This window comes from Canis lupus, chromosome 36 (assembly GCF_011100685.1).
Source record: "Canis lupus familiaris isolate Mischka breed German Shepherd chromosome 36, alternate assembly UU_Cfam_GSD_1.0, whole genome shotgun sequence".
Taxonomy (NCBI): Eukaryota; Metazoa; Chordata; class Mammalia; order Carnivora; family Canidae; genus Canis; species Canis lupus.
This window is the reverse complement of record NC_049257.1, coordinates 20,219,029-20,286,121: the sequence shown is the minus strand read 5'-3', so window position 1 is coordinate 20,286,121 and position 67,093 is coordinate 20,219,029. Positions and strand designations below refer to the sequence as shown.

The following is a 67,093-nucleotide window of genomic DNA, read 5'->3' as shown; positions in this document are numbered from 1 at the left end:
CCCATTCTTTTCCCCAGCGCGGGGCAAGCCAGGTTGGTTGGCAAAGCTAGTGTTCCAAGAAGTCTCACATTTACCTTCCTGGGCCCTGTGCGGGGCTGGCCTCTGCGTCCTGCTGCTGCAGACCCTGCGGCAGGCACTGCTTGCAGGCTCCGAGCTGCCCCGGGCTAGGGTCGGCGTGCTAATGGTGAAGGGCAGGGCGAGGGGTCATTTGAAATCATTTACAAACATATCACAAAGTTTCATTATTTTTGCTTTGCAGACAGCAGCACACAAGAGTACAAAAGTTCATGAATTGCACCCGCCCCAGCGCCTCAGCGCCGTCTAGGGCTCACCCCTCGGCTTGGGGCACCAAGGATACAGACACACTCAAGAGTCCGGATGGATTTCAGGGGCGGAAGGAAGGATGCCGGGGCTCAAGAGGGGCTTTGGGATCTTCCACCGTAGGCCAGAGAGATGTTACAAAATTTTTTTTGGATTGTTTTGATTTTCTCCCTTATGATCCAAAAATTAGTTTCAGCCTTATACTGGATCTGGCGGGGGTAGAACGGGGAAACTCCCCTCTGCCCCCCAGCCTGGCAAAATTGGCTCCCAGTTTCTACTCTGTACTTTGGACACTCCCCACCCCACCCCCATCTTTTGGTTCCAGTGCTTTGGCTAGTTTGTAGGGATTTCCTGGGTGCCAATTCTAACGACAGTCCAAGGCTGCCTCCACACCAAATTCCCTTGTTCAAGGTGGGGGGGTTCCCCACCCTGCAACTTCCCCTAATGCCAAGCGTTCCCACACACCCACCTGCCTGGGGACACTGGGCCTAGGCTTTATCCAGACAAATTGGGAGAGCCTACTGGGCTGGGTGGGGACCCGGGTGAGGGTACACATTTTCATATTTGTTAGACGCTGTGACCTGCATTTCACCTTATTGCTCCACTTGTTCAGACAGGTCAAAGCCAACGAGTTATTGATGAACAAAAGCGTTAAATATTCACCTCCCGCTCAACTGCCCATACAAATGCTTTTGATCTCTGGGGCTTTTTGTGCTGTGTTCAGCTACAGGGTGCCGAATGTGGGTTTGCAAGTGAGGAGCACTGGCAGAGACAAGCACCCAGAGCCGGGGCAGCGGCAGGAAGGGGGCAAAACCAGGGTGTCCTGGGAACACCAGATTTTCCAGCCTGGAGCCCAGAACCGGTTTCATCTGAGCCAGACTTATTAATAGAGGGGAACTATGAACTGGGTGGAATCTCTACTTCTGGGGGTGAACACAGCCCCCAGGAAGTCAACTAGGCTGCCCACCCTGGAGGGCAAAGAAACCTGGCCCAGAGCCAAGCCCTAGCTTCTTCCACTCTGGAGTAAGGGTGCCTGGTTCCTATCGCCCTCCTACATTCCTCCTCCCATTGAAAGAAAAAAAATCTCCATTTTGCAACGAGGGAGGGGTCACGGTGTCTTCCTTAATTCTCCTGCCACCACCTTCACCTTAATGAGATAGTCCTCCTGGCGATTTCACAGGCCTCCTCAGAAATGTACCTGTCTTCCGCTGCTCGTGCAACTCAGAAAGATCCAAACTTCTGAGCCCAGAACCCCAAGAATCTCTGCCGCCGCCACCACCACCACCACCACCACCACCACCACCACGTTTGCCTGCAACACTAACGGCCCTGGTGCGAAAATTCTCCAACTGCAGTTCCAGAGAAGCAGAGGTGACCAGAAGGGTCGCATCCCTCCCTCCTTGCTCAGCCCGTGTCCCCAGCCCAGAGCCCAAACCTCTGGGGCTGGGGCCGGGGGAGGGGCGAGGAGGGATTTCCACGCAAAGCTCAGAATTCGCAGCCCTCCCCGGAAGCGGACCAACTCCACACACCCGCAGCCGCGGGGGGTTAACGTTTTTCCTTTCTTTCTTTCCTCTTTTTATTAAAAACAAAACGAGACGAGAGGAGAGAAGGTTGGGCCAGGCTGGCCCGGGGTAAGCTAGGCTGGGCTGCGGAGGGGAGTCGCGTTGCTCTGGCGTCTAGCAGGTTGGTTCGAGCGGAAAGCGATGCTCGCCGAAACTTGTTAATAGGGCGGGCTGCTAATTAGCTGCAAGCTCTTAGCAGAAGCGTCGCCGCCGCGGAGCTGCACCTGTGCGAGCTGGGGAGGCCTGGAGAGGCCCGGAGAGGCCCCGGGGGACGAGGGCGGGCGCCTGCGGCTGTTCTCTTGGGTGCGTGACTGTGAACTAGGCCCCGAACCATCCATCCAGGAGCCCAACTTGGCGCCTCCTCTCCCAGGGAGCTTCCCTCGCCCGCCAGGCCCGGGCAGCCGCGGCCGCCCTCCCGCCGGCACCTCCCCGCTATCCCCACCGCCTCCGCCTTGCGAAGAAACGGGAAGGTACTCACGGGCCGCAGTCTCCTGGTCCCGAACCTGTTGCAAGGAAAACGGGGGGGGGGGGGTGTCACTCAAATTCCACAGGATGATAAAGCAGAGATAGAGGATACACAGAAAAATGACAAGGCCCGGACACCCCACCAATACCCAGACCTCCCCGCTTCGGGTGCCGCCCCCAGGAACTGCGCCAAGTTCTCCGCGGAGCCCGAGCCCGCAGTCCTCAAGGGCAGCCCGGGGCAGCCGGAGAGCCTGGCCCGGCACCTCCCCCACTCCCTGCACCCTTGGGCAAAACCTCACTGGTTGCTTGGCCCGACTCAGGCTGCCTGGAACAGGGTTTCCCCAGTGGGAAAACGGGAAGCGGGGAGAAAATGGGCCTTTGTGTGTTTCCTTCTGCACCAGCGGCCGGGTGGGCGCAAGTCCCCTGGGCTGGGGCAGCCGCTGCATCTGTCCCCTGCCCCAGCTCCCCGTCTGCCTCGCGCTGGGAGCCACTCACCCCCCCTTCCAGTTTCAGATTGGTTTCCAGTTCCCCAGCCCCAACCAGCGCCCCCAAAACCTGTCTTCTCCCTTCCAAAGAAGGACCAGGCATGACTGGGACTTGCTGTCCCACTTCTGCTCCAATTCAAAACAAAGGGCGATTTCCAAGGGAAATGAGGACCCAAATGATAACCAAGGAGGAGGAAAAAAAATCGATGGGTTTGAAGGTAAATGGCAATGCTTTAGATTGTTATGCGGCTCTCTGGATGTGACAGCATTTTGTGAGCATTGCTTCCGGAGAGCCCACAAAGCAATCTCACAAAGCGGTGATCCTCACTGGGGCTGGTGTCCAGGTTTAAGTTTTCATCTATTCTGGGATGGCAGTCTTCCCTGGGAAATCTCAGAGGCAAAGCCATCTCCATCCTCATCCTTTCTCTCCCTCCCCCTCTCCCCTCCGCTCTCCCACTCTCTCCACCTAGACTACCACTGTTTAATTCCCGTCTGAGCCAGATGCTCCATTATGAGGAGGAGACAGACAGTAAGTCCCTTTTGTGAGATAGGAGCCCTCAGTTCCCAACTTTCTATGTCCAGAAGGGAGGGGAGGAAACCGGGATTCCCATTCTATTTGTTAATTCAGGTTTAGGCTAAAATGAAAATTAACTTCGCTGGGACTTCTGCTCACCCCAGGCAGGAAGGCAGAGAGATCACCCACCCCTGGAGTTGTCCTGGAAAAAGTAATAAGTGACTTACTGGTTTTCTCTCCTAGTGGGCAAGGGAACTGGGAGCAGAACTGTCTCCTTCTGAGCCTGGTGCTAGCTGGAGCCTCTCACTTCCCTATCGCTGCTCCAAGAACCAAGCATCTGCACTTGTATGCTCTTAACCTAATTTATGGTGGGAATTATATTTTGGCTTGTCAACTCTCAAGCCATAAAACAAAGTTTATTGGAATCACGTGCTCGTAAATAGCCACTCAGGTCCCATCTCTGCACAACCATAAATAACCTTCGGCTTTAAACTTTTATTCACCAAATAAAGGTTCACTACAACTGTTCTCTCACATTTAAATAGTTCCAAATATTCAGGATGCAAGGAGGGTCATATTCATATCAATACCCTGGGCTTTTCAAACAGCATCTTTTCAGAGAAGTCTGTTTAAGTGGGGGAGATAGTGCTATTTCGAAAAGACTGGTTGGTGGGCATGTCTTATGAGTCTTTGGCTGCATTCACTGTGAGTACCATCAGCTCCTTTATTTCAATCATTTTCTAGCTCTAGATGTGGTAAATAAAGAGGAAAGTCAAAGGCTACTTCTTACTTGCTTATTCCAGGAGTTAGTTGAGATTTTGTTCAAACTTCAAGAGAAGAAGGGTGGTTAGGGAGAGGCTGGGTGGGCTTGGGATGGGGGTGGCAGTTGGAGTTAACACTTGGCTCTGTGTTGTTGTGGATGGGCTCAGTGAGAAAGGTGAAGGTAGTCACATGCCTAGGGGTTTCTATAATTTGCTTAGCTCTGAAAGGGGAGCCTTTGCAAGTGACCAAACTGCTTAAAACAGCAAGACTTGGGGTTTGGTAAAGTGAGAAACTGGAGAATAGCCCCATCGGGATCTTTGGCAACTGAAGCTCTAAAGAAGGTTATAAAACAATAAAACAGCCCTGGTGTGAAGGGGACAGGGTGTGAGGAAGCAAATGAGGTTCTCAAGGAACCCAAGCCCAGGAAGTCAGATGTCCCTACTCCCACAGGGCTCGGGGCTCTTGGTCCCTGTGCCCAAACCTGAGTGAAATGCTACACCCCCACACTGCCACTCCCACTAGAGGGTGAGTCTAAGAGAGAAGGAGGGAGAGCGCGCTCCTGCTGAGAAAGCCAAAAAAAAGGAGCTAGGGCCCGAGCACGCAGCTCTCAGGGAGAATGTGATATTTTATGCTGGGCCAGGTTGGGGTGGGAGAGATGCCCCCAGCTCCCACCAAGGCGGGTAAATAAAAAGAGACTTGACCCCCAGCACCCTTCCATAGCCCACCAGAGTTTCCACCAATCAGTGTGAAAACCTGTGATTTCGACATTTCTGATGAAAAGAATGGGTGTTAGTGTAGGTTTGTAGAGCACACGCACACATACACACATACACAATTTCTAAATCAAATTCAGTTGCAAAAGTTCTCATCAGCAAGTCCTACCTAGCCCAAGAAAGAGATGACCCTTCTCCACAAAGATCTCTTTGCATTCTAATTTCCGCCCATTCTCTGTGTATTTCTAAATCCATTCCCTGATTTGACTTTCATTAGCTAGAAAGTGGGGAGCTGTTAGCTCAGACCGTAAGGCATTTATTTCTTCCCCCCTCCCCCATTAGCTACTTAGGAGGCTCTTTTTCTTTTACAGTTGGTAACATCCGTTGTAAATATGAGTAAAGATCAACTCTTCAAAAAATGATTTCTGATTCTGGAAGGACTGGGTGAGCAGCTTCAAAATTAGTCCCAGTTAATCCACGGTAAAAACAAAACAAAACAAAACAAAAACACCAAAACTTAGAATTCCAGAGGTTGGGAAAAGCTTTATTTTTCCTTAAGTTAATAAAACAGAATTAATAAAAGGATGTGTGACTTTCTAGGCAATTGTGTGAGCTTTTCAGGGAGAGTGGGGTATAAGAAGGAGACCAGGCTGAGGAGGTGGTTGTTTGAAACAATGCGGGGTGCCTAAATCTGGGCTCACTAGATATTTTTTAAAATGAGTGGTGAGGAAGGACGGTGACTGGGCTTGCTTGCAGTCTTCACTGTGGCTCACACAAGAAGATGAATACAATGACACAGCCTACTCTGTATATTTAGATAATAACAGGAAAGTAACTAGCTATGCAGAGGAAAAAGGAGGAAAGGAAGACAGGCAGTGAGGCAGGTATCTTCAATTACTTTCTAATCTGAGGGCAGCCAAGCCACATGATTAAAGAGAGAGTGTCTACCTTCCTACAGTCTTCCCTTGCCCCCGAGCCCCCAGGATGAATGAGAGAGTGGGGATGGGAAAGAACAAACTTGGTCTAATAAAAAGGCTGAGCCTCAGGGGAACAGCATACTAACTTGGCCGATTTGCTGGAGATTTCTCAAGGAGTTTCAATAGTGGTGGTGGTAGAAATGGAAGAAGAGGTGTGGAAGGAGAGGTTGAAGCCTTCTTTAAAGCCTGTAGTGAATTAGTTTTGGGGAAAAATCAGACTCTGGGCACTATCCTTCTCCATTTGGCTGGAAAGGGCCAGTCCTGGGAATTCCTGCCCAGAGAGCTCCTATGAGGTAGGGGCCCGTGTAGGGTTCCACCAACCTTGAAGCCAGAGCAGCTCCCAGGAAGGAGAAAGTGAAGTGGCACCAGCAGGTATCACCTACACTCCAAATGTAATGAGGTCTGCCCTCTGTCCACCCTAAGGGCCCTTGCTATGTGGCCTCAGGGAAGAATATTCTGACATTGACTTTTAAGAGGTCTCTTGCCCAGAGGTAGTGTTGAGCTCTCCTCTTAAACCAAGTGTCTGCATAACCAGGATAGATAGGGATTAAGACTCTGAATGAACTCCCTAGGTGGGGGGCAGATGGAAGAAGACTATGTAGGCCTGGCACTTGGGAACACAGGATGAGGGTTGAGCCAGAGGGGGGCTGGGCAGGGAGTCGTAAGCAGGAGAGAAATATGATCCCATATTCCTGGCACCATATTCTATCACTGAAAAAGGAACATTTCTCCTATTATCCTCAACCCTACCTCCTACACTGGAGTCTACTCACTGGAGTTCTGGTTTGGTGTCCTCTGGAAAGAAAAGGTGACCCCAGGAGAAAACCCCAATTGGGGAGATAGGATCCAAATGAATGGGGCTTGAGACAGGACCTTTGATGATGGAGCCAGGGGCTAGAAAAAGACTCCAGTGGTCATAAAAAGAGTAGGGTCTGGGATGGTCAACTTAGTACTCTAAGAAGCAAGAGTGGAGGATAGATGGCACAGGAGTTGGGGATGACTGGAGACTACAGCACTGCCCAATGCCATAGGCCAAACTTCATCCAATATGGTTGGTAGCTAAAGAGACTATTTGTGTTTTGAGAGAAAATCTGACCCAGGTGAACTCCTGGTTAAACCAAGAGAAGTAGCTTGGTGAAGGGCTGCAGAGTCCTCGTTAGTAGAAGTCTATAAGCACAAGTCATGAAAGCCAGGACTAGAGGTTGGAACCTGGTTGCAAAGGGGTCTGTGCACATATGTGGGTTATAGCATGAAATGGCATTTACACAGCTTTTAAAAAGACAAAATCTCAAAAAAAAATGGTAAGGCTGATGGAGATTTGGGGGGATAAGTCCTCTCCAAGATACACATTGACATTACTGTGGCCCATGTTGGGAGCTATGGCTCAGCCTGGGCCCTGGAGCCCCGAGCTCAGAATACAAGCAGATTAGGAGGGAGTGGGACACTTCTGGCATCCTCTGCTGTTGCCCACTGGCCTTGTGCTTTTCTACCCTGCTCCAGATTTCAAGAGACTAAAAAGGGGATACTTGCTTTGCTGGTTGTGACTGATGGGTGGTGGTGGAGAAGACTCTCTCAGGAAAGGCCTGAAGCCTTTCCATGGATATGCCTGGGTGGGTATGAGGCTTCTTCAGTCTGACATTTGCCCACTGAGGAGCTAGGGGCACTTCCCTTCTGGATGTGGCTCTGAAGTCTACCCATAGGCACTGGAGACCCAAGGGGGCAGGGCCTAAGAGGCCCCCTACAGCAAGAGGAAGCATCCCAGAACTATGTTCTCCTGGGCTTGCCACTTCCTGTGTGTGTGACCAAGCCTAGGCCTGTCTTCTCTGAAGGCTTCAAGAACTGAGTGAACCAGGCCTCTTTCAACATCAGGCCTGATGTTGATCAGAAAAAAGATAATTAAGATAAGCAACATGTACTGAAAGCTCGTCATGTGCCAAAGCACTTTGTAAAGTACTTGACCAGTGAGTTAATATCTGTAAGGTAGGTAGGATAGTTCATGGCAAATAATATTGCAATGTAAGTAAAAATCTTCATAAAAACCCTTCAAGGTACTCTTATTCCTACTTTTCAAATGAAGAAATAGGCCCAGGCAATTTGCCCTACTTGCCTGAGGTTACATAGCAGGTAAGTGGTAAAGATCTGAACCAAGGTAGTCTGAACTGAGAACATACTCGCCTTCTTAAAATCTCCAAGTTAGCAAGAAATCAAAGTCCCCTTCCCTAAATGGGAGCAATTAGTCTATGGGGGTAGTGGCATTTAAAAAATCAATTAGGGAGGGACCCCCAGGAACTATGGGGAGCAGGGTGCTGAGTTTTAAAGGGAACTTGGCTCCTGGACATCAAAAAACCATAGAAGCAGCCGGAGAGACACTTGACCAGTAGTTTGCAAATATAAGCATGCTTCCTAGTTGCCTTTTGGGAGAGTGTTTACAAAATGCAGGTCCCAGATACTCTGATTTAATAAGTCTGGCTGAGACCCAGGAACCTGAATTATAAACAAGGTGAATGCAGATATTAAGAATCCTTGCCCTTAAGTACGGAAGAGGGAAGAAAAAGACTGCCTTGCCCACAGACAATGGAGGATCCCTGGGGTCGGATGGGGGCGGACTGCTGAGGCTGGGTGTTACCGCGGTGCAAGAAACGAAGCCCACGGAAGCCCCGAAATGGGCGCAGGGGTGAAAAGGGTGTGCGTGCGCGGTGTGGAAGAGCTGAGATGTGCATGTGCAGTGTCCCCACGCTGCAAAGTCCATGAGATTCCCTCAAGCCCAGAGGGAAGCCCAGAACCAAGGCGGCGTCCCCAGAGGGTCAGGGCGAGGCCGGTCGAGCCCTGCGGGGGGAGGCGCCGAGCCCTGTGCCTTGCAGGGCTGCCGATTCCGGGTACCCGGAGTTGCAGGAGGGAAAGTGGCCAGAGCAGCAGCCCGGCCTCAGGGGGCTGCCTAGGCTCGTCGTGTCCTCCTCCTGCGGGCCCCTAGTTCCCTGCTTTTAGGAGCCCACCGCGCGGAAATCGCGCCACCTCCGGGAAGGCGGAGGAAGTGAGGTGGCCTGCCACCCTGGGACCGGCCTTCGGGCTCCGCGGCCTCCGGTCGGCCGAGGCCGCCCGTCCCGGGAAGCAGCCGTCTGGGGGTGGGCCCAGCACCGACCCTCCACGGAGCCCCGAAAGCACTTGGAGGCCGCAGGAGGGAGGGAGGGCAGTCACGTGTCCCCCTCTCCCCCCCGCCCGGGGCATCCCCGGCGCCGCCGCAGCTGGCAAGACGCTTGTCCTACAGCGCCTCCTCCTGGACAAGGCGACAGACAGCCGAGCAGGGGCACGGGCTGCCCTGGAAACCCGAGGCTGAGGCTCCCTCGCGCCCCTGGAGGTCTTCGGGCACCGAGGCTGGGAGCCGGTCGCTGTGTCCCCCGGGGGCGGGGGGTGGCCAGAAGTCGACAGGCTCCCGAGACCGCCTCCCACCCCCGGGCTCCCGGCCCCGGAGCGTGCATCCCCCATTAATTAGGCGAGTCCAGGCGGAAAATCCCTCCAGTTTGTCCGTTTATTTATTTATTTATTTATCTGACCGCTCTCTGCTGAGCCGCTGGACCCCGCAGGGACCCCGCAGAGCCCTCGACCGTCCTGCGCTGGCGTAACGGGAGGCCGCGAGCGGGACGGCTGCAGGAGGGACCGGCCTGAGGTTGCGCGGTTAGAGCCGCTCCAGGAGCAAAGGCCGCTTCCTACCCCGGACGCCCCAGGCTGGAAAACAACCCGATGCACTCCCCCGAGGATCACACACACACCTTTTCTCTTAAGGTGTTAAAAGTGTGTGTGCGCGCGCGCGCGTTTCTTTGAGCCCCTCCCGGAAAGAGGACTGAACGTCCCTTTGGCCACCAGCTCGCGTTTGCAGCCTGTGTCTCAAGTAGATTTACACGGGGCTGGGGTGCGGAGTCCAGCCGACTGGAAACAACGTCGTCAAGGACAACAGGCTTGGCTATATTTAGACTGGAGGCCGCAAGAAAGGCAAGAGGAGCGGCGAGCACCGAGGGAGGGCGGCGTGGAGCGCTCGGGAGCCCTCTTCCTGCCCGAGTCCGCTCGCCCCCTCCCCCCGCCCGTGCCGCGCGGCGGGCTCCGGGCTGGGCCACTTCACTGCACATGCGCCAGGCGCAGGCGAGCGTGCGTGGCAGGCGCTTGGGGCGCTGAGCGGTGCAGCCGCCTGGCCGCGCCCCGCGGTGCCCGCCACGGCCCGCTGCCCGCGCGCCCACCTGCACGGGGCTCGGACGCCCCGTCTCAGCGAGGCGGGAAACGTCCTTTCTCTCCCTCTCCCTCTCTTTCTTTTCTTTTCTTTTCTTTTTTCTTCCAGGAAAACCTGTCTGAAAACCCTCAGCCATCCTCTGATGTGCAAGCCCTGTTCCGCCAAACCCACAAAATCGCCATGTTGCCAGTGAACACCCTCAAGGTTGTCATTTGGATCCGCGATTGCACATCTAGTTTCTCCCGAGTCGTTAATCAGGGCGTGGGGTGGGGGGTGGGGGGTGGGGGGTGGGGGGAAGGGGAGTCCCCCCCCCTGCGTTCAGAAAGCACAACTTCTCCCTCATTCTGCACAACCACCAAGTCCAAGGGACTCGTTCCTAGAAAGAGGGTATCTATTCACACCAAATCCGGAAAAGTGGCCCTAAATTGTGCTTAAATCGGAATTCCGAGTTCTTGGTGGCTTCTCCCTAGCTTCCGGTGCCCCCGCGTGCCCTGCCCCGCGGCCGCACTGCGGCAAGGCCGTAAATACCTCTAACAGCTGCCTGCCTGCCCAGAGTGAAATACTGTCTTTGTTCCGATTTCCCTTGCTTCTCTAGCTCAGAAAACAGAATTCTGGCGAAATATACTTATTTGAAGGAGCGTATGATAGGGAAATAACGTTTGGTTCTCAGCCCTGGTGCTTGGCCACATTTAGACTAGCGGGCTTTGCTCTTTTCCCTGGTCCCCGTGAAGCTGTAAGCCCAGCTCGCAGCCTGACCCCTAAACACCGAGGCTCGGACATGTCAGTGGCCCCGTGAACTGTAAACGGACAGAGGTTCGGGCTGAGGACGCTGGGACTTACACTTCCTGGCTTGTGAGCTCTGAGAGTCCAAGTGTTTCTTATTTAATTTTTAAAAATTGGGTTTAATTTTTTAAATTGCGTTAACAGGGACAATGGAGGCATTTCCGGCAGCAGCAAAAGCGTTAACTGGTCTCCTCCTGGCCTGAGTTCAAATGTGATTTGCAGATTATTTATTCCCTTAAATGCAATCGACCATTAAGTTCTAGTAAGCTCTTAATGCTACCACAGGGCTTACAAAGAACCCTTCAGTCCTCCATATCTGCCCATGACCTCACCCTCTGCTGCCTGCGTAATAAGACCTGCAGTCCGCCTCGGTCCTTAGTCACTTGGGCGCACTCAGCCACCCAACCCAGGGAAAAGCCACTGAAGCTCTGAACACTAGGGCTTGCCCATCTTGGCCACAACTCCTCCCCACCCCCACGCTTGTCCCAGCCCGCCTAGGGGGCCCCTTAGGCTTTGGCGCTACCAGGGGACAGGCCTAGGTCCTGCCTCTACCAGGGGCCTGTTTTTCAATGGTTAATGCTTTTTATACCATGATGAAACAAAGATCTCAACAGCCATTGTACTGTAGTGGCGAAACAGTTACAAAATACAGACATTTCAAGCAAAAAAAATATATCAGTTTCTTATTCCTGAGATTATAGTGACCCAGGACAATTCCTCAGACTGGCCACAAATAGTGGCCCTCCATTTTGAAACCAGCGTGATTCCATCCCTAATTACTAAAAATACCTTTCTACAAAGATGTCATTTATTGTTTAGAAATACTTTATGGCCAAAACGATTACAAAGAATATTTGGAATATTAGGATTTGCCGCTGGGTGCTTTGGAGACGATATTCAGCGCTGCGCAGGTCCACCCCATGCGCAATGCGGCAGATTGTCCACAGGTTTTAATATTTCACAAGGTGTTCATGAGGGAATAGTCAAGAGGATTCGAGAGATGCATCCTCAAGTGCTGTTCAAAATCGGTGGGATAAAAGAGCATTCCCTTTTTTTTTTCCTGCAGAGGATTTTCTTTTGATGCCTATAATGTTTCAGTTCAGTAATTTTGAAGAAGAGGGTAAAATGTTGCCATATAGCGTTTATTTGTGGGCAAAACCCTAGGACAGTGCATTTAGAGAGCAAAATACCTTCTCTTTTCCTGTTCTGGCAAGTAAGAAACACACGCGATATTTGAACTTAGACCTGCTTTGAATTTCTTAAGTATCTGTTGGTTTTTTTACCCAAAGCCTGCACCAGGTTTTCTGATACCATTACCTCCCAAAACATGTACCCATTTTTGTGACATAACATAATCCAAATTCACCTGATAGATTATTAGATGTGGGAGGCACCTTAAGTCATTGCAAAAATTCTCTGAGAACTAGAGAAACGGTTAAAAATATTTAAGATGCCATCTCATACATAAGGCCCAAGAAGCCATAAACCCTAGAAATTAGCCAGCATCACTCGCCAAAGCCCGGACAGACAAACCAAACCCATCCTGGGTACACAGAACTCACCCCACCCCCACCCCAAGCCTCAACCCTCAACCCTCAAAAAAACACCTGTTAGCCTCCCAGATACCTCTGGCCACAGACACGCCGCGAAACGCTGCTGGGAGCTGTCGAGGGCCTGCAGGGACCCACAACAAAGCGGAGACGTCCGGGAGGCACCTCGGGATTCGCCCCAGGGTGGGGATGGGGGGGCTCCCCACCCAGCGGGGTCCCCTCTGCCGTTCTCCCCCTCTCCGAGTCCCGAGAGGGGACGGGGCTTCCCTTCGGCTTCGGAGCCCCGCCGGACCCCACCCGGGGCCCCGGGGGACGCCCGCTCGCACGCGGAGCGCTGGGGAAGCAGGGGGCGCGGCCGGCCGCCCCGGGGTCCCGGGGCCGCACGGGGCGTCGGGCCGAGCTCCCCGGGCGGCCCCGGGGCTCCTGGCGGCGGGGCCGGGCGCGGGGAGGGGCGGCTCTTACCCGGAGGCTGCGGCGCAGGAGGCGGCGGGCGGCCCGGCGGCCGCTGGAGTCCGTTAGGCGCTGCCGGGCTCCGCGCGCGGGGCTGCAGGGAGGCGCTCGCGTTGCAGACCCAGGCGCCTCGGAACCGCGGGCTGCAGGCGCCCGAGCAGGCCGGGCGCGGCGGCGGGAGGGCGGGAGCCGTGGGCGCCGGCGGGGGCCTCGGCGCCCCGGGCTCCTTCCGGGCTCTCCCGCCCGCCGGGCTCCCCGCCGGCTCCGGAGGCGGCCGCGGCGCGGCCCGAGCCGGGCGGCGGTGGGGCCCCGCGGGGCGCCGGGTGGGAGCCGAGGCCTCCGCGGACCCCGCAGCCCCGCAGCCGGCGAATGGATCCCACCTCTGCAGAGACAAAGGTTAGAAAAAGAGGGGGTGAGGCTCCAGGAAGGCAGAATGCGGGGGGAAATTCGCCTGGGAAATCAGGAAAAAGGCCGTGAAGGCGAGCGGCGCCTGCACATGACCAGCCGCAGCCAATGACGACCGCAAATAGGTCATAAAAAGGTCTATTACCAAGTTGTAAATTTTCTTCAAACAAAAAGGAATTTGCTGCAATTCCTTGCGGATTTTGCACATACAGCTCGCAAGCGCCATGTTTTTTCCTCTTTCTCTCCCCGCTATCTCCTGCTCGCTCGCTCGCTCCTTTCCTCCTCCGTTTCCTTCCTTCCCCCTCTCCTCTTTCTTCCTCCCTGCCCCTCTCTGCTCTCCCTGCGTCTCTCGCCTCCATGGTTCCTGACTCTCACCTTTTCTAGGAAGCATTTCTTTTGCTTTTGCTTTTTTTTTTTTTTTTTTTTTTTTTGCTTTGGCTCGAAACCTCTGCTGGATCGAGCAGAGTTGTGTTGGAGGGGAAATGCATGCGGTGCGCGGCCCAGGCGCTCGGGAGGGGATCCCGCCGGGCTCCCCGCCTCCGACTCTCCTTGCGCGGGTCACTTGGCTTCCCCTCCCCGCCCCTCCCTCCCAGAAAGGCCCGCTCCCGAGCGGCAGGCAGGCACTTTCGGTTTTTGCCCCTCTTCTCCAGGCGAGCCAGCCCCAGTGATCTTGCGCAGGAAACCTGGGCTCTGCAGGCCAAGAGAGCCCGCCCTCCCCCTAACGCCTCTCCGACATAAATTGGGGTCCCTCCCATTTCTTGGGGTTTCTGGGGCAGGAGAGTCACCAACCAGCTCTCAGCTTGGAATTGGTTTTAAGTACTTGTCAACTTCTCCAAAACAGTTTGAATTCCCAACACTTGGCATTTATCTTCGCAGAAATATCCTCCTGGACAGTACTGGGTTAAAGGGGAAGCAGTCTTTCTGGGTCCCCTGTGAAGCCCCTTGCTATGTCTCCCCTAAGTGCAATTCTTGTTTCTATGCAATTTAGTTCTAGTTTCTCCCTTTTCCATTACCGCCCCCCCCCCCCCAGTATTTGTCCAGCAAAAAGCCTGCTCCATGCATTATTGAAGAGGAGGGGGCTCCATTTGTTCGGGGGCGGGGGAAAGAGCGGATCCTCAGTTTCAGCCTTGGGGAAAAAATAGCCCTTTTTCTTCAAAGGCAGGAGTCACATTCCTTTTGCACTTCTGATAGGAGCTGCTCCAGAGAACACCAGCTGAAAGTAAATGTCCTTGAGGGCCCCAGCATTCTCCTCATCATTAATGCACGGGCATGATCATCCAGGCTTCAGAACCTGCCTGGAAGAGGTAACCCATCCCCCCATCCTTTCAAGGACACTGTCTTTGGACTTCTGGTAATGCATCTATAAATATTTGCATTGGATGTCTACAGGTAGGTTTTCTGTTATTAACATCCTCACATCCAGTAAGTACCTAAGTGAACATAGACTTAAACAGGAAACACACAGCACCCTCTGGAGCAGGCCATTTGTATCCCTTGAAAAGGTTTCGATGACCTTGGATGTTTTTTATTAAAGGAATTCTGTTGCCATCTGTCAGCAAAAGTCGTATTCTTTCTAGAAACAGTGTGCTCTCTAACTTTGCTGGAGGGAACCATAGCAGTAGCCAAGGTCCATTAAAATGTTCTCTTTATTCCCTTGTCCACCCCCAGATGCCGGAAGAAGCATCAAACACCAGGGAAGCAGAGGACACAAGCTTGGATGTGAAATAGCAACACCTTATGCACTGAAGAATAATAAAACAATGTTTTTAATTACAAAAGAAAATGTGTAAGAACATGTGGGGCAAATTTGGGGGCCCTTCCAAGCTAGAACACTTTACACGGATCTGTACATATGGAACTGAACAGAGATTGCTCACTTCTAGAATTTTCTAAGAAATAATCTCAATTGTCAATTTTCCCCTACCCACATAAAAGCAGAGCTTTATGACCCTCCTTTTCAGCCTGGGGAAGGGGGGCTGGGAAAAGACTTTGCACTTTTGAAAAGGCAGCCATATTTGCACTTTTTCCCCTGTGCAGAGGTAATCCAGGCGATGTGCTGGGCTTTGTGGAACCTCACAAAATGGCAGTCCCCGAACTGACTTTTCTCTAGAAACCATTGAGACCCACACCCTCTTTTGTGTTTCTGGTCCTCGCAAACAGAGAACCTAAATCACTTGGAAGGCTTGGTTCTTTCATTCAATGTTAACATTGGAGGGTCCTATTTTTCTCTAAACGGTTTACAGACCTCTCTAAGCAGACTCGAAGCAATCCAGGGCCGAAAAGCATTGCCTAGATTTTCAAAGGATTCTCTGAAGGTTTATGCAAATTTCTGCAGCAAAAATGTTTGCTCGCTTCACGGCAACCCTCGGGTGTTTACAGATTTGAGCCAATTAGATGGGGTATCTTCTGTGCTCGACACCTCGAGTCTGTCTGCATGAAACACCAAAATGGGGGGTTTCTGGCCACTAAAAGGTGTGTGTGTGTGTGAGAGAGAGCGAGAGAGAGAGCGCGAGCAAGAGGGAGAATTCCCCAAACTCTTTATTTAAAGGTAGATCCATGATTTTTCCCAGCTACCAAAAGAAACGTATGTAACTACATTTATTTATGACCAACACTTCCTGCAACGTGTAATCTATGTGTATGTACAAATACACCAAATATATACCCAGAAAACCAAATTTGTAGGTGTACAAATACTCTGCAATGCACCAGCTATTACAACAGAGTTGGGTTTTTTTCCTCTGTACAAGAGCTACAGTTTTTTAAAAGATTTTATTTATTTATGAAACACGCAGAGAGAGAGAAGCAGAGAGAGAAGCAGGCTCCACGCAAGGAGCCCGATGGAGGACTCGATCCCTGGACTCCAGGATCATGCCCTGGGCCAAAGGCAGGCGCTAAACCACTGAGCCACTGATCCCCTTACAATTTTACTATGGGTTTGGGGCGATGGGTCAAGAAGGTATATACTTCCAGAGCAACACAGAATAGAGAGGAAATAAAGACATTGCTACTCCCCTTCATTTCCACATCCCTTCATTTCCCTTCATTTCCACATCCATTCATGCACTGGGTCCCCTGAGTCTTGCCCGAAATCAATGGCTCTAAAACTGGAATTTGGGGAGCATTTTTGCGCGGGAGACAACAAATTTTGCTAATAGAGGAATCACTTAAATGAAAGGTAGCTGGAATTTAGCCAGCAAGCAGCTCTAACCAGCTTGCGGCTGCAGCCACCATCGCCACTGCCACCGCTACCTCCACCTCCACCAACCTCCACCACCACCACCCCACAGGCTGCTCCCTAGCCATGCTTTCAGGCGCTTGGCATCTTTGCTCTACAGAGCAAAGCAGAGACTGCCAACAGCAGAGTCTCAGGCAGCACACGGAGCAGAACGTTTCCAAATCCAGCATGCACATTTGCAGCTGTCTCCTCTCGTGCAAATGTTCCTTAAGCCGCAGGCCACCCGTGACTTAAAATTGTCTTTCCTGGCTCAGGTCCGTGAATGCCACAACCACAGCCTCCTCCCTGGATAGAAAGCTAGGTGGTACTTCATTTCTGGCCCCACCAGAACATTCCCCAGGTTCTTGAAGTGGTAAGCAAATAGCCCACCAACGCCTGAGGGGCTGGTTCGGGCCTAAAACTGATTCCATTTTCTTACCTGTGCAATAAAAAGCACTCTGGAAATTAAAATGTACCTCTTTAAAAACAAACGCATCTAGAAAAAGCAAAGAGCTCTTCAATATCTACCTGACGAAGTGCTTTCCGTTTTGGGGGGAGAAATATTAGTTTCCTTGAATTTCTCCTCTTCTCTACTACCCCTCTTCCCCCTCCTCTTTCCTCATAAAATGGCAGCTGCAGGAGCAGCCTCCAATGGAAAATGGATATCTTGTTAATAACAGATCCCAAACCCCGGCATCAGCACAGGCTCAGTGGAATAATCTGTGGTGTAACCTGGACCCTGGGTCTTCCCCCGCTGGGCCCACAACTTGAGTCCTTTGCGAAGTTCAAAGCTTTCACAGTATCTTAGCAAGGTTATTTAGAGCAAGACGAAGCTAGGGTAGCCCAGCCAGCTCTCTCTGGAATGAAAAAAGAGACCCCTCCCCTGAATTTATTTATTTATTTTTACTGCACAGTGCTTGTAACCCCCACTCTTTTTTTTTTTTTTTAAATCAAATAGAAGCGTTGGTGAAACGTTGCCTTCTAGTAGTCCAGATGGTGGTTCCTGACTCAGGGAAAGGATTATGTGCGGCGCTCAAAGACACTAGCTCTAGAAAAAGATTCATTTCTTTATTGAGGAGCTAGCTATATTCTGGAGCGGTTGTTTACACTCGGATTTTTCTGCATTTGCTCTCAGGGCTTGTTTCAATAGGTGAGGCCATCCTGGAGAACAGCAGAGGACGTACCAACCGACATCTGAGACGCACACAAGTTGGCTCAAAATGGGCGTGCAAACAGAGCGAAGGGAATACAAATAAATATGGCACCTATTCAAAAAACGGAATCACAGCAGCGGCCACAGCATAGAGACCTAGCGATTTCAGGCGATACCAAGCGCAGTTCAAAACGAAAGCAAGTTGAGAAATAAGAGGCATTTCACAAGGCGACTCGCCAGAGTGAAAAGTTAATGAGTGAAAATGTTATAATCGGCTTTTCAAGTATTCATTCACTTTAGATGGTTAAATTGCTATAATTTGTATAGACTACAGAAAATTATTAAATGTCAACTGTGACATTTTCCTGAAACTTCTGTCATTGGCCCAACATTTTCCCCCAAGCTTAAGGAAGCTGCAGAGCAGGACTACACATTACACTCTTCAGCTAACATGTGCTTTATGAATATTTGGCCCAGACTTTTCCCCGAGATATTACATTTACAAAACACTCAAACCTTTTAGGAGTAAACAAAAGGCACCCGAACCATTCATTATAAAAGCAGAAAAACAGAACATAAATAATATGTTTTAATCAAATAACATAAAGTAAATATTCTGCAGGCATATTTTTTTAAAAAATTAATAGATCTCTTTTAATTTACTCACCATAAAGAAATGATTTTAAGTGTTCAAGTGCACTTATTTGATTAATAAAGCATTTCATATTCAATTATTTAGTGCTAATCATTAGGAAGTTTACGTTGTTGAGGCAAATCACCAGCTCAGACATTAAAAACTACCATTATAAAAATATAGCAACAAGGTCAGTATCAAATTACCCTTACATAGGACAGCTCAAGGGCTGCTTCTGTGTGATACTAGAAACTTTTTTTTTAACACCCAAACCCCTCTCAAAGCGCAGAAACCTCAAGAGCAGTGACATGAAGGTAGCTTGAAATACAGGTAAAGTCCTTTCCAACAAAGAAAATAGATGGTGTCCAACAGCATGTGTTGATCATTAGTTTTAATAGTCTGTGGTAAAATTTTAAAGGTAGAAGTTAATTTGTCAGGCCTTCAGCTCTGTCTTCCTCCAGCTCTTGGGCTTCCTTCTTGGTTTCTCCATCCTTCGCCTCCTGTCGGGAAACTGGGAATTTGTCCTTGTTGTTCTCTTTTTTCCATTTCATTCTCCTGTTCTGGAACCAGATTTTTACCTGTCTCTCCGTGAGGGCTAGGGCGTGGGAAACCTCGATTCTTCTCTTCCTGGTCAGATAAGGGTTAAAAAGGAATTCTTTTTCCAGCTCTAGGGTTTGGAAACGACTGTAGGTTTGTCTTCCTCTTCGTCTACCAGGAGCTGCTGATTAAAAAAAAAAGAAAGAAAGAAAAGAAAAAGGAAAATAAGCGTTTTAGAAATGTCATGGTGCCTCTGCAGGTTGCTGGAGCTTTCTGGAACAAGCTGAGGGATGAAATACACACAAGTCTCTTTCGCTCTGATATATATATTTCTATATATATATATAATATGCAGGCAAGAGGAACAGAGAGAAGGTCCTCCCGATTGCTCTGTCCGCATCTTTACGCGGTTTCTCTACTTTAAGGGGGGAAAAAAAAAGTATTACTTTATGAATAAGAGCCACTGTAGCTACACGAGAAGGAAAAGAAGAGGGAGAGGGGAAAGGTAGTTTTAAAGCTAGAACGTGAGACGAAAGCAGATTTCTCCCCCTCTCCCCGCATTAAAAATAAAAAAAAAATAAAAAAATTGCATCCCAACCTTGTGGTCTCATCCAGGGAAACATTTGAGAAGGAGACGAGCTCTGATTTAAGTGGTCTGGGTCCTCGCCAATATTACCACTGGACGATTTACAGTCAGGATATTGTACCAGCTCGGCCTCTTGCTGGGTCGTAAAAATCGGCTGTCTCTGTAAGTTATCGTATCCGTAAAACTTCGCGGGCTCCCCGTGACAGGCAATCCCGCCGCAGGGGGGAGGCGGCGGCGGAGGCGGAGGATGCGGAGGAGGGGGGGGGGCGGCCTGGTAGGCTGCGGCCGGGCTGCCCCCGCCGGGCTGGAAGTAGTCCTGCCCCGGGCCCGGGCCGCCCCCGCCGCCGCACCCCGGCCCGGCGGGCGGCGGCGGCGGCGACGGGTGCGGGTGCGGGTGCGGGTGCGCGTGCGCCTGCGGGGGCGCGTGCGGGAAGCCGGCGGCGCTGTTGCCATAGAGCTGCAGGGCGGCGGCGGCGGCGGCGTGGCGGCTGCCGACCTCGGGCGCGAAGTGACAGTCGTAGTAAGTGGGATTGATGGCCTCGCCCGCCGCGGCCGCCGCCGCCGCCGCCGCCGCCGCGGCCGCCGCCGCCTTGTACTTGGAGTACAGCGGGTTCACGAAGTACGAGCTCATCGGGGCGGCGGCGGCGGCGGCCCCGGGCGGGCGGTGCGGAGCAGGCAGGGAGCGCGCCTCGGCGCGGCCGCACTGCCGCGGGGGCCTCTGGGGCGGCTGCTCGCGCCGCCGGGGCCGCCGGGCTACGTCGCCGCCGCCGCCGCCGCCGCCGCCGCCCGCCCGCGCGTCGCCTCTGAGGCCCGGCGGCCGCGGGCACCCGGCTACTGGGCGCTCATGCCCGGCTCCTGCGCCCGCCGCCGCCTCCCTCGCGGGTCGCGGGGCCTCGCCCAGCCCCCGCGCTCGCCGCCCGCCCGGCCTCTCCCGGCGCGCGCCGGCTCGGCCGCAATATAATCGCCGACGCCCCGGGTGACCTGCCCCGCTGCCTCCACTGTTTCCTCTCCGGCACCGGGCGGCCCTGAGCGCACGGGGACAAGAAAAAAAGTGCGCCCGGCCCACGGGGACACTCTTTGGCTCCGGCTTACAAACCCCCGCTCTGGAGGGAAGAGAGGAAAAAAAAAACCAACACCCTGTGCCCGCCGCCACCTCTCACCTCGGCCCCCCCGCGGCCCCCTCCCAGCGCTCCCGCCGCCGCCGCCGAGGCTGCCGCCCCGGTGCGCCCCGGCGAGGCATTTTCGCACCACGCCACTGCGCGGAGGAGAAGATGGGGGCGAGATAACCGCGCGGAGGGATCCGCCGAGGCGCCGCCGCCGCTCCCGACGGGACTCCTCACGCCGGCCGGGAGATGCCTCCGCCGGCCTTAAAGGGGGCCCATAAAGCCGCACTGCCAAGGGCTCGCCTCGCCCCCCGGGGCCCCGGGACGCGGCTCGGGGCTGGCGGGGCGGGGGCGCGGGAGGACCTTACACTTGGGGGGAGGCAGGGAGGCCACTCCCAGGAGGCTGCGGGAGCACAGGACTCCCTCCGCTGGCCCCTGGAGCAGCCCCCCGGAGGCCGGCCGTGGCTTTTGCGCTTCTGGACACGCGGGCGCTGCAGCCCCGGGGAGCAAGGGCGGGCGGCGTAGACCCACGGGAGCGCCGCGCGCTGGGGTCGGGCCCTCGCAGGGGGTTGGTGGAAGGCCGCGAGGGTGACCCCCAAACCCCAATCCTGGCATCACCAGAGCGAGCTTTTCCAGGCCGCCTTTTCCAGGCGAGCAGGCCTGGTGGAAATGAGATGTACATTTACCCTTGACGCACTGCACGCCTGGCTGAGGCTCCCAGGTTAATTGATATTTAATGGAAATCATGCCCATGAATATAGTTTCCATCATTTCACCCTTGATAGACGTCAGCACCAGGCTCGCGCGGGGGGGGGGGGGGGGGGGAGACAAGAATGCGGGGCGGCGGGGGCGCGGGGGGCGCGCATTAGCATTGCCGAGGGACTAAATAGAGAAGCGGGCACCGCCGTTTCCAAGGCGGGAAGGAGAACCCGCGCCAGGGCGGGACGCGCGGCCCCCGGGTCTCGGCCGCGGCCTGGAGCGGCCCGGGACGGGCGGTGGCCGCGGGCGGAGCGCGGGGGCGGGGGGTGGGGGGACCCGCCGCCTGCGAGCCCCCACCCGGGGCCCCGGGGGCCGCTGCTGGGATCGCGCCGGTTCCAGGCGGCCGAAGGCGGCGCCCAGCGTCTGCTGATGGTTCTGGTTCGTCTGCCAAGCCTGGGAACTTAGTGCCCAGAGCGGGCGCCGGACGCGGCTTAAAAAGTTACTAATTTTTCCCAAAAGGAAGGAAAGCGAAGGCTCATCCTAGCTTGTGAGCCACGAGGAAGAGACACGTCCCGAGTCGCGGGGGCAAGTCGAGCGCGAATCGGCAAAATATTGCTGATTTTTAGGAACCCGCGCAGCGTCACACACCGTCTTCTCTCCCCCATGTTACGTTTAACCCCCTTCTCTACGCGTATTCATGTCCAATAAGTGTAATAAGACGTCTGTACTGTGCATTCTCCCTCGCCCACTCGGCCTTCCTCGTGCAATCTTTAGAGGACCGAGCCCCTCTGCCTTAGGGATCACCCACTGTCGTGAAGGCACCAGGCCCACACCAGCCTCGGGACTGACCTGGGACCGTGCGGCTAACGCCAGCGCACTCCACGCCGGCAGCCCGCGCCCAATACAAAGGTCTAAGAACCCGAGACGGGCTCCCCCCCCACCCCCCACTCCCCACCCCAAGGCGCAGCAGGAGGCTCATTTCAACTACCCCCTACTCCTTGTGGGTTGGTCCAGTCTGTGAGTGCGATCCCGAGGTCAGTCCGTGTGCACTGAATCATGTTTTGCAAAAGGAGAAAATGACACCGAGATGGAAAGGCATAGCAAGACAATGTCTAAATACTCTTTTTCAATTGTTTCTACGGGGATTGGCTGGCAATGGTCAAGGTAAACGGGTTGTTAATGAATCTCCAGATGATACAGGCATGCTTTATTTTTATTTTTATTTTTATTTTAGATTACTAGGGAGTGGAGGAGACCCGGGGCTGGTAGAGGGGGCCGGATTTGTTGTTGTTCTCTGCCGGATATCTATCGCCAGGTAAAACTTCCTTGGAATCGGAAGGCGAACAAACAGATTTTGATAGTCCACGATTTGTACTTCAACCTTGCAAATACCCGACTAAAAGGGAATTATTCTCAATAAAGCCTTGGAACCAACTTTGTAATTGTGGCTTTTTAAAATTTCAGTGTTCGGCGTGTGCAATGGTGCGCATTTAAACTCTGGATCAATGAGTGGGCTTTGGAACAGAATGGGGAAAAAGAGAGAGCCCAGATCTCAGTAATACAAGGCACCTTCCAGAACCGTGTGATTTCTTAGGTGCAGGAAAAAAAAAAAAAAAAGAAAAGAAAAAGAAAAAGAAAAAAAAAGAAACAGACACCACGAAATTCATTTCTACCCATTCTGGCCTAATTAAGAAAGCATTACAGCACAACATGTCCTCTTGGGACAAAACATTTAATTCCCCCCTCGCCCCCACCCCGTGCATTCTGTTTATAATCTGAATGGGGAAAGAGCGCGATTAACTTTGTAAATAAAGATCTATGCTTTTACACGTTTGTTTTGATAGAATGCATTAACTTCACCATAACATTTTATAGTTTCAGCTGTGCCATAGTCCAAATTTTCTGAAATCCTGACTAATCCAAAATTTTATACCTAACAAACACGCCTGGAGAATTTAATAGTGTACATTGCTTCTTTTTGGTTAAATTTATCCTAATTTGGAATTAAAAATAAGATTGTAAATATTTTAAATCAAAACCTTCCTCGCCGCCGCAGAGCCAGCTTTACGAGATCACAAAGTGGAGCAACAGCGCTCTCTAGTGGCAAAATGCAGCCTCCAGCCGACCGAGTTTAACTTCCCTTTTTTTCGACCAGTTCTAATCTTGCTCTTTATTTTGACTGGGGCTTGGATCGCTGACACTAATAATGCTTCATCCCTTTGATTGTCAACAAGTCAAGTGCACTAAGCAGGGGCTCCTGAACGCCAAAGATACTTGTACTCCCGAGAGCTTCCAATACTGTCTTTCTCAAAAGCTTCCAGCGCTGCTTTTGCCAGACACAGTAGGTCCCCATTCCGGAATCGCCCACAATTAAAGGACAGGCTAGATTGAACAAAAATTACAACTTTCTAAATATCAACAACAGGCTTTTTTTTTTTTGTCGGAGGAGCCAGGCACTTTGAAAACGAAGAAATGATAGACGTTCTATTAATATTTTCTTTTAACGCTGAATATTTGCTATTTTAGCTTTGTGATTTTAATCCTTCAGGCCCATTTCGCTGGGCAATCTGAGGGCAGGGGAAAGCAGAAATAGAAAACAAACTAAAGGCTTTCTGCTGGATCTCTGCGTGGCTGGAAAGGCCCTGTTGGTCTGCGTGTATTGGCATTTCTATATACAACACACGAGCTTCTAAATTTATATCAAAAGTCACAGAGTGAAATGGATTGACTAAGCATTCCACCTGAATTTTTGTTAAAGCAAAGACTTTAATCAGCTTAGGTGTTTCCTTCGAGGTTAATGTTTTTTCTCAATTTCAAAAATGTTTTCTTCCAAATCAGCTGTAACGATTACGTTTCTATTAGCAAAAGGATGTAATTTACAACAATACTTTTGCTGCAAAGTTTGGAATGGAGAGCCAGGTATCCTCATGAAAGGGCATTTAAATAACTTCTTTTTTGTGTGTGCCAACCGGCAACCATGCGGCTGGGAGACCCTCGGCTGGAGTAAATGACTCAAGATCACTAACTCTTCCTCCCCCCCAAAGAACAGGCCAATTAGAAAGAAAGAAAGAAAAAGAGAGAGAGAGAGAGAAAAAGAAAAGAAGGATCTAGACCGTGGCCATAGTGAAATATTATAAAGAGCCACCCACTGTAGGCTAATTCTAATACCTGGCCCACTTTAAAGATCAGAAATATATCATGATATCTCCTCTTTCCTACCCCCCCCCATTTTTTTATTTCCTAGGTGCTCACACCTCACTGGGGGCTCCCAAGCCCCTGCCTTCTTGGTCCAACACAGTCTTGTTTATATTTTATTGTCCAGATTTTAAGACCCAGTTTTGTCTGCATTTTTCCCTTCCTCCCACAAACACAACATCAAAATGAGATGGTTTCAAAGCGAAGCGCCGAGCCTGTCGTAAACTCATTACCTCCAGACGTCTCGCCGGCTCGATGGCTTTATGACACCTTGGCTCTTCCTGTTTTCAAAGAGCCCTAGGTATCGGGTTGGCCGCAGGGGCGGGGGTACGCTGCACCTTCGGCCGGATCTGGGCCTTGGCTTTCCCTCCCAGCCCCCCTCTTCTTTTCCTTCAAGTCCCCTCTTTCATCAGGACCCCCCCAAACTCTGCCATCGCCCCTGCCCCTTCCCCCCAGCCCAGGACACCCGGCGCCACCCACTCTCAGGCCTGCAAAGGCTGTGCTGGGCCGAACCCTCACTTACAATGACCTTCATTTTAGCCCCTAAGTGCGGCCCTCTGAGGGCCGAGCTGGGAGCTAAGCACACTCGGGAACTGAGTTTGGGCGGCGGGGAGGGGGCGATGAGATGGGGTGGGGGTAGCTGCGGGGGAGAGCCTTGACCATTTCGATCTGCTAAGGTCACTTTGGGGCTCTTGTATGTAGGGCGGAAGCTCACAGCCTAACTGGCTCAGCCCTCCCGGAGCCAGCCAGCCTGAGGAGGTGGGGGAGTCGCTGCAGAGTGCAGAGCTGGTCTCCCCCTTGTTTAGAATGGGGAGCGGATGGCTGGTCCTCCCTGAGCAGAGGGAGACAAGGGGTGTGACGGTGCCATCGCCCCAGCCACAGGGTGCCTGGCTTCCGGGGCCCGTGGGCCCCGCTGGGCACTGCTGCAAGGCTGACACCAGGCCTAGGGCACAGAGTTCGCTGAGAAGCTGGAAGCGGGCTGCAGAAGGGAAGGACTGAGCAGCCAAGAGCACCCCGGGGCTGTGCTCTGGCTGGGTCTGCCCAACAAAGGGAGACTCAGGGGCACAGCAGACCCACTTCTCAGGTGGAAGGTCCCCAGATTTTCAGCAGTGTCTCCCTCCCAGGGATGGAAGCGGAGTCCTGTGAGGGTGATATTTTGCAGAGAGACGGAGAAAGCAGGCACACAGTGTTCAGGGCCAGCGTCTGGGCTCCATTTGATCAGGTCAGCATTTATTGGTAGGAAGCGGTAACGTTTACAACTGGTTCTCAGGCAGGAACCCGGAGGGCCTCCACCCGCGGCCGCCCACGCAAGCCGAGCCCTCCGAGGAGAGAGTGGCTCCTCCAGTGCACTGAGAATAGACCCCGACCCACCAGAGGCCCTGGGCTCCCCTCTAGGCCTCCTTCCCGGTCTCAGTGGAGGGCCCCCAGGCTCCCTGAGGAAAGGGGACCCTGGTAACTAGTGGGCCCCCGGGTGGGCCTCCCACTGCGGTCGCTCTGCCTTCATCCTCAGAAGTGGGGCGCACTTGGCCCCTGCTTGAGCAACGCTGGGATTGCTAAACTACAGCACTTTTCAGAAACCTAGGGAACATTTACACAGGAGAGGGCCCCTCAATCCAGCGTGCACTCACAAAATATAGCATTTCCTACGGAACCAACGGTTCAGTCAAGGGAGGGAGCGGGGAAAAGGCAAAACCCCAAAGCCACTTCGTTTCTCGGACACATAAGCGAGCAAATACAGAGTCCCCCAAATACCTCACAGAGACCAACCACACAGTCACTTCTACCTAAAAAGGGCGGGGATGGGGGAGAGGAAATGTCCGAATCGCTGGAGAATTTCTGGAAATCAAGCATCCACGAACAAACAACAACAAAAAAAACCCCACTGCCTTTGCAGCACAGAGTGGTCCCGCCGGCGCCGCGCCGGGTCAGTCTCCTTTGGGGCATTTCTCCTTGCTCATCTTTTTCATTTTCATTCTACGATTCTGGAACCAGATTTTGACCTGTCTCTCTGTGAGGTTCAGAATCCTTGCCACCTCGTAGCGCCGGTCCCGGGTGAGGTACATGTTAAAGAGGAATTCCTTCTCCAGCTCAAGCGTCTGGTATTTGGTGTAGGGACAGCGCTTTTTCCGGGTGGAGCGAGCGTGGATCCAGTTTGCTGCAGGGTTGTCTACGAAGAGGGGGGTTTGGAGAAAGGGATCGAGGGGCGGAGGGGAGGCAAGGAGAGACGACAGGGTGGGGGAGAGAGGTCGTTAAATTAATTTCACCAAGGATGGCCGCTTTTCACAACTTGGGGGGAATTATCATAAAAAGCCTTAATGCCCGCGCTCTGTTTACCGTACAAACCGCGCGCCTAGGGTAGGTGGTTATGGGAAGCTTTTTATGGATGCGTGTTGCTCGCCTAGGCTAGAGTAGGCGTCTAGACGTTTTTATAGGTTAGTAAAACTATCAGTTTTGCACATTCGAGCCTTACAGGTTTCAGCAATAAATCAGGGGGCAATTTCTTTTGCACTTACTTGGGTCAAGTTGCTGCTGCGGCGGCTGCGGATGCTGCTTCTCCTCCTCCTTCAGTGGGCAGCCCGGGCTCGGGTGGTCGCTGCAAGCCGGGGGCTCCGACGAGCCGCCTGCCCCGGGCCCGGCCCCGGCCCCGGCCCCGATCCCTGCCCCGGGCCCGGGTCCCCCAGCCGCCGCTGCCGCCTTGTCCCGTAGGAACGAGTTGCAGGAGAACTCGGGGCCGCCGCTCCCCTGGGACTCCCGGGCCGCGGAGCACTCAGTCCGTTTGGAGGAGGAAGACGTGGACGTGGAGGAGGAGGTGGAGGTGGCGGCGGCGGCGGCGGGGGTCGGGGCCGCTCCGGTTTCAGGCTTAATCCCGTAGTGGCGCCCGTTGGGTGGGCCGCTGGGGCCGGGGCCGGGGCTGGGACCAGGGCCCGGGCCGCCTCCGCCCCCGCCGCTCCCGCCGCCGCCGCCGCCGCCGCCGCCGCCCGCGCCGCCGGGAAAACCGGGCAGCGGCTCCATCCAGGAGCGCATGTAGCGGCCGGGCTCGGAGGCGGCGGCGGCCAGGGGCGGCGGGGGCACGTACGGGTGGTACAGGCCGCTCATCGCCGCCGCCGCCGGGGGCTGGGCGGGCACCGCGGACCACGAGGCGGAGAACACGGCCGATTTGGGGGCAAAACTACACGAGGCAAACTCGGCGGCGGCGGCGGCCGGGCTGTCGGCCACACCTGTGGGCCTGCCCTGCGCGCCGGGCCCCGGCGGGCCGAAGCGCGCGGCGAACACCTCGTCGCCCTCATGGCCTATGAGCGAGTCCACGTAGTAGTTGCTGAGGGCGCCACTGGACGACATTTTGAGGCGCCGCGCGCTCCCACCAAGGTTACACTGCCCGCCGCCGCGCCGCTCCCCGCCGGCGCCCGAGCCGCCGACTAGTTCGCAGGCTGCAGCCTCCACCATTGGTCGCGCGGCCCACGTGATCATATTTACCAATACCGGGAGTAAATCAGTCCGCAAACTGGGGGCTGCTGTGATTTAAAAAAAAAAATCATCATCAACACAAGCGCCGCAATTAGAGCCCAGGAGCCCGGTCCGCGCGGCCAGCCCGGTCCGGCGGGGCCCGGCCAGCCCGGCGGCGGCTGCAGCGGCGGCGCCCGACCGCGGCCGGAGGCGGCGCCGGGGACTATTTGTTCGCCGCCTCTTGCCGCCCGCGGCCGTGCGGGTCGGACCTGGGCGCTGCCCCCGCAGCCCCGGGACTCCCCGAGCCGCGGGCCGCGCGTCCCGGGCGCCAAGGGCGCTGCGAGCGCTGCGAGCGCCGCTGGGCCGGAGCCCCGAGCAGCCCGGGCCCGCGGGGCGGCGGCGGCCCTCCGGAGGCGGCCCCCTGGCGCCCGCGGGGAGTCTCTGCCCGGGGCCGCGGCCGCCCCTCCCTACGCAGACCCACACACGCCCGCTCACAGCTTGTCGTGTTGTTTAAAACAGGTGGAAGACCTCTGTAATGATATTATGCCTTTCAATAAAAATTTTATGAGGTGTATTTGATTATAGATTAATGTGTCCCTAATAAAACGGACGGATGGAGCAGCTCGGAGGGCCTCCGCCCCCCGGCACCCTCGCACCCGCCCGCGCAGCCACACACCCCCCGACGGGAGGCGGACACACGCCGCGGCCGAGGGGTGCGCGGGGGCGGCCGGGCCCCGCCGACCCGGTGCTGCGGCGGCCTCCGCTGGGCTGCGGTGTGCCCTGGGGTGCTGGCGGGCTGCAGGGGCGGCACCGCGGGGGCAGCGGCGGCCGGGGCGCCTTGTCTTCTCCGGGGCTGCCGGAAAGGCCCTGCAAGAGAACAGGCCAGAGGGCAGAACCCAAACGCGACCGCGGCCCGCGCCCGCCCACCGCCCACCGCCCACCCCACCGCCCCAACCCTGCCTCCCCGAGGCCAGCGGGAAGCGCTGCTCCCCGCGCTGGGCCGCTTCCTGGGGTTGTTCCTGGGCCCCCGTCTCCCCATTTCTTCTTCTTCCCCCTCTTCCCTTTTCCACCCCCCCTCCCCACCCTGCTTCCAGAAGTAATGCTGGGCAGCCTTGAATCTGAGGGAAATGCCCATTGTCACTCCCAAATCCATGGTACAAAGCCTCGGAAGCCCGGCTGGGAGCCGAGACAAAAGCAGCCCCCGAGAGAGAGCGGGCGGCTGAGGATATATTCCTCACTCTACAAGTTGCTCAGAGCACCCTTGGAGGGATCCCAGCCCACCTCGAGCCCCGGAAAGGAAGGGGGTAAATGGCTACTTATGGCCTGATTGATTGCCTTTGCCAAGGGCTTTCTGATTTTGTTCCAGAGGAGATGCCTTTGCCTGTAGCACGGGTTTTCCTCTGAGGCAGGGCCCCCTGTCAACAACTAATGGTGCTCCCCACATCGCAGGGACTAAATGGAGAAGTTAAAATTGCCCTCCTTCTCCTGCCCAACCAATGGAGGTCTGGGCAAATCTACTCCGGCGTTTCCAACCTGGCCCTGATTCCGAGCCTTCTCTCTGTCTCTCTCCCTCTCGCTCACCCCTAGGAAATGGCTCCCCTCAAGGTTCTGTCTCGGAACTGGGGAAGGTTCTTGGTTTTCAGGGCGAAATTTAAAACTCTGAATAAATACTGAATCTCCCAAAGACTCCCTGGGTGAGAACTGTGAAGCTTAGAGCCCCTGAATACATAGTTTTATGGGGAGAAAAAGCAAAATTGGAAAGGATGTGTTTTGTGAAGCTACTTGAAGCTGGTGGAGACCCTTTGAAAGCACAGCACAACCTGGGGAAACGAATTCTCTGTCCGCTCCTCTCGCTAAGGCCTCTTCTTTCCCCCACGCAGGACTAGATAAGCCTGGACTCTCCCGGTGAAGGCTGGCTAGACTTTTCCAAGCCGTGTCGGCAGCTGGAACATTGGACTTCATGGGAAGTCACGTTCATTTGCAAAGTCTCTTTCAGTCACCTTTTGTACATTTTCTTGCCTTCTACATACAGTGGCTCCAACCAGCATTTTATAATTAAATAGAGGGAGCGTTATGTGGGGAAAATCTTTTCAGAAAATTTCGTGTGGGCCACTAAAAGGTAATGACCGAGCGTGAAATCATTCCACAGGGAAACCAGGGCAAAGTGGGATGGGAAGACTCACCCATCCTCGGCTTCGCTGTGGCCTGGCTTGTCTTGCGCTTGGGATAGGGGTGGGGGTGAGGGAAAGGGGGGGCAGAACTGGATCCGTTGCAATGCTAGTTGCTGGTTGTCCTGGTTCCTGTAATGGAGGCCCGGCGGCTTCCAGGTGGGCAAGCAAGACTGGTTTCAACCTAGCCCCTGACGATGGCACGCCAGCCAGAAATCATCAAGACCCCACTGAAAGTATTAAAAGAGTAACACAACCAAAACCAAAGACAGGAAAACACACAAATGGGGAGCTGTGAGGAAAAAAGCAGCGTGGCCACAGTCTTACTTACCAGGCTCCGGTTAGAGGGAAATCACACGGGTCTAGGATTCAATTATGTTACCATCTTGGGAAGGTGGGAAGGGGCAAAGACTCCCCTTCTTCTCAACTACGAAAACAGCACACCCAGGCTGGATGATCACTCCCCCCACCACTGCCAAATTTTAGCACCCTAGGCCTACTCCAGCCTCTCCCATCTTTCTTCTCTATCTATCTATCTCCATCACCACCCCTAACTGCCCCAAACAAGGAGTTTAACAGGGAGATAATCTCACCCAAGGCTTTCATTTCCACCGTAACACTTGTCCATTTCAGAAAGCAGAGGGAGCGAACTCGTTTCCAGAGTTTATTGCATTATACATGCGACCAGAACATGCACAGAAAGGACAGGTTGTTGTTGTACTTCTACCAAACCACAGATGCACCACAAGGGAAGGCTACAAGGCATAAGTCGTCAATATTCCATCTCACCAAGGACAATCGCTAAATTCATTTGAGAAAAGATACATTGTAATGTGCTTTTTTAGTCCCCCTCCCCCCAAAGCTTGTGGGTTTTCTTAATCTTTTTTAAATATATATGTAATTTAAGTACTTTTAAGTACTGGATGTATTCAAAAACGCCATGAGATCATGGACTAACCACACACACAGACCTTTTGTGTCAGGAAAAACATGAAAAAGTCACATTGCTGGATGGAATGAATGAACTGATGGATGCTGTACAGTTCCAATAAGTTAAGACCCAAATGAAAATGCGCAGTAATAGTTACCCTGCATTACGATGAAAAAAATAATAAATTACACGTGCTAGTTTTTTTAATATATATATATATATACTCATAGGGATTACAGATCACTTGCAGCACGAACAGAATGACCCCAAAGTCACATTCTAGCAGGAAACAAAACAAAACAAAACAAAAAACAAAAGAGCAATGAAGGTTTTGTTGCCGCCTTCCCAGTCCTCCAGCACTCGGCCCTGGAACGCGGTGCCCCCTCTCCGATCCTGGCCTCCGACGGGCCTGGGACCTAAGAGAAGGTGAGGTTGGCGGTCAGTTCTCGGATCCGGTTCTCTCGGCTCATCTTCTTGAGTTTCATTCGGCGGTTTTGAAACCAAATCTTGACCTGCCTGTCGGTGAGGTTAACGCTCTTACTGATCTCTAGGCGGCGCTCGCGGGTGAGGTACATATTGAACAAGAACTCTTTTTCTAATTCCAGCGTTTGGTGCTTAGTGTAAGGGCACCTCTTCTTTCTGCCACTCTTTGCAGTGAGCCAATTGCTGGTTGGAGTATCAGACTTGATTTCCTCTAACAAAATTAAAGGGAGAAGAAGAAAAAAAAATCAAGAATTTTTTTTTCTCAGGCTTTTCAAATGTACCCTTGGCCATGACCCTGCTGGCAGCCAGGCCGCTTTGGGAAATGCTGGTATTAAACATTACTCATATGAGGTGGGCCCTGGAAGGGATTTGTAATTGATGCCAGATTAGTTTAAATGCCCAAAATGACACGATGGGCGGGTACTCTTGCCCTAAGTGGTCAGGGTTCTCTCTCTTTCTGTCTCTTTCTCTCTCAACTTTCTGACCTGCACGGAACATTAGTACAATAGTAAACTTTCAGGATCTCCCCAGCAGCATTCTAAGTGGGCAGCTCATAACTGGGCTGGAGTGGAAAAAGCAAACCAGAGCCTGAACAAGACTACCAATCCCACTGCTGCCTCACATCCCCAAGTCTGCCACATCTTCCCCACTTTTCCTGCACAGGCGGGGAGCCCCACAACCAGGCTTATAGTGGCCCTTCTCTTTCAAAAGATAACCAAGGAACCGAGTACACCTTCTCCGACCTGCCTGGGCATTGTACTCCCCAGAATTTCTTGCATTCTCATTCCTTCTTGTCCCCACACAAAAGCATTCCCCCCAGAAATGTGGCTCCTTACTGTGGCCCACCTCTGGACACTGGGGGAGAGGCATAGGGGCAGGGTTCCTTCTCAAAAAAAGCCAGAGCCCCTGGCTCTTTGCCCCAGCCCGGCCCTAAGGCTGGCCCTGCCGGGGTGGGCCCTGCAGATTCCATCCTTCCCCCCCTTCAGCCTTTGCCCCTTTTGCAAATGGACTGCAAAGCTTGCGGCACTTTCCCCAGACAAAGCCAAGGTTACCTAACCCCGCAGAGGCTGGGAGCCCTCTTCCCCAGCCCAAGCGCCAACCAGCCCAGTCATTTCGTTCCCATTGCCGCCCCCAAGCTCGCAGGATGCGGGGTGCATACACTTGAACACGAACACGGTGCCTTGGACCACCTTAAAATCATCGTTGGGTGAAAGGCAAAGCTGGGACTGCAAATCTGAGCAGGAGAAAGGAGGTTCTGGGGCCGTGTTTACGAGCCGCAGGTCTCATTTGCTCTCTTTTGTTGCATTTCAGGTCTAGCTCAGGAAAAATAAACCCGGCAAGCCCTTCCTCTGCCCAGGCGCCATCAGCGTGGGGCCAGGACTAGCCAGGAGGGCCAGGGCAGCCGGGGAGAAGCGGGGACCATCTCGAGACTGAGACTGCCCCTCTAAAAGCCAGGAGGAGCAGCACCTGCCAGTCGGCCCCGCCTCAGCTGCCCGGGCTCGACGCTGGGCACCCAGGCGCTCCCTCTCTGCCGGTTCCCGGGCTGCACGCCCCGCTGGGGTGGCAACTTGCTCATACCGACCTTTGCTTTCCTTCTCCTGTACTTCGGGACTGGACACGGAGACCTCAGCCAGGCAGCTCCTTTCTTCCGGAAGGCCGCCCTTGGCCTCGGGGCTCTCCACCTGGGAGACTTTGGTGGGCTCCTGGCCGCTCACGGGCTCGTTCATCTTCTTTTCCATCTGCAGCTGGGCAGCCGAGAGCTGCGGCTTGGCCGCGCCGCGAGGGTTGAGCTGGAGCATGACTGTGGAGCTGCCTTCGGGGCTGTTATTGTACTCTTGGGTTTTCCCGGTGGCGTAGGTCTGACTCAGTCTAAAATATCCAGGGACAGGAACCTCGGGGTTCTCAACGGGACAGGACTCAGGGACCAGCCTCTGGTACGAAGGGACCTCAGCAGAAATGAGTTTGTTGCGCTTATCAGAATACATGCAGCAATTGGATTCTTCCTTAATGTTGGTGGTGAAGGAGCAAGTGGGGACTTGCTGTGTAACAGGTTGCTCTATTCGACAAGATCTGTTCGGGTCTGTCCAACTGTCTACTTGAGGTATATAAGGATGCACATTCATACCCATATTTTGGTGGTTCACTTCTCTTTTGGCCAGAGACGGGAGCAGTCCACAGGTTTGCATTCCATAGGTCCCCATGTCTGCGCTAGGTGGTGGCATGTACATGCTGGCGCTGCTCGAATAAAAACTGTCACTCCTGCAGGCACTGATCAAGGAATCTACTAAAAAAGTATTAGCAGCAGGAGAGCTGTTGGGAAAGGACATTTTGGGGAGGAATTTGAAGAAGAGAGATTGTGTCCTTTGTAGGCTGACATCTCTAGGAAAACATTCCCCGTGTAATTGTGGATGCCTCTGCCGACCACATGACAACCAAGCCAATGAGATTTGAAAATGGCCTTGAGCCGCAGCCTCCTCGCAGGTCACGTGCTCCGGAGCCCGGCCGGCCGGCCGCGTAAGCGCGGACAACAGCGACATCTACTACGCGCCCGCGATAGTGCGCGCTGCAGACAACCGGCCCGGCGCTCTCCGGCGCCCGCCGGCCTCCCCGGGGCTCGCTCCGCCGGCCGGCCCCGCTCGCGCCCCCCGCCCCGGCCTCCGGGCCCCGCTGGCGGAGGGAAAGGCTCGGCCAGAGGGGCGCCCGGGAGGGAAGCCGGGGCGCCGGGGCGCCAGCGCGCAGGAGCACTGCCCCGCGCACACCCGGGCGGACCGCGCCCGAGCGCCGGGGCGCGGGCGGGGCGGGGCGGGGGGGCCCGGTGGCTCACGCTCTCCCGGGCAGCCTGGGAAGGTGAGTCGGCTCCCCCGGGCCCGAGGCACCCCACCCCCGGGGGCCACACTGCAGGGCGCGCCCGCCCGCCAAGACGCGGCCAAGTTCCCGCGGGGAGCGGAGGCGGAGGGCGGCGAGGGCTCGGAGGCCAGGCAGCTGGCCAGCCCCGAGCCCCGGCCCCGAGCCCCGGGCGGCCCTGGCGCTGTCCGGTCCCGCCCCCGGCCCGAGGGGCTGCGGGATCCCGGCCCCTCCGCGCCCCGCCGGGGCTGCGAGCCTTCGGCCCTCGGAGGACCCACACCCCGACCTCTGCGGCCGGGCCGCTGGGAGCTTTCAGCCCGGAGACGATCCCTCGCCAGCAGCTGGCTGTCCTCGAAAGCGTCCCTCCGGTTCACAGCGGGAGAACCACCTCGAGGTTTCCCTCCCTACACACCCTGATAATAATGAGCAGAGAGGAAGGAAGGAAGAGAAAAAAGATTGTTTTTCAAAGAGAGGGGAAAAGTCTCGCCCTCGGACTCCAGAAGTTTTAGAAAACTGACTGGGCCGAGTAGGAGAGAGAGAGAGAGAGAGAGATGCAAAGGTGTCATTTGGTTCTTCTGCAAAAAAAAAAAAAAAAAATGTTTTCCTTTTATGGATTTTGTAAAAGCATTGGTTTCTGACAAGTGCAAGGTACAAAAGGTTGTGGAATTTATTAATACATATTAAGAAGAATCAGGGCGATCAATAAAATTCTCATCTACATTCTTGGGCTACTTGGTAATTTTCTTGCTTCTGAAGGTTTTTAAAGAGTTATACCCGCTGTTGCCACACACGGGAAGATATTTTATTAACAAATCAATCGAGACTTTGTAAAGGATAAGATTAATAGTTAAGATTTAGCATAATGGCGTTCGCTTTATGAATTATTGAAAATTATACTATTGATTTTTCCCCTTCGCTACCAACCAAGAAGGTCAATTTTTGTTTTAACACAAATCGTCAAATAGTAAAAGCTATACTTTTGTCAGGAGTTGAGTTTTATAGTTTTGGACAATTCCTAAAATTATTTGACACTGGTTTGCTTGGGTGAGGGGAGGGAGGAAAAAAAAAAAAGGAATTGGGAGATTCTTGGTCCTCTGTTTCCTTTGGTGACGGAAAGTTCTATAAAGAGGATTTGGTCTGGGGTTGTGGTCGAGCTCATTAAAGAACAACCACCATCACCACCATGGAAACTCAGAGTTTTATGAGAAACTTCTCCAACAACTTCCTTTCTTGTTCTCTGGTTGCAGGCGGGTGAGCCGCCCTTCGGAAGCCCCGGCCTCGGGGCAGCAGCGGGGAGCTTTAACCTTGATTTCCAAAGGCTTGCCCGGGTTGAGGGGCCGGGCCAGGGCACGGGAGCCATCCCCGGGCTTCCCAGATCCCCTTCCCTGCACCCGAGAGACGAAGGGGGCCCCAGAAACCCTGATCGTGAACCAGTTCTCTGTCCGGGAAGGCGTCTGGGCTCTCTTCTCCCCACACTCGCCCTGTCATGGGCTGGCCTTGGATTTCAGGCCCAGGGACTGAACTTGTGGGCAAATTGGGTTTCCGCCTCAGCAGAACATTTCTTTGGAGCCCGATGCTCATTAAAGCGCCTCGGCATTCTGCGGGGGGAACCAGGAGCCTGCTCACTCCTTCACAAAAACCTTTTCCAACAAACCCTCTGTCCCCCCTCCCTAAAAGGACTCTCCCCTGGCCTGGTGGAAACAGGCGCTGAACATTATTTTCGGCCTTGGGACCACTTTGCCTGTCGCCTTGAAGTGCCCTCGCCCAAACAATAACCCCTTTTAAAAAACTCCGCGGTGGCAATGAGACAGACCTTTTAAACCTTTACGCAGCTGTTCAAATACAACATCATTGTCAGGTTAAAAGCCTGGCGCCTCTAGCTGCAGCGGCTGCGGGATGCCGGCCGGCGAAGCCCGAGGTTTAAACATTACCTTTCCGTAGGGGTGACTGTTTTTAAGCTTGAAGATGGGGTGGGGGGGTGGGGCGCGGGTGAGGAAGGCAGGAAAAAAAAAAAAAACACAACTTTTGCCTCTGGTCTGCTACGGTCCTGTTCAAAGCTAACAGCCACTGATCAGCACCCCAAAAATAGTTTTATCAGAAGGTGGAGATCACGATCCCGGCCCCAGTTAAGCGTGCCCAGGGCTGGACAAAGTGCCCGCTGCACACGCTCTCGGCAGGCGCCCTGACGCCAGCCTGGCGCTCCAGGACGGTCGTCCCTCTGCATCTCAGCCAGGGGAGCTGCCTGGAACTCGGCTGTCCAATTCTCCCTATCCCACTCGTGAGGCAGGACTGTTCAATCTAATCGGGAATTTTATGCCCATCAAAAGCCCTTTCATAATCTTTATTTATACATGAAGAAAACATTCAGGCTAAAACCCAGCCATTCCTCGCGGAGCGGGTAGGTCTGCGGTGAGCCAGTACAAGCAGGATCTGCCTTCCGAATTTGGGGGCCTTTCTGTTTCAACTCTCAGTGGCTTCAGGCTCTCAGTCACCCCCACATTAGATCTGGCTTGAAGTGGGTCTTCTTCATTCACAGAAAATATGTGTATTGCCTATAATTTTGAATCTATTATCACTAAATTCTATTTTATTCTTTCTCAAATATCTGCCTTCAGACCAGTTCCCTGAGGCCAGAGACTCCAATATTTCAGAGAAATTTTATAATAAAAATGGAGCAAAATAGAAATAATACAAGAGAATGATGTAGACCTGGGAGGATGGAAAGTTTGGCTGAGACTCTAAGGCTAGGATGAAGCAAATGGAATGAAAAGGCAGTGCCTTCCAAGGCCAGCCTGTATTTTGCTTACGAGTATTTAATGTAGCTGCATAGCTGCTGTTTTCGATCATCTTTAGATCAGTTGGAGCAGTTACCATTAATAATAAATCAATATTGCACTATAAAGGAGATGAATATCCATATTTGTACCAAGACCTCCTTCTCCCTGGCACAGCTCTTTTCCGAGAAAAAATTAATAGGGTCGCCTTAGTAAGAAATTAGCATTTGTAATCAAGAAGTGGCCTGCATCTGTGCTCCTCTGTCACCAGGAGGAACAGTGACCCTGGGCCTGAGTAGACCTGAGGACTCCTAGGTTTGCCCTGAATTTGGGCCCTTAGTGGTCTCAGGGCTGTGCCATTCTTTGGGGGCAGAGTGGATGGGGACGAATTTTAAAGGCTGCTTCCCCAGGGAGCCCCTCCAGGTTGCACTGTGCACCTTCCAGCCAATGTGAAAAGAAATCAAGGGGGCAGATGGGCAGGCTGTGGAAGCCACCACCAACCCAGTGAAGAGTCTGTGGGGACCGTGCAAAAGGGCTGGCTGCTGGGGAGCCTTTTTCAGTTACAGACACAAAAGACTCCTACTTGGCGCACTTTCCCTCCACCTCAGGATCTGAGACCTTGATGACTCCAGAGACATGGCCTCGCTCCTTGAGCCCCACCGGCTCTGAGCAATCAGGAGGGGTCGGGTCTGCAGCCCCCCAAGTCCTGGTCCGATGCTCTGTCCTTTCTCAGGCCCATCTTGGGCGCTGCTGGCAGGAGAGGAACCGCAGACTGCTGAGCACCCGTTGTCTGAGGAAGGCTGCCAGCCAAGGCCAAGGGGCCCTCAGAGGCCACACGCGCCCGCCCCTGCTGGACCCGCCCGAAGAGGAGCACAACGACATCTGGGGAGGAGGGCTCTCTCCCCACCTGGCCTGAGACCCAGGTTAGGCTCTGAGAAATGTCGCTTCACGGCAGCCAAGCAGGACCCGCGGTCAGACAGGCGGGAGCCACGGGGGCCTGTGGGGAACACCTATGCCTCTGGCTGGCGCCTCACTGGGGGGCTCATGGCGCCCCAGCCTCCACTGACGCCGATGCCAGCTCCCAGGGGTGGGCTCAGGGCCTTTGGTGCGGGGTTTGGAGAAAGGCGACAGAGGCGGCAGAGCCGAGGAGGCCAGCATCTGGGGGTTGCCGGCGCTTCACGATGAACTTCGGGCCAGAAGGGACGGCCACCCTCCCTTAGAACAGCCCGCGTCCTGGAGCCCTCCCCCCTGGAGCCTCTCTTTTGGACGGAGGATGGTGACACGGGCCCTCCCCAAAGTCCGGGGCTGTGCGGAAGGGGCGTGGGGGGCCCCGCAGGGCGTGCAGCGAGAAGGCTGCTGCCAAGAGCTGGGGCCCAAATCACATTCTGTGCTCCAGTCCCGCAGGCGGCCGCGCAGAGCGGCCGGGCTCCTGTCAAATGCAAAGCTCCGTGGCTTCAAATGCAATCCCCTTTCTAAGCCGCTTTGCCTCGCAGTCCAAACGCTCCCGGGCCGGCCTGCGGCTTCCCGCGGCCGCGCCAGCCCAGCCGGGCCCAGACACCCCAGCTCAGGGTTCCGCCGGCGCCTCTCGCTGCCGGTACCCCCGGGTGCCAGGCATGGCCGGGGCGGGGGGCACCCCCTGGCCCACAACGACCCCCTCGGGCCCGACGCGTCTCATTTTCCCTGAGACCACACCAAGCTAAGTTGCCGGCGCCCCGATCTGTCTTAAACAAAAGCCTTTTAATCATCCCCGGCGGTCGGTCGGTACAAGGCGGACCCTGCTTTTGGGGAGGAGCTGGTCCTACCCTCATATCGTTCTCCATACTCAAACCAACAAGAACATTAATTTCCCTCATTGAATCAACTCGCAGTGGCATGACCAATTTCGAAATGTACCTATTCGTCTTTAAAAAAAATCTCTCCTTGACACCACCAGGCTATGGCAAGGTATTCTTTGCAACAGCGTTATCTTGGAGGGGACAACGATTGGGTGATTGTCTGTTTCAGGAATCCGGGTAGCTCCCTTTTCTCTGTCTATACACAAGTTCGCACACCTCGTGGTTGCTTAGAACAAACAAACAGCAAACAAATACTTAGTGGCCGCCTGTAACTAACGGGCTGAGATTGCCTATTAGAATCACTATTGGAAAGATAGGGTACCGCGGCCTCTGCGCCAGACGCGGCTTCTGGAACGTGAGCACGCCCCCGTGTGGCTCTCCAAGGCCATGCAAACGGGAAATGGTATCTCTTGGTTCGGCTTCCCCAAGGTGGTGGACACACAAGCTTGCTACATTTAGACGCAGTTAAAAAAAAAAAAAAAAAAAAAAAAAAAAAGATAGATGGAGAGAGAAAGAAATAAAGCAGTTTTAAGCTCCTGCAACGATCATACTACTAGGGCATTGACATTTTAACGGACGCCCAGAATTCCACACAAAGGAATCCCCTTCCGAACGAAATTATTCGATTGTAGGCTTTGTTTCTCTTGCCATGTTCACCAAAGGTTGAGGGACACTTTGGAAAACAATATAAATATTTTCAGTTTTGTAAAAGGAATATTTTCATATTCAAAGAAAGTTCGGTAATTTATCTGACGGGGTAACATTTTTTTTTTCAAATATAGCGAAGCTGTAAATCTGACTAGAGCTTCCTCTTTCAAATGCCTGCTTTTAAAGCCATGGTTTTTCATTAGAGCAAAGGGGATTGCTATCTATGACCCCCTCCTCCAAAAAAAAAATCCACCTCAGTATATATACCATCTGTATTTAAAAAAAAAAAAAACATGCTGGTAGACACTTAAATCTAACCAGTATTTTAAAAAGAAGTCAAGTGCTATTGAATTACACAAATGTTTGAAGGGAAATTAAGGTTATTGATCCTGAAATTAAGGCATTTGCTTAGATTTATGGTGAGCCCCTGATATGATGCTGTGTGGTCATAAATGTATGTGGGGGTCTGGAGGTGTGTAAGCATGTGTGTGTGAGAGTGGGTGGCGGCTGAATATCACAGAAGAACCTTAAGGCGCCTAATTATTCAGAAAGGTTAAAGGTGATGACCTTGACATTTTGGAAGTTCAAAGGCATACACTTATGCACTTATGTTTTTCCTCCCCCCCCCTAAACTTTGGTAATTAAAAAAATTTTGCATTTGGAAATGCATACCTCCTCTGCAGATGCTTGGAGTACTGTACATCTTATGGATTTTTTTTTATTTTTTTTTTTACTTTGGGCTTAGAAGAGGTTAAGAGTCACGATTCACTTTACTTTTTTCAGAGGGAGAGATGCTTTTCTCACTCCTACAGTTTATTGCACATTGCGGAAATCTCTTTTGGGCCCACCAGAAGGTGTATAATATAACCCAATTAAGCTGTTTAGAACTTTGGCTTTTATGGTGTTGTCTAGACAGTTCAAGGTTTTGTAAACAGCCTGGCCTGGCCCTGCAACATAAAGTGCAGTTCAGCCCCCACCACATTCTTTAACTTGAAGCGATAAATGCAGTGAGAAGTGGGTCTGCAGCCTCAGGCCCTATTCCAGGGAGGGGTCTTCCCTTCTCTGCCGTATGCCTGCTGTGACACTAGCAAGGATCCCTCTCCCCACTGGTAACTTCCTTTTTAGCAAACCATTATTTTCCATGAAGGTTTCTAATTTTGGTTGCTTTTTTTTTTTTTTTTTTTTAAGGGACCCTGGCTCCTTGACATCTTGTTAGGAGTAAATTTGGATTTTCTAACAATTTTTTAAAAATGGTTTTTGTCTTTTCAGAAATTCCAAGTTCACTACACTGGGAATGGGAGGAAGAGACTTCCTTCTTAAGGTTCCTGCTGCCCCAGCCTGATTGCCCGGAGAAAGCAGCCCCAGAATGGCTGGGTTAGATCCTCAGTTCAGAAATTCATCCCTGAAGTGATTTTTAACAAATCAGTGTAGCCTAGAGAGGGTGGGAGAGAGCTACTCTCATTTCAGCAGGATTAAAGAGCATTTCACTTGATTTTCAGTTGCATATGGGAGAAGGTTCTGACCACTAAAATACCCTAATCAGACACTAAACTTCTTTAAAGAGGAAAAAAATCATATAGTGTGTTCAAGCTGTAACCTCCATTTTACTAGAAACCATTTATTCACACAAAACACAGTGACTTATGCCTTGATACGACAGACCAAAGATACATTTCCCAGAGTTTAAATAATCTGCATTCACCAAGGGGGATGGCCGGGTCCCTTAAACTCAGAACAAAAACAAGTGCCTTCCAGCCCAGCGGCCTAACTCTCTACAGATCCCACAGCGTCCCCACGGGGACTCGGAGGGAGGGAGCGAGAACAACAGCACATTGGCGGTAAAATTGTAAAGGGACGTTTGCATTTACCATTTTCCCCTTATTAGGATCCATTCGGCCAAGTCCCCGGCCTCGTCGGCAGGCAGCAGTGGTCGCTGGGAGGTCCCGAGTTGACCGTGGGAAGGACTCGTGGAGTTCCACAGAGAAGAGGCGTCATTAAACCCAAGGACATTGGGCCTGCCGAGGGCAGGCTGGTGGGGAGGTGGGTGGGTGAGTGGGGCTCTGGGAGAGGGGTGCTTCCTGGAGCTCTCAAAATAAGGGGTTTCCAGTGAAATACTGCAGACGGTCTCTGTTCAGTTTCTTTTCTTTCATTCTACGATTCTGGAACCAGATTTTGACTTGCCGGTCAGTGAGGTTGAGCATCCGAGAGAGTTGGAGTCTTTTCTCTTTGTTTATGTACACGTTAAAGAAAAACTCGCGTTCCAGTTCGCGGATCTGGTACTTGGTGTAGGGACAGCGCTTTTTCCGGGACCGCTGGGGGGCCACTGCAAGGCAAAGAGACCAAGAGGTGAGAGAGGCGGCTGACTGCCCACCCCCGGCCGCCTGCCCGCCGGCCCAGGCCCGCGCGAGGGCCAGGCCTCGGCCCCGTTGGGGACGTCCCCTGCCGCCACTGAAAGGCCCTGCCTGCGTCGTGGGGGATGATATATGGGCGGGCACAGGAGAGAGTGCGGGCGTGGACGTGTGTTCACGCCAGGACACACACACACACACACACACACACACACACACACACACACACACCGTGTCACGGAGGTGGAGAAGCAGAGGGCGAGGCCGGCTCTGAGTTGGAACCCGAAGGGAGAGAAACCCGAGCGCGCCCAGGCATCTGCTCTACTCCAACCAGCAGCGCGCGTCAGCCAGAGGCTTGGATAAAGTCCAGTTCAAGGATCTCCCCACCCCACCCCCCCTTAAAAGCAGGAGGCTCGAGTGTCCACACTCACAAAGTGGCTTGAAATCTGCCCCCACCGCACTCCAAGCTCTCCAGAACCACCACCCCCCCCAAACTGGGGAAAAGCTCTCTCCGGCGATTAACGTCCCCTTCGAAGTCTACCTTAAGCCCACCTAAATTGGTTTCCTATCGTAAACACACTTTACAACGGCCCGGGAAATCTTATAGGATGTATAAACCCCTTCGAACGCTTATAAAGTAGCACATAAAACGGCGCAAGCAGAGGGAGGCCCCCGCCGCCCCCCCGCGCCCGCGGTCCCCGGCCCCGCCGCCCACCCCGCGCCGGGTGCCTACCTGCGCCGCCGCTCTTCTCAGCCCCCGCCTCCCCCGGGGGCCCCTCGCCGTCGCCGCCGCCGCCGCCGCCTTCTGCCGCCCCATTGGGCTCCGAGCCGGGGGGCGCCTTGGCGCAGGGGCTTCCCCCGCCGCCGCCAGCCCCCGTCTTGGGGTCGCCCTTGTCGGCAGCGCCCTCGGGCTGCGGCGGCGCGGGAGGCGGAGGGGGCTGCGGCCCGGCGAACGGGGGCCCGGGAGCAGCCTCGTAGAACTGGTCGAAGCCCTGCGGCAGGATGCCGTTCCGGCCCACGGCGCTGTAGAAGTTGGAGGCGGCGCCCGCGGGGCCGTGCGGCGGCCCGGGCGCGGCGCACACCGGCTCGGGCGCCTTGAAGAGCACGTCCGGCCGGCGGCCCGCGGGAGGCAGCAGCTCGCGCTGCATGGCCGCCTCCTCGGCCGCCGCCGCCGCCGCCGCCGCCGCCGCGGCCGCCGCGTAGTAGGGAGCGTAGCCCCCGGCGCCGCCGCCGCCGCCCCCGCCGGGGCCGCCCCCGCCGCCGCCGCCCCCCGCGCCGCCGCCGCCGCCGCCGCGGTACGGCCACTTGGCGCGCTCCAGGCCGTAGTCGCGGAAGGCCACTTCGCGCACGGGCTGGACGTGCGGCGCCAGGTTGGAAGAGTAGGGGAAAGTCATCTGGCAGGACGACGGCTGCGACAGGAACGACGGCTTGCTGGCGAAGTCCGACGGGGCCACATAGTAGGCGCAGCCCGGCAGGTACATGCTGGCTGCGCTCGGGCCGCACTCATCAAAGTCGTTCATGGCTCCGCGGCGTGCGCGCCGGCGAGCCCCGGGCCGCTCCCCGCGCCGCCAACCTGAGCCATCGATTGCACAAGAGGCTTGGGCCAGGATCAACTAAGCAAAAATCCCCACCGGGCGCTGACGTGCAATTCATCTTGATTGATTCTGGTGGTAATTATGTCACGTGACGCCATGGAGAGAAATGTCCTTATATCTATATCAGCTCTCGCCAACACGCCCCGGGACGGCTCCTGGCGCCGAGACGCGCGCGCGCTGGGGGCGGACCGGTCTCCCTCTCCAGCCGGCGCTCCCCGGGCGCCCCCTGACCGGGCTGAGCCGCAGGCCGGTCACCTGTGCGCCGCCGGCGGCCGCCACTGCTGGGTGCATCTGCCACCGCCCGGCTGGGCCGCCCGCCCGCGCCCGCCCGCCCGCGCCGCTTTAAGTACGCGGACCGAGGCCGGCGGGGAGGAGGAGGGAGGGGGAGGAAGGGGGAGGAAGGGGGAAGGGAAAGAAGCGGAGAGCAGAGGGGGGAGCCCCAGCCCGGGGCATAGGGGACTAGGTGTGAGGTTGTGAGGTTCCCACCCCCACACCCCTTCCTGCAGCCGCTCCCTCCCCCGCGACGCCGCCACCCTCTGCAGCTCGCCGGTCAGGAGCTTGTTGCTTCTTGTTCAAGGGGCGTAATTGCGCCTCTCTCGGGGCGCACGGAGCCCTGATTTACATATTTCTTAGCCCTGCGCCTTCAGCGCAGAATAACTTGGTTCCCTCCACTCCTGACCCCCGGAGCGCGAGTGCCAGCCTCGAAAAACCCCACGCCAAAACCATGCCAGGAGCTCACCCAGGCCAGGGCCTCGGTGCCCAGTCGGACCTTTCGCCCTCTCTCCTCCTCTCTCTGTTCCCGTCTCTTTTTCTCCTTCCCTCCTTTCCATTCAGTCTTCTCGCTTCTTTCTCGCCTGTCCTCTCTTCTCCCGCTCCCTTCTCGCGTTCCCTCCAGCCTTCTTCCTTCCTCTTCCTTTCCTCTGCCTATCTGTCCCCTGATGCTCTCTCTTCCTCTCCCCTAGCTGTGTGCCACCACCCCTGTCCCCTCTCTGCCTTTCCTCTCCCAAAGCTAAAGCAAGGAGGAAGTTCAGACCTCGGAGACGCCCGGTGGCCCTTCTAGAAGCTGGGGGGTCTGGTGAACAAAAGGATCCGGAGTCCTCCTACTCTAAAGGTGCCTGGCCTCCCACTCCCCAGCAGCCCCAGACCAACTGTGGGTGCCTCCACCCTCCTCACCCTCTCTGCTTTTTGGCCTGGACCGGGACCAGCCCGCCTCACAACCAGCCCCTTCCCTGCGTCGGAGACCCGCCAAGGCCTAGGCATCCACGCCGCCGGCTCTCCCCTAGGCTCCTGCGGTGCCCTTGAGCCCGCATGGTCACTTCGGGGGTGGGGGGGAGCCCCCGGGAGGTCCGCTGGCCCTGGGGAGGGGGCGGAGTGCTCTCAGCAGCTCTTTCCTCCTGGCTTGAGCCTCTCTGCAGCACTTGGCCCTGAGAACCCCCCATCCATGTGCCCCAAGGCCTCGCTTTCCTCCAAGGCCGCCTTCTCCCTCTTTCCTAGCCCTGGGGGCCAGGCGAGGCCTGGACTCCCGCCTGCAGGAGAGCCGGCGCTTTCCAAAGGTAAAATCAGTCTCTCGGAAGGAAGCTCCCCAAACCCGAATCCCAGAACCGAGGTCAGGAAGTCGGCCCTCTCCCCAAGATTCCTCTGCCCAGGCAATCCCCGCACTGGGTTCTGGGCCTCAGCCCTACGGCCAGGGTAGGTGGTGCGGGCTGTGAAGCTGGTTCCCTCCCTGGCCCGCCGCCGCAGTGCCCGTGTGGCCAGCTCTGCCCACCGAGCCGACAGACAGAGAAAAGGCGGGTGATCCGAGCTCATATCTATTTTCTGGCCGCTGTCCCCCCCCTTCTCTTTCTCTCCTCCCTCCTGTTCTCCCTCCCACTCTTCCTCCGCCCCCCTCCCACCTCTGCTTTGCTCGGAACACTGCGCAAACAGGTCCGTGGCGAGTGGAGGCCCAGGAGGCTCCCCCGCCCCAGAACTGCCCATCGTTTCGCGCACCCTCCTCCCAGCTGGCACCCTCGCCCAGATCCCCGCTCGCCCCTTTCTCCTCCGAGCAGACCGCCCGCGCACTTATCTGCCTCCCATCTCCATCGCCCGCCCCAGCCTCTCCCTTTCGGGCTCGTGGTCGACGCCCCTGGATCTGTCTCCTAAAATGGCTCCCCGGACACTGCACACTGGCCCTGCGGCAGCTCAGGACCCAGGGCAGCGGCAGCCCCCCCCCCCCCCCAGGCGGGTCTTTACGTGTCTGGGAGTGCGCGTAATTCTCGCACCTTCTCTCTGCACGGGGTGGGGCGCAGGCAGCCCGCTGCCCCCAAAGCGGAGCCTGCTGACCGCTGGAGAGGGAAATGGGGAGGACGGCACCATTCAAGTTCAACGACATGGCGATGGCGGCTCAGGCTGGAGCCGCGCTTTGGCGGGGGAGGGCGCGCCATCTGCAGCGGCGCGCGGGTGCACCCGGGAAGGGGCCGCCGACCCCTCTCGGCTCCGCGGCGCGGGCGCCCGCCCCCACGCCCCACCTGGGGCTTTCATTCCGGGCCCAGCCGGCTTCGGCCTTCGGCCCCCAGCTCCCTCCTCGACCGTCACCCCCAAACCTAAGGAAAAGCGCAGCCCCCCGCCCCGCGCGCCCCGCGAGGACCTACCGTGGAGCCTCCGGCGTTGTGGCCTGGTCCTTGCCCGCGCGGCCCCCACTCGAAGCGTGCGGAGCGCATCCGACCCTCCGGCACATCCAGCTGCTCCGCGAGCGCTCGCTTTCCGCGCAGCGCCCAGACGCGATGCGGTAATTTTGAGCCACCCAAGATAAGACACTAACTTGACCTTAACTTTGTCAGGGCGCCCCTGGTATCTGGAGAACGTGAACAGACACTGTCTGGCAGCTCTCGTAAAAGCTGACTGGGGAAGGGATTCTGAGTCATTTCATTTATTGCCACTACAGTTCTGCAAGAAGGCTTTTCCTCCCTGCCAAACTTTAATTATTTATGCTCTTTTAGGAAACGAAAGAAGAGGAGAAACGCGAGGGAAAACACCCAGAGCCAGTCCCTTCCCTGCAGAGCCTTCGGAATGGGCTCCCTAAGTCAAGTGACTGGAGAACAAAAATGTGGGGAGATCACCTTTGTCCAAGGACGGTCGGACAGGCGCGGTGCCCCCCCTCCTCCCGAGGGGGGGGTGATTGCAGCTGGGAGAGGCGGGGTGAAGAGACACCCCCCCCTCCCGCAGACATGAATATTTACAACGGTTCCGGATTTCTCCTCCACCCGCCGGCCTCCCGGAAGCCTCCCCAGCCCGCCTCCCTCGGGGTGAGCCCCCAGGCCTTAAGAGTCCCCCGGTCGGCCCTCTGAGCTTGCAGCTGGTTGAATGCCAGCCGAAGCCATTTTTTCTCGTTTAAAACCCTTCTTCTTGGTCAAGAGGCCTGCCTGGACTGCAGCATTTCGGAGGACGCATTTGTCTTTGTGCGAGGGAATGTTGAGCACTCAGATTTCAGCATCATTTCTCTCCGCGTTTGTTTCTTAGGAATTTCGCCGTGGTTCCAAATCCCTGCCAGGACCTTGGCTAGGAAAGGAGAGAGGACACCACCGCCTTTGTATTTGTGCAGATCAGTAAAGGGGACAAATTTGAAAAAACACTGCTGAAGCCCCAACGGACAACCGAGATTTTGCACTTAGAATAATTTCAATCTCTTTGGGGAGTGGTCTCCATGAATTTCTCCTCCCACCCCACATCCCAGGCTAAAGAGAAAAAATGTGATGATTTAATGGCATACATTGGAAAGAATCGGTCTCTCTCTGTTATCCCAGGGCCTGCGTCTAAGTCCGGTTTCCTAGTCCTTTACCCAGCCCTCTGGACCTATAGTCTGCGTGTGGCCTCCGCCTTTGTTCTGCTGTTTTGGGGGAGAGACCCAGCTCCAGGTACCAATACCTCTCTGAGCCCCATCAGGTGAGAAAACATTTCTGAAGATAGGGCCTCTGCAGCCTCTTGCTTCTTCCCCCACCCCACCCCACCCCACCCCACCCCACCCTGCCCCCCACCGTTATATTTTTCTTAAAAGAACTGTTTAAAAAACATTTTAAAAAATACACATCAAAATGTATTTCAGGAAAGGGGAGTTGGAACCCATGAATACTTGGTATTAGAGATTTAATGGTTTTGCTAATTCTTCCACTTGCTAAAAGCCAGCAATTGTCTAGTTCCCATTTCAAAGCTAGCTGAAATTGAGATCTGCAAGAGGATGGTGAATACTGAGCAGGTTTTAACTTTCCCAGCCTCAGCTAGAGGCTCCTAAGGCCTGTGGGGTGCAGAGGGCACATTTCCCAAGGAAGCCTACTGGGCTCCAGGCAGAGATGTCAGTATGGAGGATTTCCAGCGGGCACAGCCTGTTCTAAAGAAGCCTGACCAGGGAGACGTGTTTTGTATTGAAATCTGAGGAGCCTCATATCTTGACAGCAGCCTCCCACCCCCAACAGCAAGCCTTAAAGTTTGAGAATTTAGGCAAAATACAGAAGCCCTGGCCAGCAACAAGCTGAGAGTTCACTTACTGTGGGAGACACACTCAAATCTGCCCACAGTCCCCGCGCCTCCCACTCAGATGTTTCATACATATCTTGTTCATAGGCTTTTATACACCATTTTCTGACCGACTTGGAAGCCATTTTCTCATTTAATGAACAGTCAACACCTGCAGTGAAACCACAATCAGGAAAGAAAAACGAATTTGGTGGCCTCAAATCATTAGGAGGGAATCCGAAACGTTTTGAAAAATTGACATCAGTCCCTTGACACCTTGACTGGGACCTGGATATTTATTTCCACTCAAAACATTTCGATGTATCTGATATATACAAGCTCTTGGGTTGTTGTTGTTGTTGTTTAACAAAATCAAAACAACAGAAACCATGCACAACAACTATTAGATAGCAAAGAAATTGCAATTAGTCAACATAAACTGAGGTCGTTTGGGTGGAGGCTTGGGGCTCTCTGTGAGGTGCCCACTCCATATCTTAGGGCCTAGTCCTCCACTGAAAATAAATCACTGGACTTTGGGAAGGAATCTTCAACTCTTTGGCTGTCATACACTTCAGTAGGAGTTGGGGGGCGCTACTTCTCAGAAGGAGAGGGAAAAGGGGCAGGGGTGTTAGAAGGAGCTTGGGGGGGCCTCCCTCAGTTTCACTGAGGGTAAGCCAGGACAACCCAACATATGCAAAACAACTCCATGTGGCATCAGGAACCCCAGCTTCCAGAAAGCAAGCCCAGAAGGGCTCAGGGCCTTACCGCTCCAGCTCCATCGAGGGAAGCCAGCCATGGCCTCAGAAAAGGCACAGTGGCTGAGGCACAGAAAGGCCCCTGGTGGAGTTGTCCGGTGGTGAAAAGGGTAAGAGAAGGGAACTTCTCTCTACTTGGTCAGAGCAGCGACCAGGGGCTGAGAATTTGAGGGGCCTCCTTCTTTGCCCCCTGACTGGTGGAGGAGCTTTCACATCTCCAAACGGTGGCCCATTATCCTAATTCAAGAAAGACATGTCTACACCTCTACCCACCTCAACAGGGAGGTCATATTTACAGCTGGAATGTAGGACACCCCTCTCCTTGCTCACTGCCTTCTCCTCCCCCTGGATATTTTTCCCACCTCCTAGTGCAACCCAGCCTCAAAGCAGATTAGCAGCTGTCCTCACCAGAGCTGAGTCCAATTACAGAGTGCAGGGCTCTGGCTTAGACATGTGTGAGGAGACAGGAGAAGTAGGAGAATTTTACCAGTCCTATCTAGAGATGGCAGTTCGCTAGGTCCTGGAGCCTCCGCCTCCCTGCCCCAATCCCTGGGAAGGAAGTATCCACCCCATTCTGTCCAGCTGGAAGGGCCAGCCCAGACCCAACTCCGAGGTATCTTCGAATTTGTCCGGCCACACTGTCCCTCCTCTCCCCTCTCCTCCCAAAGTCTGAATATCAAGGGTGGCTTTTGTCCTCCCAAATCAGCCAGGGCAGAGAGGAGGGGGGCGGTGCCCTTTGCTTTCTCCAGAGCCAAGTTTCTGGCTTTGCTGCAGGGGGCTTTGGCGGCAAAGAGACCCAAATGTGCCTGCAGCCCTTTCCTACTCCTTAGAAGGACTTCCCAAATTCAGTTCCACTCTGAGCTCTAGAGAGGTGCCTGTTAAATTCAAAAAGGGCTGGGGAGAAGAGGAAAGGGAGTCTAGGTGGAAGCAGAAATCCAAGTACAAGGGTGCTAGGGTGAGCCGCCATGTAAATACCCCAGAAGAGAGCTAGGACAGGTGACCCCAGGCCCCCACTCAGGAAGCCCCAAGGCCAAGGTTATACTGCAACTTCTGCAGGCTCCTCCCAGAGAGTGGGAAGCGCAGAGGCCCAACTGGCCAGGTCTCCAAGTCCTCTGCTGGCTTCTGGGGCTGCAGACTGAGCGGGAGGGTACTTGGGACGGAGGAGCAAAAAGGGGCAGACGGAAAAGCCCCCAGTCCCGGCTCTTCCTTCACGCCAGGCCTCGGCCTTAAAAGGCAGGCCTGGCCAGCCGCGGCCACGCGCGGGGTTAGTACAGCGCCAGCGCCTGCTCGCGCAGGACCACGCGCTTCTTTTTCATACGCCGATTCTGGAACCAGATTTTGACCTGCTGGTCGCTGAGGTTCAGCCTGTTGGACAATTCCTTGCGCTTCTGGCGGTTGATGAATTCGTTGAGGAGGAATTCGTTCTCCAGCTCCGCGATCTGCTGCTTGGTGTAGGGTTTCCGCTTCTTGCGGGTCCTCCCTGGGGCCGCCCCCCACGGCAGGCCTGCAACACAGCCCCAACCCGAGTCAGCCCGGCTGGCCGCTCCCTGTCGCCTGCCCGCCCCCAGCGGCTCCCTCCCCCTGCACACTGTCCCCTGCACCCCCCCTGGCCACCCAGCCCTGCCCAAACTGGCCCAGGGAGCGTGGCCACCGTTTACCGTCGGGCAGCGAAGGTCGCAGGCAGGAGGCGACGCCCGCCGCCTGCACTGTCATGTTCAAGTTGAGCGGGCCCTTGGCGTCGTCCTTGAAGCCGGCAGCGCAGGGGGTCCCCTCGAGCAGGGCCGCAGAGCCGCCCGCCGCGCGGCCCACGCCCGCGTAGTCGTACTTGGCGGCCTTGAGAGCCGCGGCCGCGGGGGCCAGGCCAGATTCGGGGACGAAGGGCGGCCGCGCCCGGCCACGCTCCTCCGGCCCGGGAGCCACATCGGGCGCATAGAACTTGGCCTGCTCTTCGGGTCCGTCCTTGGCGCCCAGGGGCTGTAGGCCAAGCGGGCCGGAACCGGCCAGGTAGGGCTGCGAGAAGCTGCCGAAGGCGGTGGCCCCGGCAGGCTGCGCTGGGGCGCAGGAGGCGGGCGCGGTGGCCCAGGGCAGCGCGCCTCGCGGGTATGAGATGGGGGGGAGCGCGGCCAGCTGGCCGCCATTCGGCCGCAGGTTGGAGAAGTAGAAGGAGTCAGGCGACTGCAGATTCAGAAGCGAGCCCACGTAGCCCGCTCTGTAGAGACTGCGCTCGCACATCTCCAACAAAGGGCTTCGGCTGCGCTCGCAGCAGTATTTAGTTACAACCGGGAATAAGAGGACAGGCTCAGACGATTGGACGAAACTTTGCCTGCAGGTTCTTCAAAGCCGGTCATTTCAGCACCGCCTACATCCCCCGACCCGTTTCCCCCCCTTCAGGGTATTATGATAACACCCGCAATATTCGATGGTGAAGGACGAGGCTGCCAGTCAGAACCCAAGAGCGTTGAGTGAAGGTGAAACCACTGGGAGTTTCCGGGCTCAGCTTCTGGAGCTGGGGACATTGGGTGCCTTTGCCCGAGTGTCCCTTGGGATCCTTCTTGGTCTTGGTTAGCTTTGCACTCCCTTTCTCCACCGGCTACCTGGCCAGGCTTGCTTCCACCAGCTTTAAGTTGCAGCTAAGGCCTTCTCCAGCACTGTGCACCTCTAGGCTTGTACGGAGAGCCCACCGTGTGGTGGGGCCACGGGCTGTGTCCCCTAGGCCTGAGCAATGCTACTCCTGCGCCGATTCCTCCCCACCCCGTCACCCTGGAGAGGACTCTGCACTAGTGGTCTAGCGGCGGAGACCCCCACACTGCCTGAACCCGGCACGGTCCAAGAAGTTTGCCGATGGAGGAGGAAGGCATCACAAACTCTGCCCAGGCTTGGCTGCCAGGAAGGCGGTTTCACACCAACTCTGGTGTGCTTCTCCATGGCCAAGCCCTCGGCTCCCAGGAAAGTTGCGGCCGTCCAGGTCCATGGAGAATGCTGGCCCCGGGAAGGGGCAGCTGGATTGGCCAACCGTGGCCAAAGGCTACATTCCTTTTATCGCCAGGAGTCACCTTGGCGACTACGTCCTGCCAACCAGAACTCCAAGCTGTTCGACTCCTCTGCAGTGGGCAGAGCAGGACGAGAGCTCCCGGGACCCGGTGTGGAAGGACGGAAGAGCCAGAGTCATTCGGGAAGAGCGGGGCACACCGAGGCAGCAGGCTAGGGGGGCCGGGCTGGGCGCCGCCGAGGCCGCGGGCGGGTTCGGGGTTCCCGAGGACAGGGACGCCGCTGGGGCCGCTCTCCGTCGCCGGCAGCAGTGCGGCAGCCTCCGGTTTAGTTTGGCCAAGGGGGCTCTGGGTCCTCCTCTCCCGCCTCTGTCCCAAGGACCCCAGCGACCGCGTGACTGGCGCCCGCCCCAACCTGCAGCCCGCCTCGCCGGTCCCGAGCCAAGCTGGAATTGGTTAGACCGCCAGCTCCGGCGCGGAGACCACACAGGCGCCGCCGGAGGGCAAGGCTGACCACCGCGCTGCGACTTTATTGTGTGAGTTATGGCGACCAATTGGGCGGCTCTGGGGAACGCCGTCGGTCTCTTCCTCCCGCTCGAGGGCGGGGGCAGGGGGTGGGGATGGGGACGTCCGGGACTCCTCAGGGTTCTGTCGGGGTTTCCTTGGGAGCTCAGACCTGCAGACCAGGACACCCCTCCTCGTCCTTGGGGGTGGCGGGTGGGGGACGTTGGGGGGTGTAGGCAAAAGCTGCGACCTCAGTTCCTAAGGATTTAGGGGATCCAGGCTCTCATTGGGGGAAACTCTCCCCGTTTTCCAGGGGCTACCGCCTCCCCAGGGATCCCCGCAGGCTCCCACGGCCTCAGCACACCGCGATGCTCGGTACTTCCAAGTGCAGGGGTGTCTCCTCCGGACCCCGAGGCAGCCGCACAGCTGCAGCTTACCCCTGGGGACTAAAGATGTAAAGGAACGAAGTGAAAACCAGGCGAGACCAACTCGACTCCCTCCCTTTCTCCTTGGCTCAGAGTGGTGCCCAGGCGCCCCACCTCAGCGCCCGGATTTAGGATTTCCGAGGTCCGGCAGGCAAAGCTGTGCGCTGGGAGCTGGGGGCGGGGGCGGCGGGGGCGGCGGGGGCGGCGGGGGCGGCGGGGGCGGGGCGGGAGGCTTGGCTGCAGAGCTGGGGGGAATATTCGGGAGAGGATCTGGCCGCCGAGCTGAGCCGCGAGCTCTGCCAATGCCGCCGACCGCCCAGGAGATGGCGAGCGAGCTCCACGCCTGGCGCCGCGCCGCCGCACGGTCAAGATCAACAGTGAAGGGCGGCACAGCCGGCCTGGGGTCGCCAGCCCGCGCGGTCACGGCCCGCTGCCAGGCCCCGCCGAGCGTCCCTGGAAGCCGGAGATCGTGGCAGCAAGGCTGGCCGGGACAGCGGAGCCAGAGGCGGCCGGCAGGCTGCCAGACCCGGGCGAGCGTCGCGGCCGCCCCTTTGTCTGGCGGTGCGTCCGGGCCGCAAAGCCTCCCTCGCTCCGCTCACGCGGAGGCGCGCGGGCCTCGAGTCCCCAGCGGCGGCGCCCGAAACCCGCCGGGCCCCGGAGGCGTCCTCCGCGCGGCCTCGCAGCTTCCACCCGAGGGAAAGGCCGCTCTGCCGAGCCCCCCTCGCCCTGGCGCCCCGGGCCTCCCGCCCGCGCCCCGGCCACCTACCGGCCCCTCCAGTCCCTCCCAATTCGGAATACAAAAGGAATGCGTATAAATAGCAAAGTCTTCATCTGTTATTGATTTAGCCATCAATTCAAATTCCACCGGAGAGCATTGGAGCAGTTTTAATCTTCAGCAAAACTCCCATTTCTCTTAGGCGGAGGGGAACTGACCCGCAAGCCTCAGATGGAGGGAAAAGCCTCGAGGCCGTCGCCCCGTCCGCCTGGAAACCTTTAGAAATGGACCTGGGAATGGAGCGCGGCTCCGGAGTCCGGAATTCACGGAGAAAAGGGGGGGGGGGGGCAAATGACGTTGGAAAAAGAAGGGAAAACAGGCCCGTTTCACATGAAAGCCCGTCCCGTGAGGAAAACAGAGAAAATGTTAGAAACGCTTCCAGACAGTGGAAGGTCGGGGTCGATGTGTCCCCATTTTCAGGGGTTATTTCTTCTCCAGGTTGAATCATAGCCCGTTCTGTCCCTTTCTCTCTCTGTCTCTGTCTCTCTGACTCTGTCTCTCTGTGTCTCTGTCTCTATCTTTTAGTTAAATCGAAGTTGGCGGCGCACAGCCAAGCATCGGAGCAAGACAGGAGAGCAATCAAGCCGGGCCAGAGAAAACGAAAGTAGCTCTGGACCTGGGGTCTCTGCGCTGCCTCCGGCAGATGCACAAGGGAGCCCTCCCGCGAGAAGAGTTTACATATTGTGTGAAGTTTTAAACACGCGTATTTAACTTACACACCAAAAAGTTAGCAAGCCCTAAATGGATTCGGGCCTGGGCGCCTACGACGATGAGGCACCCAGTTCCTCAGCGGCCATTTCCCCGAGTGGCCAAAAGGCCTCGAAAAGAAAGTTCATGGTGCCTAAAAATTGCGTCTAGAGGTTTAGGGTGTGTAATTATGGTTTCAGTCCTCAGATGCTGTTTGGAGGCTGCTCGGAGAAGGCGATAAGGGATCAGCCTGAGATGTTTCTTTTTCAACTGCCAAATATGGATATGTCTAATTTCAAGACCTTCCAAGAGTAGATATTTATAACCGTCTTTCTAGGAAGAACACCTTCAAGCCAGCACAATTTCGTATACCCAGACACAAACATACATGTTGATTTAAAAAAAAATAAAGCTATTTGAATAAAGTGATAATATTGAAAGAGAAGTAAAATTTTATTGGAGATGTTTTTTGTCTGGTAAAAAATACCATTTTAGACACCACAAATTATATTCTCATTTAAAGACATCACTACTTATGTTAAAGCCACAGGGAAAAGGGCAGAGACGGGTGGCGGAAGTGGAGTGGAGGCTTCAGAGAGTAGAACTGGAGTTGAGGTTTCCTTCATCGATAGGGAACATTGTAATGTTCAGGACAACAAGATTTTATAATAAATAAGAACACGAGAGGTAACACAAGCTTGGAAAAAGAAAACAAATATATAAAGACACAGAGGAAACAAGAGAGTTCTGTTTATTTGCATCTCCCTAGGAATAAAAAAAATGATTTTTAAATGCCTGAAGCACTGCACACATATCCCAGCTCACAGACATTGCATCTACAAAAATAATCTCTCAGTTGTATAAATATGCAGCACTTTAAAAGTAGTTATTTGTCATCACTTTTAGAAACATTTTTTTTAAAATCTTGAACTTTAGAGCTCCACATTTTTCATATTTGTTAGCTGTTTTAAAACAAAAGCCTCAATACATTTGTTCAGACAGTCAAGTTCTTCATTGGGTTCTGGATTAAAGTTTCCACCCATGGCCACATTGATTCAGTCTCTTTCAGGGGACCGAGGAGATCCCCTCAATTCTAGTCCCACAGACCCAAGGTCAAGGAGAAGGTGTGCATTTATCCCTCCACGGATCACTCTCACAATTGCAGCCATTTAAATATCTGCATCGAGAGCTGGGGAAATGAAGGCATCCATGAGGACACATTATTTTCAAATTAAAGATTATAAAAGCACAAATCGACAAGGTATACTAAACATATATAACTACAACAGCAAATGAAAGACCCAAAGTAGGAAAGATTGTCTTCATTCCAATATCGATACAAACCCTATTTAATAAGGTAGCTGCTTTTAAAGCCATCACAGTACCTCCAGCGGCCTGTTTTTAGACTTTCCCAGTGACCCTAGAGCACTGCCTGCCCAGAGCTGTTTCCACTTGCCTCAGGGTGACTGCTGAGAGCTAATGATTAAATTGCCCAATCACAGGATATGAATGACTGCAAATTGTACTTTCCTAATAGATTATGAAGATAATCAGTGCTGGAAACAGGCATATTTAGTGACTCAAGAAAATAAGCCCCTAAAATCATAATGGCACTTCTGAAATTATTGTGTGTGTGTGTGGGGGGGGGGGAGGATTATTAAAAAAATACTTCAAGTCCTTTATACTGGCCTGGAGGGAGAAACAGAACATTAAAAACATCATTAAAAAAAAACCTAGACAAGAACAAAATCAATAATAAACAAGTAAGGAACAGAACTACAAAGTCAGGTTGGGCAGCAAAAGGTTTTAGAGCCAGATAAGGGGAAGAAAGAAAGACAATTCACAAAATTTGCCATCATTGGCAGGGAGATGGGGGGAATTAAATACATATTCAAGTCTTTCCAAAGGTCTTTTGGAGACAACTGAAAGCATTTAAACTCTCTCTGGCCAATCTGGTCCACATCAAGAGACAGTGTCTTTGAGCTTGGAGACGATTTTCTTGTCCTTCACTCTTCGGTTCTGAAACCAAATGGTCACTTGTCTCTCGGATAGGTTCGTGGCAGCCGAGATCCGCCGCCGCTTGTCCTTGTTAATGAACTTGTTAATGGCATACTCGTTCTCCAGTTCTTTGAGCTGCAGTTTGGTGTAGGGCACCCTCTTCTTCCTCCCCCGACGGTAGACACACATGTCTGGCTGATTTAGAGCCACATCCCCTGGTATAAAAAACAGCATGAAAAAAATTAGACCAGGGTTCCTGGAGCACCACTGGGGGCTGTGTATGTACGTTTGGAAGGAGTATGGGGAATAAAGAAAACCAGGCTGTTTGCATTTCATTATTATTTACACAGACATATTATTTACACATTATTAAAGAAAGATTATTTACACTTCAAAGTGAAGGCCATTTGATGGATCGTCATGGTTTCTCAAACCAGCATCTTAACAAGCCTTCACTTTTATGGCATGGTTATTGAGGACAGTTTTTTTTTTTTTTTTTTATTGAGGACAGTTATAAGGAGAGTTTCTGCAAATGCTGGTTGCACACATTCACATGCAAACATACGCAGACTTTAAAAAAAATTCAAGGTTTTTTTTTGTTGTTGTTGTTGTTGTTCAAGCTTCCATTTCTTGTGTTCCAGTGTTTGGAATTCGTGAGCTCTCAGAAGCTTTAGTAGTGACCCTGGGGCAGTCATAGCCTTCAAAAGTGGGACCCAACTCTGTGACACCTCTTCGGGAAGGAGGGGCCAAGGCCCAAGCCAAGGGCACGCAAACACCCTCAACCGCAGGCGGAAAAACAGGCTTGTGCCTGCACGCGACATGAAAAGGGTTGTGAGGAGGGCAGTTTAGCTCCAAGGAGAGCGGTACAGATTCCAGGCAAACTCTAGGAACGTTCCATCAGGTTAAGCCTGGCTGGGCGAGGAGGGCAAGCGCCGCTGCCAAGTAGGGACCTACACTCCTAGAGCTTTCTTTCCCTTCTCTCTCTCTCTCTCTCTCTCTCTCTCTCTCTCTCTCTCTCTCTGTCTCTCTTCCCTCCCCCCTCTCCCTCCCTCCGGGCCTCCCCGTCCCCCACCCCAGCGCCCCTACCTGGGAAGGACGATTTCCAGAAGTGGGAGCCCTGCGGCTGGTCCTTGGCGCAGTACACCTGGCTGTTCCAGCCGTTGGCCAGCGTCCAGGACTGGTAGCCCTCCATGGAGATGTACGCCTCGTGCCGGGGCTCCCCGGAGCCGAAGGTGGACACCATGTCGATGTAGCCCGGCACGTGCTGGTAGGGGCTCGTGTAGCCCTGGTAGAAGGACACCTCCTTGGCTCTCGCGGGCACCTCGTTGGCCGGGACGCTGCTGCCGGCCAGGCCCGACACGTCCATGTACTTCTCCACCGGGAAGCCCCCCAGCGAGGCGTGCGGCGACGACTTGAGAGCGTTCTGCTGTAAGCCCACGCCGTGCGACATGCGGCAGCTGTAGTAGCCGTTGCCGAAGTGGTAGCCGTAGCCCAGGGCCGGGGCGCCCGGGGGCGCTGCAGCGGCCGCGCCGGGCGCCGGGCACTCTTTGGCCGCGGGAGCCTCGGGGCGCGCGGCCACCACGGCCGAGGACGACGCCGCCGCGGCGGAGCCCGCGCGCTCCGAGGCCCCGGGGTACGCGAAGCCCGAGGCCGCCGCCGCCGCCGCCGCCGCCGCCGCCGCGGCCGCCGCTCGCCCGGAGTGGGTCCCGGCGAACACTGGCGCCGAGAGGAAGCCGCGGCACTGGCCCGGCGCCGCCGCCGCCGCCGCCGCCGCCGCCGAGGAGGAGGAGGAGGAGGCGGGGGCCGCCCCTGCGGCCCCACCGTCCGCCCGCAGCCCGTCCATGTCCCAGGTCGCGGCGCGGCTCATGGCCCGGCCCGGCCCGGCCCCGGCCCCGGCCCCGGCCCCGCGCAGGACACCATGGCGCGGCGCGCCTCCTCCCTCCTCGCCTTTCTCTCCCGTCCTCTCGCTCCCGCCCTCTTCCTCTCGCCCTCTCTCCCTCCGCGAGCCTCCCGCCTCCCGCCCGCCCGCCCGCCCGCCCTCCAACAGGTTAGCTCATCGCGGGACGTTTATAAAAACGAAGTTCAGGTTGGGAGGGGGCCTGGGCCGGTCGGGGGGCCTCCTCCCTCCCCGAGGGCTCCCGCTCGGGGCCGCGCCATTGGCTGCGCGGGGCCACGTGGGGGCGGGGGCGCGGGAGAGCCTGGCTCGCGGCCCGGGCCCCGCCGGACCCACCCACCCGGCCCCTGCCCCTTCCCAGCCCCCGGCGCAGCCCGCCGCCCCTTCCCGCCCTCCCCGGACCCGGGCGGTGGCGCCGCAGCCGGCCCCCGCGCGCTGATTGCGCGACCGCCCATCCGAGGCCCAGTCTGCGACCGAGACGCGCGCCGAGGCCTGCGCCTTGTTCGGGCCACGGCTGGCTCTGCCACCTCTGCTCGGATCCCCGAGCCGCGCAGCTAATCGAAGGCGCAGGACGGAGAGGGTCAGAGGGCTGAGAAGACACGGACGTCTGGTGCCGTCCCGCAGTCCCTTGGACGAGCCGACCCGGACCGCGAGCCGAGGGGCGGATCCCCCACCGCGAGCACAGCTACGGGCCGGGGCGGATCACGCAGGTTGTCAGAGGGGATCGTCCGGCTGGGGAGCAGCTGGAGCAGCACGCCCCACGCCCCACGCCCCACGCTCCCTGCTCACGCGCACACGCACACACACACCCCCGCCAGGAGAATGCCACCACGCGCCCTTGGGGCCGGGACCGAGACCGAGGCTTACAAGCAAGTCAAGCAGAAGACAAGACGCGGCCATGGCGCGGCCAACCTGACGATCTGCCCCAGCGAGAAAACTCCTGACGCCCGATCCGCACTACTCGCCCCTACTGCCCAGGCCAACCCGGAGTCGTCCCCGAACCGGGCTCCACTGGGCTCCCCAGCCCTGGCGCGGATTCCCCCGGCCCGCCGAGGAGCCGGTGGAGGGCACCTGGAGAAAGCCGCTCGGCTGCCCTCCGCGAAACTTCTGCGCCTCCCCTGCAGCCCCAGTGCCTCTTGCATTTTGCAGCCACCACCCACCCCCGCCCATTACTCACACCAATTAATTGAAAACTTCACTTTCCCAGGGACCTTTGTTTCGCTTTCTTTTCCAAGCTGCCAACTGCAGAGAACTGAGAGGGGGGCAAATTATAAGAGGATGGGGTTTTTTTTCCCCCAAGTCAAGTTGGGGCTCCAGATAGGAGCAGCCCCGAGCAACTGAGTCTGGACTCTCAAGGGACAGAGTGGGCTCTTGGTGTCAAGCATCGCAGCCCTGACGTGATTCATCCCTCCGTGCCATTTCTCAGCCACAGAGCCCCAGCCCACCACCCTCCGTGTTAGCCATCAGTGGGGAGCTAGTGTGTGTCCAGCGGTAAATTGAAGGCTCCCCCTTAGGAGCAGCATTCCATCTGAGCAGTCGAAGGTGCTGCGGTGGGTGCAGGAGCCCTCAGAGGGAGCCTATTCGGTTCTGTAGCACCAACTCCCCAGGCAGGCCCATCTCCAAGAAAATCGCTCCCCTGAGCCTGTGATTGGTGAAGTCAGCTTATCACCCAGCCCGGCCATTCCTGGACCCAAGACATGACTAGATGGGGTGAATAAAAAAGCCAAGGAGGCCCTCCCGGGCCTGGCCTGGCATTGCAGGGTGGGCTGCTGGTGTTGAGAGTGTTGACACGCAAAACCCAGTAACCATAAAAGGCTCAAATAAAGGGGAAAGTTATGAGAGGGGTGCTGGAAAGGAAAAGCAGGGGAATTTGACCTTTTTGAAGTCCTAGATGTGTTCATGATCAAATGTAAGTCAGAGGGGCCTGAGCCTTTGCAGAAAAATAATAAGGAATAGAAGTTTGCTGGTGAGAACAATTTTGGCTACCTGAAAGAAAGGGGCAAAAGTTAGTAACGAAAGCTGAATCGGCTTTTAAAAAACACCAGCCGGGGGCCAGGTGATAGAGTTGCTGGCTTTCTGGAAGAGTTTGGCTAGGTCCTCTTTACCCAACAATTTCAGTACCAAACCAATCTTGGAATGCCTGAAACACTCTTATGCTTCCTTTTTCTCCCTTGCTTTTTTGCAAAAAGGGAAAATACATAGTTAAAAATTTTTTCCGTGGCCTCAAAAAGCAAATTCGTTGAAATAATTTCTAAGAAGTAACTGGAACCAATGAACTTTCAGTCTTTTAAAACTAAAAGACTGTGCTTTCCCTCCACCAGAGACATCTGTGCCATTTTCTCTCTGATAAATAGATTTTAATAGCTGATGATATGCCAAAAAATGAAGAAAATGAAATTAAGCTAGGAAGAATTGGTCAGGTTTTGCTGATTTGAGACAGCCCTTCAATTGTGGCTTAATTTTGCAGCATTAAAATTAAGTTGTGCAGGACTGGGAGGAAAGTTCGAATTAATGCTCTAGTTGAGAGACACTTCTGAATGATGGCCCTGTCTCCAGTTGCCCTGTGGGACTCGCACAGGACTTGGGGTTTCTCTGCCCATCCTAGCAGATGTTCAGAGATGAGAGAGGTTCTGAGCACTAAAGAGCATTGCCTCTTGCTATCCTGCCGCTGAACCTGCTTCCAGTACAGCCTTCTGGGTCCTGGCCCTGGGGCAGGGAATTCCCCCTAGGAAAGAGCTTCAGACTGGACCCTATGAGGGCTCCTAAACCCAGCACCCCAAGGGCAGCCGCTGCTATTGGATCATAGGGCTGTGGCTGAGTACCAGGCAAAGTCAGGGCTGCTCTGTTTATGAACTAATAAGACACATAGTTTATAAGCCAAGGGTGGTAGGTGGTGGAGGAATTTTGAGGCTGAATTTGCGGAAACATTTCATTTAGTTTGTGTACCCTGCATCCGAATTGATTTTAGGTTTAAACTCAATGGGAATAATTTTCTTTAACTGGTCAGGAGCACAGACTGAACCCTGTGGGTGTATTTTGTTGGAGCTTTAACAACACAGGCATAATCTTGGTTAAATGAAAATCTTCTGCAACCAGACAGAAATGTTTCCAAACACTGATGTGTTATTCAGTGAAACCAGTTTGGTCACATTTCCTGATTTAGGTGAGAAACCCCTCATTGCCCAAAGTCTTATTGAGAAGAGGGGGGAAGGGACATGCCTGGGTGGCTCAGCAGTTAAGCGCCTGCCTTCAGCTCAGGGCATGATCCTGGAGTCCCAAGATCGAGTCCCACATCGGGCTCCCTGCAGGAGCCTCCTCCCTCTACCTGTGTCTTTGCTTCTCTCTCTGTCTCACATGAATAAATAAATAAAACCTTTAAGAAAAGAGAGAGAGAGAGAGAGAAGAAGAAGAAGGGGGCAGGGAGACAGAGAGAGAGAGAGAGAGAGAGAGAGAGAGAGACCAGCTCTACCCTCCTTTCCCATCACTTGCTCTCCTCTCTCCTCTCTCTCTCCATAGGCACCCTTTTTGGGAATAAATAATGTTCTGAAAGTCACATCCTCTGTTGTCCTCCTCTTGTAAATGATCTTTTGAATCCTGTCCTTGTCCTGGGTTGGGGAATGGGTGGATGAAGTCTGAGATTTAGATTTACTGAAGAACCTAAGTTCCTCTACTTGCCAAAACAGCAATGAGATCAATTAACCACGTAATCAGTGGCCATTATGGCCGGACAACAATTAAAAACTCCTATCAGAGTGGGGTGCTGGGAATTCCTTTGAAAGTGTTTTCCTTGATGGCCACACCAGGAAGTGCAGGACACCCTCCTAATTAACTTGTAAGAAGTAAAAAATTAAGTGTAGAAATAAAGTCTTAATTCCAAAATAAAGCCTTAAATCCAGCGGACCTGGCTCAACAGTGTTCTTAACCAAATCTGTGCCCTGCCAACTTTGAAGCTGATTTTCCCACTGTAGGTAATACCCAGTTTTCTTCAGGTTGGAAATCTAAAAGAAAATTAAAAGCAGCAAACCTACGGTAAAGAAAGGGGTCTCTAGCAAAAGCCAGATGCTGGAATCCTCAGTCTGGGCACTTTCTAGGTCTGGAGATGGAATGGAGATGTATCCATTTGGATTTGACAATCAATTGGGCTTTATTAAATGTAAATTGTCTGCAACGACGACAACAACAAAACACTCTCTAAACCCCAAATGCTATTTAGTGAATCCAGGTTTGCCTCCCGCAGGGCACCGGGGCCCCTGTTTGGGATGGAGAGAACTCCAGTCCTGGTGAGAATTAAACCCAGTAGGAGTCTTCCCTCTTAGAGAAGCACTAATCTCACAGAGAAGGGGGTGCTGGAAGACTGTAGTAACTTGTTGCTCCCCCCTCCCAGCAAAACAAAAGCTGGGACTGCAAATGATTTTCTGCTGTTTTGTCTCACATCCCAAGGTGTAGGGCTGTCCTTGGTATAGGAAGAAGCAGACACTTCTCTAGCAACGTCACTGTTGACTGAAGTCCAGTAAGTGCTCACTTTGTTGGCCTTTGGAAATGAAAGAAAATATACATGTTCCTCTTTCTCCCCACCTTCTCTCTCTCCCTCTCCCTGTCTCTGTCTCTCTGTCTCTCTCCATTCCGCAGAGCCCTTGGTCTCTTTGAGGAATCCACCCTGGACACCAGCAGGGAGAAAGGGTGAAGGTTAGGGAAATGCCCAACCACGAAGGTAGGCGGTGTGTGTGTGTGTGTGTGTGTGTGTGTGTGTGTGTGTGTGTGTGTAGCGGCGGGGGCGGGTGGGTGGGGGCGCGAAGGGAGTGCGGCGCAGAGGCGAGCGGTCGGTCGGGCTGTTCGAGGCTGGGCAGCGCGCAGTTCCCCAGGCCTGGCGCTAGATGTCCCTGCAAGTTTTCCTGTCGCTCGGAGGGCGCACAAGCTTCAGGCAGGCAGTGGGGCCGGGTAGCTCGGGAGTCCAGGGAGAAAGCACCCCCCTCCCCACCCAGGGCCGTCCCAGGTCGGGTGCGCCACTGGGAAGGAGGAGAACTGGAAGCAGCCAGAGGGACTAGAGAGGCGCGAAGACGGCCACCCTGGGGATGGCCGCAAGAAGGAGCCACGACGGGGTCCAGCCTGAGTCGCCAAGCCGGCGGCTCCTTCCTAAGCTTATAAACCGAAACCTCCAAGCCGTAAGCCGTGCGGGACTGCATTTACCCTAAAGAAAATGTACCGGGGGCTCGAAGCCCAGGCTTCAGCGGCTCGGCTTGTCCCTCTGCACCCAGGCGGCCCCGGGCCTCGAGCGAGCTTGCATCCGGAGGCGGGGATGCGGGCCCGCGGCCTTGGGGCCCGCCTGGCCGGGAGCCTGCGGCGCGGGAGACCGCAGCCAGGCCCGGGCGGCCGCGGGGCTGTTACAGCTCCCACCTCTCCGGCGCCCCACCCCTTGGGCGGCCTGGACACATTTTTTTATTACATTCAGTCGAAGGCCAAAAGTGTTTACCACTTCACCTCGGAGGACCCGCTGCTGCTCAAGAAACAAATACTTAGTCTGGAGGCCTAATAACAACAACAACAAAAAAAAAATGAGACCTCTTTCATGTAATTTCTCCTTTCCACCAAAAAGTGCTTTCCAGTCCAGTTGGAGAAAGTTCTCCCCACACCCTCACCCCCAATGCACTTTAAGAATTCCTGCCAAACCACTGGGCTGGATTCTTGTCTTGTTTTATTGAGCGAGTCCTGTACTTTGGTGATGGGTAGGAGGTCTTGATGTGGCCCAGAGGCTACACCTAAAAACTGGGAGCATCTGACAGGGGGGGTTCTAGGTTTCAGCCTCCACAATCTGAGAGCGGTGCAAGGTTTGGGCATTTCATTCATAAACATCAACAGAACTGTTAATCTTCTCACTACCCTCTATAAGGGCTTAATGTTTTTGAGGTAGGCCTGTACTTAAAGAAGAGATATGCAAAATGAAAAAAAAAATCAATCAAAAAAATGCTGCCCCAAAGCTATTAAGTACCTTATAACCTGGATTATTTTCTGAGATAAGTTTAAATCAGCAGGTCCACAAAGGGATAATAGAATCCATCTCTAGAGTTGCTTCGAACTTTAGAGGAGATCATATATGTAAAAAGCACTTGTAATATTAGAGTAAAAGCTACATATAGAAATTGGAATGTTACTATGTTAGTAGATGTGGAATCTAAATAAATTAAGGGACATTAAATACTGTAGTGGAATGTCCACTGTCTCCCGTGAAACATTGTTGGCTAAACGCAGTTTCGTGAAAAATTATACTCCTTTACTGTGTTTCCCTCACACGACCTCCAGTGTACCTTTTATAACAAGCTTGCTAGAATACGAAATATTAGTGCTATTTAAAAGTGCAAAAGTTTTCAAAGCCATTGATGGATGACGAGGTCGCCTAGAAACGGTGTTTTACCTTTTCAACAGACTGAGGTCCGGTTTGGCGCAGGCTTTTGGGGACCAGAGGCACGAGGCCCCAGGGGAAGGAAGGAAGCGCGGAGTGGAGGAGGAGATAGGGGTTGCCGTCCGCACCCCAGCCCCCAGCGGCGGCTTCTGCGATTGAAAGTGGCTCACAGCTGCCGAAACCGCGAATAAAACAGACGGGGGCGCCAAACGACAGCAATAAAGGCATCTGCGACTTCCGCCTGGGTCGCGCCTCGGCGGATCCACCCCCCGCCAGGGCCTTGGCCACCCACGGACTTGAACCTGGACCGAAGTGTCCCATTCAGTTCCCTAAGCAAGTGGGACTGGGCAGGGGGGCGGGTACCGTTCCCAGGTTCCCGGGACAGCGGCTCCGCTTTGCCGGGTGACCCTGCCGGGGCTGGTATAAGCCGGGGGGAGAAGTGGGGGCACCCGCGAGGCTGATCTTGGGCCGCCTTAATGCGAGAAAGCCGGCTCGGGGAGGGGTCCTGGGGCTCGGTGCCGAGGGGCCTCTGGGACCGGGTGGGAGGCGGACCCCGAGTCGAGTCCTCTTCTGGGCTCCCGACCCCCACCCCGCCGTCCCCCCCTCTCCCCTCGCCAGCCACCGCGTGCCTATCCAGCTTTGCCTTTCTCACCTTGGGGGAGAATTCCGTTTATTACCTACAGAGGCGGAACTGATTTTCTAAGCAAAGCTCGCGCTGTTGAAATAAGTTGGCGCCGAGGGGAACAGGAGAGAAACTTTTGGCATCGCCTATGTGTATAAATGTATATAAATATACTTAACACCTCGTCTCTCCTTACATTCCTGACGCGCCCCCAACGGGTTCAAGGTTAAAAGGAAAGCGCCAACGGAGAGATGGGCAAATAGATTCTGGGTTTGCCCCTAACACACCCCAACGTGCTGGGTGTGGCGGCAGGGAGGAAGTGGGGGCTGGGTTGGGGTCCGAGTTGGCGCTGAGGCGAGGATGCAGGACCCGCGCCCGGCGCCCGGATTGCCAGGGTCTCTCGGCCGCTTCCGAAGCTCGCAGGCCGACCTCTGGGTCGCGTCCCCGTCTCGTCCTGTCCCCGCCTGTGGCCGCGGATCTGTGCTCTCTGGCGGCTGGCTGGCGGGCCCGCACGGTGCACTGGGGGTCCGGACAGGGTGGGGCGCAAGCGCGGGAGGAGATGTGCAAAGGCCTTGAGTGAAGATTGATCTTCGTTAAAATGGTCGCCACCGGCGTCATTATGACCATCAAAGTTATCGCCAAGAGGCTCAGCCGCCAAGCTCAGGCCGCAAGAAGCAGCAGCAAGGCGGGTCCGCGACTCTCGGCGCCCAGGCTCAGCACCGGGAGTACCCAGGGCCACAGGTAAGAGCCTGGGTTGGGAGAGGAGGGGAAGGAGAGGAGAAAGCCGAGCAGGGTGGAGAAGGGAGGGCAGCGGACGGTGGGGGAAGGAGGCTATGGCCCTTCTTTTTCTCCTTTGACCTAGAAATTCGGCAACTTTGCCACAAATAATTCGATTTGAAGAGGGAGGGGGAAAGCTGGCAACGTGAAAAGTGGATCTGGGGCAGCCCATATGGCGTTGTAAATCGCGACTGTGTTTAAAGTTAGCTGTCGGATTCTACTATGAAATCGTCCAGCCGAGTTCATTTCCCCCAGGGAAAATGCGTAGGCGAGAAGCCTATCCATCAGCCGGGTTATAAAAGTAAAAAACCCAGGACTTCAAGTTCAGAACTCACTCCGCAAACGGTGTTAAAAAATCAGAGAGGACCTAATGATTTCCGTTTGGAGGCGCGGGCCCAACGCACCTCCCCAGCCACGTAGCACTAAAGTGCTTTCAAAACTCCAAGATATTTCCTTTCCCTTTCTCTCTTTCTCTCTCTCTGTCTCTGTCTCTGTCTCTGTCTCTCTCTCTCTCTCAGCCTGGGGTGGGAGGAAAGCAGCCAGGCTGAGGTGAAGAAGTGGGGAGAGAGAAAACTCGGTGTCCTACTTGTTAAATAAAATACATATTTGGTTCTGAAATTCAAAAGATAAGTAATCCAGACAGGAGCACAAGGTCTCCTTACGCAACTCTTCCTACATCCTCCCTCTTGTCCCCTCCCTTACCCCCCTCCCGCTTGTAAATGTTTAAAAAAAAAAAAAAAACAAAAAACCCTTCCCGACGATCTACTCTGGAAAATCAAAGCATTATCTATTATTTAACACGTATCTATGTCCGAGGAAAAATGAGGAAGGCGCTGCATGATTAGGACCTAAGGGGCAACCCAGCAAACTGAGAGCGTAATGATGCCCCTAAATGAAGGGGGAAATGTGCCGCGGCGCGCTCTATTAATCAGACTGTCAATTTCACCCCCGAGGCCAAACCCCCGGGCGAACAGAACCGGCTCTGAGCGGGCAAAGGACCGGAGCCTTCCTCCTCACTTCTTGTCTCTTCTCGCCTCCTACCTGGATCTATTTGTCTGCTCCGAAGCCGCCTTCATTACCCACTGACAGGAGCGTGTATTTATTTGCTTATAAACCTGTTACAATAAATGATTATTCGAACGGCGTCATTCGTACCTTAATGACGAGCGAGCGCTACTTTTTGATGAATGACATCTCGGGCTCGGAAGGATGTATGGGTCATTTTGACCAGTCATTCCCTCGCTCTGGCATCCCACAATTTTTCCGCCTCCCTCCAAAAGAGATAATAATATTTAGAGGCGCTCGCTGGGGCTGAATGAGAATTAGCCCTAGGCGCAGCCCATCATTAGGACGGGACAGCCGGGCCACTGTGACATTTTTTAGAAAG

General features: G+C 54.7%; 6 protein-coding genes and 2 long non-coding RNA genes across 10 annotated transcripts; 2 read left to right on the top strand and 6 right to left on the bottom strand.

Annotated features, from left to right (window-relative positions):
* Positions 1-13,052: 13,052 nt before the first annotated feature.
* Positions 13,053-14,984, top strand: LOC102157027. The gene is made up of 3 exons (XR_005384769.1): positions 13,053-13,197; positions 14,398-14,510; positions 14,875-14,984. It is a non-coding gene; the product is annotated as an uncharacterized LOC102157027 (long non-coding RNA).
* Positions 14,985-17,472: 2,488 nt separating this feature from the next.
* HOXD8 (homeobox D8) lies at positions 17,473-19,964 on the bottom strand. Of its 2 annotated transcripts, none has more exons than XM_038584933.1 (2): positions 19,346-19,964; positions 17,473-18,931 (listed from the first exon to the last, which is right to left on the bottom strand). In XM_038584933.1, the coding sequence occupies exons 1-2, from the start codon at positions 19,962-19,964 to the stop codon at positions 18,636-18,638; spliced, it is 915 nt and encodes a 304-aa protein (XP_038440861.1). In that variant the 3' UTR covers positions 17,473-18,635. The 2 variants fall into 2 exon arrangements, with proteins under 2 accessions (XP_038440861.1, XP_038440862.1); XM_038584934.1 differs by having other exon boundaries at positions 17,473-18,928.
* A 5,555-nt stretch (positions 19,965-25,519) lies between these two features.
* Positions 25,520-27,879, bottom strand: HOXD9 (homeobox D9). The gene is made up of 2 exons (XM_038584514.1): positions 26,844-27,879; positions 25,520-26,497 (listed from the first exon to the last, which is right to left on the bottom strand). Exons 1-2 carry the CDS (start codon positions 27,796-27,798, stop codon positions 26,256-26,258), a joined length of 1,197 nt encoding a protein of 398 aa, XP_038440442.1. The 5' UTR covers positions 27,799-27,879; the 3' UTR covers positions 25,520-26,255.
* A 2,710-nt stretch (positions 27,880-30,589) lies between these two features.
* On the bottom strand, positions 30,590-33,871 carry HOXD10 (homeobox D10). The gene is made up of 2 exons (XM_038584930.1): positions 32,939-33,871; positions 30,590-31,567 (listed from the first exon to the last, which is right to left on the bottom strand). The coding sequence occupies exons 1-2, from the start codon at positions 33,681-33,683 to the stop codon at positions 31,290-31,292; spliced, it is 1,023 nt and encodes a 340-aa protein (XP_038440858.1). The 5' UTR covers positions 33,684-33,871; the 3' UTR covers positions 30,590-31,289.
* Positions 33,872-39,325: 5,454 nt separating this feature from the next.
* HOXD11 (homeobox D11) lies at positions 39,326-46,844 on the bottom strand. 2 transcript variants are annotated; one of them, XM_038584931.1, is made up of 2 exons: positions 42,539-43,620; positions 39,326-41,780 (listed from the first exon to the last, which is right to left on the bottom strand). In XM_038584931.1, exons 1-2 carry the CDS (start codon positions 43,323-43,325, stop codon positions 41,545-41,547), a joined length of 1,023 nt encoding a protein of 340 aa, XP_038440859.1. In that variant the 5' UTR covers positions 43,326-43,620; the 3' UTR covers positions 39,326-41,544. The 2 variants fall into 2 exon arrangements, 1 of the variants encoding a protein (XP_038440859.1); XR_005384768.1 differs by lacking the exon at positions 42,539-43,620 and adding an exon at positions 46,028-46,844 and having other exon boundaries at positions 41,643-41,780.
* A 1,260-nt stretch (positions 46,845-48,104) lies between these two features.
* Positions 48,105-51,767, bottom strand: HOXD12 (homeobox D12). The gene is made up of 2 exons (XM_038584929.1): positions 50,299-51,767; positions 48,105-50,144 (listed from the first exon to the last, which is right to left on the bottom strand). The coding sequence occupies exons 1-2, from the start codon at positions 50,870-50,872 to the stop codon at positions 49,906-49,908; spliced, it is 813 nt and encodes a 270-aa protein (XP_038440857.1). The 5' UTR covers positions 50,873-51,767; the 3' UTR covers positions 48,105-49,905.
* LOC111094280 lies at positions 51,505-54,426 on the top strand. The gene is made up of 3 exons (XR_005384767.1): positions 51,505-52,163; positions 52,445-52,698; positions 53,857-54,426. It is a non-coding gene; the product is annotated as an uncharacterized LOC111094280 (long non-coding RNA).
* A 21-nt stretch (positions 54,427-54,447) lies between these two features.
* HOXD13 (homeobox D13) lies at positions 54,448-57,883 on the bottom strand. The gene is made up of 2 exons (XM_038584928.1): positions 57,103-57,883; positions 54,448-56,231 (listed from the first exon to the last, which is right to left on the bottom strand). The coding sequence occupies exons 1-2, from the start codon at positions 57,881-57,883 to the stop codon at positions 55,981-55,983; spliced, it is 1,032 nt and encodes a 343-aa protein (XP_038440856.1). The 3' UTR covers positions 54,448-55,980.
* Positions 57,884-67,093: the final 9,210 nt, after the last annotated feature.

Coding starts and splice junctions, on each gene's coding strand:
- HOXD8 (XM_038584933.1), bottom strand. CDS start 19,964: ATGAGCTCGTACTTCGTGAACCCGCTGTACTCCAAGTACAAGGCGGCG. Junction 18,932..19,345: donor TCCCTGGATGAGACCACAAG/GTTGGGATGCAA, acceptor TTTTTTAATCAG/CAGCTCCTGGTAGACGAAGA.
- HOXD9 (XM_038584514.1), bottom strand. CDS start 27,798: ATGATCACGTGGGCCGCGCGACCAATGGTGGAGGCTGCAGCCTGCGAA. Junction 26,498..26,843: donor GCAGCAGCAACTTGACCCAA/GTAAGTGCAAAA, acceptor CCCTCTTCGTAG/ACAACCCTGCAGCAAACTGG.
- HOXD10 (XM_038584930.1), bottom strand. CDS start 33,683: ATGTCCTTTCCCAACAGCTCTCCTGCTGCTAATACTTTTTTAGTAGAT. Junction 31,568..32,938: donor ACAGGAGAAGGAAAGCAAAG/GTCGGTATGAGC, acceptor TAATTTTGTTAG/AGGAAATCAAGTCTGATACT.
- HOXD11 (XM_038584931.1), bottom strand. CDS start 43,325: ATGAACGACTTTGATGAGTGCGGCCCGAGCGCAGCCAGCATGTACCTG. Junction 41,781..42,538: donor TGAGAAGAGCGGCGGCGCAG/GTAGGCACCCGG, acceptor TTTGCCTTGCAG/TGGCCCCCCAGCGGTCCCGG.
- HOXD12 (XM_038584929.1), bottom strand. CDS start 50,872: ATGTGCGAGCGCAGTCTCTACAGAGCGGGCTACGTGGGCTCGCTTCTG. Junction 50,145..50,298: donor GCGACCTTCGCTGCCCGACG/GTAAACGGTGGC, acceptor GCTGTGTTGCAG/GCCTGCCGTGGGGGGCGGCC.
- HOXD13 (XM_038584928.1), bottom strand. CDS start 57,883: ATGAGCCGCGCCGCGACCTGGGACATGGACGGGCTGCGGGCGGACGGT. Junction 56,232..57,102: donor CTGGAAATCGTCCTTCCCAG/GTAGGGGCGCTG, acceptor TTTTTATACCAG/GGGATGTGGCTCTAAATCAG.